General features: G+C 38.5%; 2 protein-coding genes and 1 non-coding gene across 3 annotated transcripts; all 3 read right to left on the reverse strand.

Annotated features, from left to right (window-relative positions):
* Positions 1-13,636: 13,636 nt before the first annotated feature.
* LOC108203273 (uncharacterized) lies at positions 13,637-14,005 on the reverse strand. The gene has a single exon (XM_017372059.2). The coding sequence runs from the start codon at positions 14,003-14,005 to the stop codon at positions 13,637-13,639; it is 369 nt and encodes a 122-aa protein (XP_017227548.2).
* Positions 14,006-22,016: 8,011 nt separating this feature from the next.
* LOC135152545 (small nucleolar RNA R71) lies at positions 22,017-22,121 on the reverse strand. The gene has a single exon (XR_010291720.1). It is a non-coding gene; the product is annotated as a small nucleolar RNA R71 (small nucleolar RNA).
* Positions 22,122-34,561: 12,440 nt separating this feature from the next.
* LOC108203272 (uncharacterized) lies at positions 34,562-36,174 on the reverse strand. The gene is made up of 2 exons (XM_017372057.2): positions 34,895-36,174; positions 34,562-34,790 (listed from the first exon to the last, which is right to left on the reverse strand). The coding sequence occupies exons 1-2, from the start codon at positions 36,172-36,174 to the stop codon at positions 34,562-34,564; spliced, it is 1,509 nt and encodes a 502-aa protein (XP_017227546.1).
* Positions 36,175-72,089: the final 35,915 nt, after the last annotated feature.

The following is a 72,089-nucleotide window of genomic DNA, read 5'->3' on the forward strand; positions in this document are numbered from 1 at the left end:
GTTTGGTGGTTCTTCGGGATTCTCATTGTTGGTGTTGCGGGCTCTTCGAGGAGGCATGATTCTGAATGTAGACAAGAAAAGCTTATACACAATTCAATATATTCATACAAGTTATAACAAGGGTCAATATTAGGTACCAAGGTATTATTCAAGGGTTATTCACAATGTAAAGGTCTATTATTGTTATTATGGCATGATGGTATATGTGTGTGTATCCTTAGAGTCTAAGGTATCATATCACAAGGGTATAATTATTCGGTCAAGGTCATATTTATGGTATATTGGAAAAGTGTAAACATGATCAAGTTCTAAGGGGTTAACATGGAAAAATTCAATCTAAGCATGGCATATAAAATGGCAATATGATGCCAAAGAGATAAAGATAGTCAAAGTGTGAATATTAAACATTAATTCAAATGATAAGTAAGGAATTAGTACGAACGGAAATAAAGTGCGAATAAGTCTTCCTGAAACAATCTGGGGTACAAAGTACGAAATTGAAAGTCAAAGTACGGATAGCATAATAACGGAAATAAATAGACTAAGGGATAGTCTAGGTGGATGATGATAATGCTGGAGAAGCTGGCGGAGTGGCAACGGGTTCACGGAGCTGCTAATCACACGGCGGAGCTCGTCGGTAATGGCGGTCAAAGTGATGCGGCTCTCACGCTCGCGATAGGGTGGAATAGCTGCCAAGCGGTCCTCGGCCATACGGATGATCTTCTCGACCCTAGCAATCAAACATGTACGGTTGCTTTCATCATCAAAGTCCTCGCGGTACAGCTGGTCAATCCAGTGCTGGAGAATCATGTTCTCACCCTCGAGTCGGTCGGTAAGCCTCACCATCTGCTCATAAACCGGGAATGGTACAGTAGTCGGAAATCCGGGAGTCGATGAAGACGATGCCTGCCAACAGTTATATATATATATCTATACGCGGTTATAGTAAAAAGGGTGAGAAAACCTAAAAGATTGTAACGCCCCAAGTCCCAAATGATCTAAGTTCATCTTAACCTCTAAATCCTATCTTATGTTCATTTATCCTATGTTGTTTAGTGACTCAAACCTGGCTCTAATACCAACTGTGACGGACCCACAATAATAACCGACTAAGCATGCATAATATGATGAATAATTAAACTATAGAATTATAAAATATTAGAACTACGAGTCTAAATCCACAACCCCGGAATCACCAGGAATGAGTATGAACAACATCTAAAGTCATTACAACCCAAAATAAATTCTAAGTCATTTAACAAAGGTGTTCTCAAGGTTTAAGTGATCTTTCTAAAATAAGAGAATGTTATTAAGCTCAGGGTTCCAAAAGAGATAATTCAGTTCAATGTGGGGTATCAAGTTATCATTATGCATCAAGGGACTATTAGAAGTTATACATATGGGTCAAAAGGTTAATTCATGTATAGAATGATACTATCTAACTTCAAGGTTTGATAATAGGGTAGTGATGGCGTTTATGGAGATCTATATTAGCACTAGTCATGCATTCACAAGGTATTCAACCAATAAGAAAGTATAAAGATAAGTTGAGAGTTCCACTTGCCTGGACTAAGCTTACTGATCACTTGCACAGATTCTTCTAGAGGTTCTTTGCATGGCCTCCAACTTGCACCTATAATTAATAGTATCCTCGTCACCACAATACTAACTACCCTTTCGTGTGTGTGTACATATATATATATATATATATATATATATATATATATATATATATACACACACACATATATAAATATATACACTTAAGCTTAACTAATAACAAGTCACATATTCATCAAGTAATGCACATAACAAGTAAGGCATGGCATTTTATTACTTAGTTATTATCACTTAATAGTCTCTAATTATACCTAAGTCACTTAAGCAATTAGTCAAGTAACACATAAGGTCTAAGACTAATACTCTCTAATTATACTTTACTGACCTCAACTCTACCAAATAAGAGTAAGGCACACTTGTGCTCCACCTCACAAGACTCACTAATGAAATGCATCCTAATTGACTCACTAGAATGCTTACCTTGGCAACACTTGTGTGCCTTGGCAAAGATGGTGCATCTATACTAAGTGCATTGTCCTAAACTAACTTGCACTATCTTATATTACTTAAAACTAACTCATGGACTCAATATGAGGTCAAGGCCTCACTGATGACATACTCATATGCAATGTGTTCGAACTTGGTTCTAAAATGTGACTCTCTAGGTGACACTTGTGTATTTTAGTGGAAATGAGGCATCTCCACTTAAGGCATTCACTCTAATTTAATTTCTACAGGTTGATATGATCCTAAACTAGGATAATTCTCAAATGCCTCGCAAATTTCACTTAATAATTAATTAACAATTAATTAATTAATTATTAATTCGAATTAATAAATAATCACGAATTAAAATTTAAATAAATTTTTAGTGGCCAAAAATTCAAAATCCAACCAATCAAAACACCCATTTAATCCAAAAGCTCCAAAAATTCCAATTAATACCTCAAAATCAGTTCAAGGGTTTCGTTTACTTCTCTTCAAAATCCACACAAAAAATCAAACGATCATAAGCTTATGAACACACGGAGTCTACACACAATCAGTTCGAATAATCTCTAGTTTACCAGCAAAATCAGTTCAAAAATCTGGTGAAATTGGGTTCGGGATTGGGGAAAAATTGGGCAGAGTAATGGCCTAATTTTACTTGATAAAATCGAACGAAAGTAACCAGCAAATTTTGAGAAAACTTGATAAACCGATCAGCAATGGCAGGTGTGTATGTAGGTGCGATGTGTGTGTGTATAAAAGTGAAGAAGATGAAGATGGAACTGACAAGACAACATAAGAGATTGTCTTGCTGGTTCAAAATCGGTAAGACAATCCGCAAGATTGTCTTGCCGAGCTTTTAAAAGGCAGGTGTAACCTTTTTGCTCGGCAAGACAATCAACAGAATTGTCTTGCCGAGGAAAATCGTGGAGTATGAGAGAAGCCGTGCATAACTCGGTAAGACAATCGAGTAGATTGTCTTGCCGAGTGAATTAATTAGCCGAAATAAAACAAAATACTCGGGAAGACAATCTTAAGGATTTTCTTGCCGAATTTTAAAACTAAAGACAAAAGAAAATAATATATTATATTATGGTTTTTGATTTATTTGAAAATAAAACATTTTGCACATAAAATCAAAAATATAATAAAAAAGAATATAATACATTAAACATATATTTTGTAAAACTCAACTTTAATTAAATATAAATACTTATGAATTTAACTTTAATTCATTAAAATGAATTAACTTAAATTCAAATATTTATGCTTAATTAATTTTGAAAAATACAAAATAAATACAAATAATTATCTAAATACTTAGAGAATAATACATGAGAGTGCACAGGCATTTAAAAAAGTACAGATCAATATATAAAAATGCATAATTACACAGAAATTATCAAATAATTTACTGACAATTATATAAAATTTAATAAAATAGATATAATTACACAGAAAATTCACAGAATTATATAAAAACATATATAAAATATATACAATGAGAATCATGTCATATTTAACATCCCTAGCTCACAAACCAACTTAGAGAAAGTGGATTCATCAAGTGGTCTAGTGAAGATGTCAGCGATTTGATCAGTCGTGGGTACAAAATATAACACCACAGTACCGTTCATGACATGTTATCGAATAAAATGATACCTGATATCTATGTGCTTGGTTCTGGAATTTTGAACCGAATTGTTAATAATGGCTATGGCACTCGTGTTATCACAAAATATTGGAATTTTGTTAACATCAATACAATAATCATTTAATTGGTTTCTGATCCACGGAATTTGAGCACAGCAGCTGCGAGAAGCTATATACTCAGCTTCAGAAGTAGAAGTAGACACTGAGTGTTGCTTCTTGCTGTACCAGGAAACCAATCGACTACCTAGAAATTGACAGCTTCCAAACGTACTCTTCCTATCAATCTTGCATCCTACATAATCAGAACCTGTATAGCCAGTTAAGTCAAAACCAGTATTCTTAGGGTACCAAATACCTAAACCAGGTGTACCCTTAAGATATCTAAAGATTCTTTTGACGGCTACAAGATATCATCATTGTTGTCATCACCTGTTGCAGCCTTAGGTGGCATATCATCATCTGAATCAGAATACGGATAGTTATCAAACTTCAGAGATTCAGATGGATTAGAATATTGTAGACTTGGGAGTTTAGTGTCATCAAATGTTACATTGACACTAACTTTCACTAACAGAGTATCAATTACAAAAACTCTTTAAGCTGAATTGGTATAACCAAAAAAGATGGCTTCATATGTGGTTCAAACGTACTCAAATTCTCTTCCCATCTTTGAGAACATAGCATTTAGCTCCAAAGACATGAAGATATTTGACATATGGTTTCTTGTTGGTAAACAGCTGAAATGGAGTTTTATATGATCTTTATTGATCAAGGTTCTATTTTGGGTGTAACAAGCAGTGCTCACAACTTCAACCTAAAAATACAAAGGAAGCTTTGCTTCAGCAATCATTGTTCTAGCAGCTTCAATCAATGTATGATTCTTTCTTTCTACGACTCCATTCTGTTGAGGAGTCCTTTGTGCTGAGTACTATCTGTTAATTCCCTTTTCAGAGTAAAAGTTGATTAAGGTCTGATTCTTGAACTCCGTACCATTATCTGACCTTATTGCTTTTAAAGGAACACCCTTTTCCAATTCAAATTTCCTTATATGATCAATAACAGTCAGTGGAGTTTCATCCTTGGAAGTGAGGAAGTAAACCCAAGTAAATTTAGAGAAGTCATCCACAATGACTAAAGCATATCTTCCTCCATCAATTGATGTGACATTCACAGGGCCAAACTATGCAACAACTGTAATGGATCAGGGATGCTATTGATGGTCTTGCTTTTGTGAGATGCTCTCTTCGCTTTTTCTTTATGACAAGCTTCACAGAGATCATCAGTCGAGAATTCCAGGGAAGGCAAACCTCTCACCAGATCTCTCTTGACCAGAGAGTTCATAGTTTTAAAATTGAGATGTGAGAGTTTCTTATGCCATAACCAACTATCTTCAGTAGATGCCGTTGCATGGAAATAGTGAACTGCATTTCCTGGTCCTGAAGACAAATCAGCTACGTATATGATGCCTTTCCTTAAGCCACATAGTGAAGGACGCTCATTCTTGATAGGTTTAATTATACATATCTCCTTTTCAAAATGAACATAGTATCCGTCAACTATAGCTATATCTTCTATGATGATCCTTCCAACTTTGTACTTGCCATATCCTATAGTGTGACCTTTTCTATTGTCAGAAAAAGTAATTGAAAGGCCAGTTGCCTATCTTACTTCTGTCAGCAGGGAACTCGTTCCAGTCATGTGCATTGACACTCCACTGTCAAGAACCCAAACAACTCGTATCATTCCACTGGCACCCTGCAAAAGACAACTTGATTAAAAATTCTTTGGGACCCACACTTGATTGGGTCCAGCAAACTTAAAGAACTGATTTCTATCAGGTAAAAAAACAGAGCCTCTTGCACTAATATATGATTCCAACTTAACTGAACTTACTTCCTTAACAACAGCCTTGTAAACCTTGGTCTTAGGCTTTGGAACATAAGTCTCCTTCCTAAAATGAGGAGGACTAGCAGTCTTTGTTCTAGCATGCTTATTGTTTGTGCGTTGTCTTGGTGAAGTGTTCTCATTTTTAGCATGCAAATTTCTAAAATAAGCAGACATCGTATTGAAAGCACAAAACATGCAGTTATCAACACCACAACATTTATGGCATGCATCAAATACAGGAGCAACAGAAAATATCATTCACAGTAGTAGGAACATCAACAGATTATACTCTAACTTTGTTAATAGATATAAAGTTCTCAGTAGAATGACATCTATTATCTATGTTCTTACTATTCACAAAACTATTAGGCTTGTTGAAATTCATTCTTTCAGAGTTGACACCTAAACCAGCTTTAGGCAACCTAACATTGCCTTTCACTATTATTGGTTTCAATGATGTTGGGATTTCATCCCTATTCTCATTACTCTCTTTCATTTTAAGGTCTTCCTACAACAGTAGACTTCTAGCTGAATTCTCCAACACTCATCCTGAGATTCCTGCCTGGTGACTAGTTTGAGGGTCCTCGCTACCAGTAACTTCTTTCTTCACTGGAAAAGAACACAAAGATTCGCAAGAGTGAGCTTACAAGCTTAGCAAGTAATATAACAATAAACTGAAGCTCAGCATTTATCAATAAGAATGAATCAGGACATCAAGTTTCCTTTTAAACCATGATTAGAATTGGATATTCACATTTTCATTTAAAAACCAAGGTTAGGCTGCTGATCAGTCACGCACTAACCCCGAGCAAGGTCCATACCAAGCTCTATCACTGGATCCAAGGCACACATTGTCCTAATGACCACGAATCTGGTCCACATTTATAAAACCATCCAATTCTTTAACAATATAACAAGATCAACAATATCACAATGATTCAGAATCGGTAGCATTAGAACATAATCATTATCATCTGAATAGAATCATTATAATCAAATCAAAGTCATTATGACCAGTGGTGCAACACTTGTTAAAATCAGAATGCAATTCAGAAGTAGGTTCAAGTACAACCAAAGTATGCTTGAAGAATGGCTTGATATTGACAAAAGGATCAAGTATATGATAAGAATGGCATGGTGTATATAAGAGAGTCAAATATAGGTGAAAATGTCTTGAGGTTTCACATATGTTTACTTTGTAAGGATTTCAAGTGTTAGAGTATGTATGTGTGAACATTCTTTAAGAGTTCTATTTAGGTGTTTGATATGACATTGTATAACTTAGTGAAGTATTGTAGCATATAGGCTTGTACTGTTTGGTGATTCAAAGATGGAAGAATATCAAAGTAAATGGTTTGTGTTTCAATTCTCAAAGAAATGGGTACAAATCCAATTGAAATCAAAATCAAGGTTTAGCTTGTAATTCAAGTGTTGAAAGGATCGAATAAGGTTTATCAACAATCTGGATCAATAGCACAATATATCAACAGATGTACTTCCAAGTCTATCCAGAACAATAGCATTCTATATAGAAGGGTAATTCAGAGAGTATACAGAAGTATAAGTTGAGAATAGAACACTTGCCTTATCTCGACGATTTACTTCTCTATAGCTTTCACTTAACAGAATCACTCCGACAGTATTTGCTTTCCCTTTCTAAGCTTGTCCTTATCTGATAATCACAATATTTAGCTACCAATACTCAATCTCATATCATTCTATTCATTTCACAACCAAACGAGTTCCTATCTACCCTTCGTTTCACTTAAATCTGATTTACGGATCAAAAGATATGATTCAAACAGTCATACAACGTTCACATAAGCATTTAACACACCAATCAAGTAACACGTAGCACATAAAACGTAAGATATTCGATAAAATTAACTTTCCAAAAAAGGTTCGGGGTCCAAACTATTTTTCTGGCATTTATTAAGAATTTTTAAATATTTTCCAGAATTAAAACAGATAAAAGAATCATTTTACAAATAAAAAATAATATCAGAATGCTCGAAATCAGGTTTGAAATCAATTAAAGATCCTTGAACATATTTTAGAAAAATATTTCAAAGCTCAAAACTATTTTTTGGGATTTTTAAATCAATTAAAACAATTAAATCTAATTAATAAATCAATTAATAAATAATTAAAACAATTAATCAATTAATATTTAAATTAATTGACTAATTATAATAATTAATTACTAATTAAAATTAATTAATAAATTAGATTAGATTTGTTTTTATATAAATAAGTAATTAGAAACTAAATTTGAAAATAAATAAACAAATCCTGAAATTAAAATAATTAAAATAAAACTCTTTTGAAAGTTTTAAAACCTCAGGGTTTGAAATGTAAACTTTTGAAACTTGGGGGATGGACTGTTTTGTAAAAGTGAAAAGTACAGTGACCAAACTTCAACATCTCCGAAAGTTGGGTGGCCGGCTCTGGCCGTCGGAGATGGCGATAGCCACTTCGGTTCTGCACCAAAAGGTGCAGATCCGTAGTTCTACTCCCCAGGAACATGAATACACGGCTAAAGCAAGTAACCCATGCGTAAAGAAGCCGCATAATCGATTCAAAGTTTCCGCCGCCGGCAGAACCTTTTCTTCTCCGACGAACGCGAAAACAGATGCCCACACAACAATCAAACATATAAATCGACTCTACTCGACCTCCTGAACAAGGTTGTGGCTTCAAAATGAAATCATACTCAGTAAATAAGAAACGCCCAAATTGAATTGAAAACATTCATCGCGTTCAACAACCCTAAAATTGAAATTCGAATATTAACCCTAATTTTAAGCATGTTATTGGACTCCAAATCACACATATAATATACCAAAATGACCAGGAGAAGATTATCTACGACATAGAAGCATCAAAACACATAAACAACTTCAAAATCAAAAAGCCTTAATTTAAATCCTAATAATCCGAATTTTAAAACTCAAATTACTTCCCACCTGTCAATCTATTGCTGTTTCTGATTGCAGATATGGATTCTACTCCTCGATACCTGCGATTGGACCACTCATACACTTGATTCTGAGCTCGATAACGCCTTCAAACCTTCGATTGAACTTCAAGAACACGAAGAACGAACTACCAGTTTATCTCGATTCTCGTGTATTGAAAGGATAATTATGAAAATTAAAATACTAATTAGCCTATTTATAATTACGAATAACTGGCCCCCCTTTGGATCATATCGGATATAAAAATATACTTCTTCATCATTAAGTATTAATAAAACTGATCCATTGGGGACCGACTTTGAAGATAATTATCAAACACACACATTTCGATAAAGTTTTGGGGCTCCGAGCTTTGATTGGCACGAAGTACGAGAAATATAATATTTTAGTCAAAATATCCCGGGTATTGAAAATATTCGTCATACACGTTTATCGAGACATCCAAATAATAATAAAATAATCATAAATTTGTATCGAAAAAATTTCACGTAAATCCGTACACCAGATCGAAGAAGTTAAAACACGAAAGTTGTTCCAAATGTCCCAAATAGCAAAACGGCGGAATTTTCCCAGAAGCCCCCCGGGGTTAAAATACTAAGTACACGATTTCTAAAATAACTAATAATTAAATTAGAATATAATTAAATCTTTAAATTAAATATCAAATCATATAACAACACATAAATTTCCAGGAAAATACCAAAATATTTCATATTTTGTTCTGAGTATATATAAATTAGGAATCTACAAATCATAGCACATATCAGCAGTCATTCAATATGTAAATCAACATATAATTTATCAATAATTCATATAATATTCATAGAACATTCATATATTGACATAAACAGATACACGTCGAATTCCTGGATATTACATCCTTCCCCCGTTAAAAGGATTCTGTCCTCAGAATCTACTAAGAAAACAAGTGAGGATATTTCTCACGCATATCACTTTTTAACTCCCAAGTTGATTCTTCAAGTTTTGGGTTTCTCCACAATACTCTCACTATATTCACCACTTTGCTTCTCAATACTTTCTCTTTTCTATCTAGAATCTCTATTGGATTCTCAACATAAGACAAATCTGCATGGAGTTCTAATGGCTCGTATTCTATCACGTGCCTAGAAACTGGATGATACTTCTTAAGCATCGACACATGAAAGACATTATGAATATGTTCCATATGCGGGGGTATCGCTAACTCGTATGCCACTTTACCAACACGCCTCAGAATTTCAAATGGTCCGACATATCTGGGACTCAGCTTTCCTTTCTTGCTAAATCGGGATAGTCATTTCCATGGCGAGATCTTTAGCAGTACTGATTCTCCTTCTTCAAATTCCATATCCTTTCTAGCTTGGTCCGCGTACTTTCTCTGGCGATTCTGTGTTGCGATCAATCTTCTTTGAATAATTTCAACGATTTCCTTTGTCTGCTGGACTAGCTCTGGTCCAAGTACCTTGCGTTCTCCTACTTCATCCCAACATACGGGTGATCGAAATTTACGTCCGTAAAGAGCTTGGTAGGGAGGCATACCGATGCTCGCATAATAGTAGTTGTTGTATGAGAATTCTACTAAAGGTAGATGCTCATCCCAATTACCTTTGAAATCGATTGCACAAACACGTAGCATATCTTCGATCATCTGAATGGTTCGTTCACTTTGGCCATCTGTCTGTGGATGATAAGCGGTACTCATGTTCAATTTGGTGCCCAAGCATTCCTAAAAGCTCTTCCAGAATCTCGAGTTAAATCGCGGATCTCGATCAGATATGATTGATACGGGAACTCCGTGATGAACAACTATCTCTTTCAAATACATATGAACTAACTTATCTAATGAGAATCTCTCATTGATAGGAAGAAAATGGGCTGATTTTGTCAGCCTGTCTATGATGACCCATATAGCATCGTGATTCGCCTTTGTTCTAGGTAATCCAACTATGAAATCCATTGCAATATGCTCCCATTTTCATTCTGGAATCTCTCGGGGTTGTAACAATCCGCTTGATCGCTGATGTTCTGCCTTGACTCTTTGACACGTATATCATTTACTTACCCACTCTTCAATCTCTCTTTTCATATCTGGCCACCAATAATTCTCTTTCAAATATCTATACATTTTAGTGCTACCTGGGTGAATCGAATAAATGGAACTATGTGCTTCGTTCAGAACTTCATTCTTCAACTCTGGTACTGGTAGAATCCATATTCTAGAAGAAAACCTTAGAATACCTTGGTCGTCTTTCTGTGTGCATAATTCTTCCCCAACTAAGTTATTAACATCTTGATCCATCACTGCCTCTTGACATCTTTTTATCTTTTCTAGTACTTCAGGTTGGAAAGTCATTGTATAAAGTTTAGCTTCTAAGGTTTCACTTACTCTAACCTCTATCTCCATTCTTTCAAATTCTTCGTATAGTTCCTTGGGTAAGGTTAACACATTCAGTCTTTCTTTCCTACTTAAGGCATCTACTACTACATTTGCCTTCCCAGGGTGATAGTTGATGGTACAATCATAATCCTTTATCAACTCTAACCACCTTCTCTGTCTCATGTTGAGCTCCTTCTGTGTAAAGATATATTTCAAACTTTTGTGATCCATGTAGATTTCACACTTTTCTCCATATGGGTAATGTCTCCAGATCTTCAATGCAAACACTATTGCTGCCAATTCTAAATCATGTGTAGGATACTTCTGCTTGTGTGGTTTGAGTTGTTTGGATGCATATGCAATAACCTTGCCATGTTGCATCAACACACAACCTAAGCCCTTATGAGAAGCATCACTATAAATTATAAAATTCCCTTGCTCATCTGGAAGTGATAATACTGGAGCTAATACTAACCTTTTTTTTAACTCCTGGAAACTTTCTTCACACTTACAGTCCATATGAACTTCTCTTCTTTCCGAGTAAGCTTCGTCAATGGCACTGTAATCCTCGAGAAATCTTGAACAAATCTTCTATAATAGCCTGCCAGACCTAAGAAACTTATGACTTCTGTTGGTTTCTTGGCCTTTCCCAATTCATTATTGCCTCAATCTTGGAAAGATCTACTCCAATTCCTTCGTCACTGACTATATGGCCTAGAAATTGCACTTCTTGTAACCAGAACTCGCATTTTGAAAACTTAGCATATAGCTTCTCCTTTCTCAAGGTCTCTAGGGAAATTCTTAGATGGGTTGCATGATCTTCAGTTGTTTTGGAATAAATCAAAATGTCGTCTATGAACACAATCACAAACTTATCCAAATACGGTTTAAAGACTCTATTCATTAAGTCCATAAAAGCTGTGGGGGCATTGGTTAGTCCAAAAGCCATCACTAAAAACTCATAATGGCCACATCGGGTTCTAAAAGTTGTTTTGGGTATATCTTCCGGCTTAATGTTTAGTTGATGGTACCCTGATCGCAAATCAATCTTAGAAAAGTATCTTGCTCCCTTCAGTCGATCAAACAAGTCATCTATACGGGGTAATGGATACCTATTCTTGATAGTAAGTTTATTAAGTTCCCGATAATCAATACTTAACCTCATACTACCGTCCTTCTTCTTCACAAATAGTACTGGTGCTCCTCTTGGGGACACACTGGGCCTAATCACTCCTTTTTCTAGCAAATCTTGTAATTGGGCCGCCAGTTCCTTCATCTCCACTGGTGCCATCCTATACGGGGTTTTAGATACCGGTTCCGTTCCGAGTGCTAAATCTATTGCAAATTCAATTTTCCTATCTGGACGTAATCCGGGTAGCTCATCTGGGAATACATCTGGAAACTCATCTACTACAGGAATATCTTCAAGCTTTATGGGTTCTTGACTTCGATCAATCAGATGCGTTATATAAGCCTCACAACCTTGTCGTAGTAATCTCTTTGTTTGAATCATAGTCAAAAATTTCTTTACCTGTTTCTGCCCTCGGAATACTATCGTCCTCTCGTTTGGTGCCTTTGAAATCACCTTCTTATTACGACAATTTATTTGAACATTATGCTTCGATAACCAATCCATCCCTAGGATAACATCAAACTCTCCCAACTTGAAAGGTATCAAGTCGGCACAAAACTTATTCTCTAGAATCTCAACCTCACAATTTCTACAGACTTAACTAACAGGGATACGTTCCTGATTAGCAAATTCTATATTCATAACCTAATTGAGCAATCCTATAGGACAATTTAACTTATGTACAAAATCTTCAGAAAAAAACGATCTAGTAGCTCCGGAATCAATTAATACCTTGGAACATAAAGAATTCACATTAAGCGTACCTTCCACTACGTTGGCATCCTGAACTTCATCTCTCATAGTAATGTTGTAGGTTCTGGCTCTGGGAACTTCTGTAACTGCTAAAGTGGATCTCATGATCCTAAGTGTGTTATTACCCGGGGCTGGCATCTTACAATCTATTACCATGTGCCCAGGTTTCCCGCATCTAAAACATGTCACCCCAACTGTTGGATTCCTGTTGGGTTGATTCCTTACTGGTTGATCTCGGATCATTGGATTTCTCGCTGGTGGATTCTGACATTCCCTGAAATAATGCCCCTTCTTATTACACTTGTAACATACTACATTCAACCTATTGCAAACTCCTCCATGTTTCTTCCCACATGTCTGGCACTCCGGCAGTGGAGGCCTTGGCTGATTTGGCTGATTACCAATAGCTGGACGGTTACCTTGTCCACTACCACCTACATCTGGCTTCTTATAAGTGGGATTTCTCCCCTAATGAAATTTCCCTTTCTTCGGGTTGTTAAAATTTTGAAACTTCCCCTGCTGAAAATGTCCTTCATGATGCTCTGGCTTACGCTTCTTTCCCTTTTTCTCCTTTTGAGACATTTCACTTTCCGTTTCTGCTATCATTGCCTTTTGTACTACATCTGCGTAGGTATCTAATTCCAATATAGCTAGCTTTCCTCTGATCCATGCTTTCAAGCCCTGTTGGAATCTCTTAGCCCTTTTCCTATTAGTGTCTATATAGGTTGGGACAAACCTTGCCAACTCAGCAAACGTTCTCTCACACTCAGCTACTGACATCATGTCTCCTTGCTTCAATTCTAAAAACTATAACTCCATTCGATCCTGGAGAAACTGAGGAAAATACTTCTCGAGGAACAACTCCTTAAATCTATCCCATGTAACATTCCATGTCTCTTCCATTGCTCTAACTAATTCCCACCAATAAGTAGCTTCATCCTTCAGATAATAACTAGCAAACTCAGTCTTTTGCTCTTCTCTTACCTTTACTAATACAAACGCTTTCTCAATTTCTTTCAACCATACCCTAGCTTCAATAGGGTCTGCCGAACCTTTAAACTCTGGAGGATTGACAGACTGCAAGTTTTGGAAAGTAACCTGGGGAGTAGCCTGTCTTTTCTGTTGCAGAGTTAGGTTGGCAGTCTGTTGTGCCAAGATCTGAAGAATCTGGGCCATTGTAGATTCTAGATTGTTGTTATTGTTGTTGTCATTAGGGTTGGTTGCGCGGGATTGTCTTCTAGGAGGCATGGCTCTGTAAAGAGACATGCAGTTTATTTAACCTTCAAGACTTTTAACAATTGATTTTAAGAAAATAAGATATTTCTTTTTTTTTTTGAAAACATTTTTAATCATTTACTTAAATAAATCGCATGCTTCCTTACAGAACAAAGCAATGATGAAGGAAACAGGGTACAATGATATCACAGGGTTTATATGAAGTGCAGTATGTAAAGTAAGTAAAATAGGTGCACTAAAGTAAAGAACAATATGGAAAAGGAAAGGTTCTTATATATATATATATATATATATATATATGAAAAATTGGAGGCCCATAAGCGCAAGCGCTTTATCAAAAGTAAAACACAACAACAACCCTACACACTGGTCAGCACATCTAGTCTATACAAGGTCAAAATCGGCTGACACTACACTACCACCACACACTACACACTACACACTAATGTACATGGTACCTTCACTCTACAACTACTATCATCTAGCTCCAGGGAAAAGTAGGACCTCCAAGTGTGTCCAACTCTCCCATCATCCACATAGCCCAGTCTGCAAGGTCGTCCTGACCCTCAATCACTGTATTAAGCTTCGCCATTACGATCATCCTAAAATCCACGATCTTCTGCCTCAGCTTTCGCTCAGCTCTACTAGGGTCCATCATCAGTATGATACGCTCCAGCTCTCTGACCTTCCCAAGTAGGTACCGACAGTCCATCCTCATCGCCTCAAACTTATGATATGGAACAGGGTGTGGTGCAGCACGGAAAGAAGTGTAGATAGAAGAATCTCGGGTGGAACTAGGTGTGCTCAGTGGGGGTCCACGTATGAGAGGCCTAGAATGAGAGGTCGAGGGTATATCTCTGGGAGGAACCAATACTGCTGCAACCAACACATCCTCTAAAGGGGGTGAAACATGAGGGTGGGGCTCAGGTCTATGAGGAGGTGGGGGTCCGTTCGCTGTAGTCTCTGAATGCTGGGGACATGGAGGAATAATGGGATCTGACATTGTGAATATCTGTAAATCAATAGAACAAAACATATATAAGAATCCCTGATAGCACAAGAGCCCACTTTTCACTAATACTTACCTCTGAACGTCATATCTACCTATCACTCATTTCTAATCTTAATCCCTTTACCCAAACCTGACAATCTATGCTTGTTTCATTAACTCATAACTTGTAGCTCTGATACCAACATGTGACACCCTCCAGGTCCGGGTCATAGACTTGGAGTCACGCCACAATATAAACCTGTAAACAATAATAATATATGCAATGACCCTAAACATCCACGGATCGCTCCTGGTTATAGTATGAAACAAGCCACAACTCAACTTATATTACAATACCACGAATCCCAATCATTATCTTACAACTTAAAAATACAACGTTGAGTGCTTACACACAATTGTAACTCAAAAGGTCACACTTTTCACAACAACAGTAGACTTCCAGCTGAATTCTCCAACACTCATCCGAAGATTCTGGCCTGGTGACAAGGGTCCTCGCTACCAGTAATCTCTTTCTTCACTGGAAAAGAACACAAAGATTCGCAAGAGTGAGCTTACAAGCTCAGCAAGTAATATAACAATAAACTGAAGATCAACATTTATCAATAAGAATGAATCAAGACATCAAGTTTCCTTTTAAACCATGATTAGAATTGGATATTCAGATTTTCATTTAAAAACCAAGGTTAGACTGCTGATCAGTCACTCACTAACCCCGAGCAAGGTCCATACCAAGCTCTATCACTAGATCCAAGGCACACATTGTCCTAATGACCATGAATCTGGTCTGACCACGAATCTGGTCCACATTTAGAAAACCATCCAATTCTTTAACAATATAACAAAATCAACAATATCACAATGATTCAGAATCAGTACCATTAGAACAGAATCATTATCATCAGAACAGAATCATTATAATCAAATCAAAGTCATTATGACCAGTGGTGCAACACTTGTCAAAATAAGAAAGCAATTCGGAAGTAGGTTCAAGTACAACCAAAGTATGCTTGAAGAATGGCTTGATATTGACAGAAGGATCAAGTATATGATAAGAATGGCATGGTGTTTATAAGAGAGTCAAATGTAGGTGAAAATGTCTTGAGGTTTCACATATGTTTACTTTGTAAGGTTTTCAAGTGTTAGGGTATGTATGTGTGAACATTCTTTAAGAGTTCTATTTAGGTGTTTCATATGACATTGTATAACCTGGTGAAGTATTGTAGCATATAGGCTTGTACTGTTTGATGATTCAAGGATGGAAGAATATCAAAGTAAATGGTTTGTGTTTCAAGTCTCAAAGAAATGGGTACAAATCCAATTGAAATCAAAATCAAGGTTTAGCTTGTAATTCAAGTGTTGAAAGAATTGAATAAGGCTTATCAACAATCAGGATCAATAGCACAATATATCAACAGATGTACTTCCATGTCTATCCAGAACAATAGCATTCTATACAGAAGGGTAATTCAGAGAGTATACAGAAGAATAAGTTGAGATTAGAACACTTGTCTTATCTCGGCGATTTACTTCTCTATAGCTTTAACTTAACAGAATCACTCCGACACTATTTGCTTTCCCTTTCTAAGCATGTCCTTCTCTGATAATCACAATATTCATCTATCAATGCTCAATCTCATATCATTCTATTCATTTCACAACCAAACGAGTTCCTATCTACCCTTCGTTTCACTTAAATTCGATTTACGGATCAAAAGATATGATTCAAACAGTCATACAACGTTCACATAAGCATTTAACACACCAATCAAGTAACACATAGCACATAACACGTAAGATACTCGATAAAATAACTTTCCAGAAAAGGTTCGGGGTCAAAACTATTTTTCTGGCATTTATTAAGAATTTTCAAATATTTTTCGGAATTAAAATAGATAAAAGAATCATTTTACAAATAAACAATAATATCTGAATGCTCGAAATCGGGTTCGAAATCATTTGAAATCAATTAAAAAACCTTGAACATATTTTAGAAAAATATTTCAAAGATCAAAACTATTTTTCGGGATTTTTAAATCAATTAAAACAATTAAATCTAATTAATAAATCAATTAAAATCAATTGATAAATAATTAAAACAATTAATCAATTAATAATTAAATTAATTGACTAATTATAATAATTAATTACTAATTAAAATTAATTAATAAATTAAATTAGATTTGTTTTTGAATAAAGAAGTAATTAAAAACTATTTATGAAAATAAATAAACAATTTCCGAAATTAAAATAATTAATACAAAACTGTTTTGAAAGTATTAAAACCTCAGGGTTTTGCACCAAAAGGTGCAGATCTGTAGTTCTACACCCCAGGAACATAAATACATGGATAAAAATAGTAACCCATGCGTAAAGAAGCCGCAGAATCGATTCAAAATTTCCGCCGCCGGCAGAACCTTCTCATTTTCGGCGAACGTGAAAACATATGCCCACACAACAATCAAACATATAATTTGACTCTACTCGACCTCCTGGACAATCTTGTGGCTTCAAAATCAACTTCATACTCAATAAATAAGAAACGCTCAAATTGAATTAAAAACGTTCATCGCGTTCAAGAACCCTAAAACTGAAATTCAAAGATTAACCCTAATTTTAAGCATGTTATTGGACTCCAAATCACACATATAATATACCAAAATGACCAGGAGCAGATTATCTACGACATAGAAGCATCAAAACACATAAACAGCTTCAAAATCAAAAAGTCCTAATTTAAACCCTAATAATTCGAATTTTAAAACTCAAATTACTTCCCACTTGTTAATCTATTGCTGTTTCTGATTGCAGATATGGGTTCTACTCCTCGATACCTTCGATTTGACTACTCAAACACTTGATTCCGAGCTCGATAACGCCTTGAAACCTTCGATTGAACTTCAAGAACACGAAGAACGAATTACCAGTTTCTCTTGATTCTCGTGTATTGAAAGGATAATTATGAAAATTGAAATACTAATTAGCCTATTTATAATTACGAATAACTGGCCCCCTTTGGATCATATCAAATATAAAAATATACTTCTTAATCATTAAGTATTAATAAAACTGATCCATTCGGGACCGACTTTGAAGATAATTATCAAACACACACATTTCGATAAAGTTTTGGGGCTCGGAGCTTTGATTGCCACGAAGTACGAGAAATATAATATTTTAGTCAAAATATCCCGGGTATTGAAAATATCCGGCGTACACGTTTATCGAGACGTCCAAATAATAATAAAATAATCATAAATTTGTATCGGAAAACTTTTACGTAAATCCGTACACAAGATCGAAGAAGTTAAAACACGAAAGTTGTTCAGAATGTCCCAAATAGCAAAACGGCGGAATTTTCCCGGAATCCCCCTGGGTTAAAATACTAAATACATTATTTTTAAAATAATTAATAATTAAATTATAATATAATTAAATCCTTAAATAAAATATCAAATCATATAACAACAGATAAATTTCCAAGAAAATACCTAAATATTCCATATTTTGTTTTGAGTATATAAAAATTTGGAATCCACAAATCATAGCACATATCAGCAGTCATTCAATATGTCAATCAACATATAATTTATCAATAATTCATATAATATTCATAAAACATTCATATATTGACATAAACAGATACATGTCGAATTCCCGGATATTATAGTGTATAGGATCTGATACGGTATATTGATATTAACCGCTCTGATACCAATTGTTAGGTCCGGATCGATTGTAGAAGGGGGGAGTGACTACAATAGTTACAAAATAAGCGCGGCGGAATAATCTGATTTGTATTTAACTTAATTTTTAATTAATTAATATAACATTGTGAAAGTCGCTACATAATTAATAAGGTTAGGTTTTAATGTCCCCTAAAGTTCATAGAATAAATTTGACAGGATGTATTCTAACTTAGTGGTTAAAACAACCGAGTGATCAAAGCACTGAAAACTGTGGATATAACAACAACAAGTTTCGCACAACTTGAAAGTTTTACAATGCAATGAATGAATTACAAATGAAGTGGAAGGCCATATTTATAGGCAAACCAATGGAACTAGGCAAGACAATTGTAGGCAAGACGATTAAAATGGTAGGCAAGACAATCTAGCCAATTGTCTTTGCCAAAACAAGCTTGGCAAGACAATCTAAGGCATTGTCTAACTCGGCAAGAAAATCTGAGGGATTGTGTGATGCCCTCCAAACCAGGGGTCTCGATTGGGTTCTTCCGACCTGTGCGGGAAGATTAAACCTGAACAACTGGGGATGGTTAAGTGGAACCCACTTTCTGGCAGTAAGACGCATTCTCAGCATAATTAGGTCCCGCTGAAAGATTAGCATAGCAACAACAAAGCAAGAATGAGAAATTAGAAGGCTCAACAATATATATAAAATGCTTAACTGTAAAGCATTAATTTTATATAATCAACACTTTTGATAATAACATTAGTTATTAAAATTTACTGATAATTAATCAGTTTTGAGATTGGAATCCACAACCGACGGGTGCACTATCACAACTGATCAGACCATGTGATAGCATTGGATCATACCTCTTAGAAGTATATCCGTTACGATAGGTACCAAACATAAGGCAACACATTGGCCTTTGGCAGAGGTATTATAATGTTTCATATAATACGTATATAGCCCTCACTGGACCGCCGTCACGGTCTCTTACGCATTCATCCAATCAAAATCTTTTTCTTTCAAGGGGTCGAATCAATCGACTTCCTTATTCAATTACTCTCCATGTCACATGGTCCAGAGTATCTCCCAAATAATGGCAACACAACTAGAATAAGTAGTTATTTGCTAATCATGAATTAAAATGTATACCGTATGGAGTATATCTTGATAGAATATGTTGAATTATCTATCTAAAATGAATCGAGAATTCTAGTAGAATGATTACTAGAATGTAGTGAATTCAATCATTGGAATGTATTGAATTCAATCATTATTTGAGTATCTGTATGGTTGATAAGTGGATTTTATATCCACTTGGAAGCCTTTGTTTTGACTTAAATGGATGATTTGGCCTCAAGCTTTTGATGTTTTTGATATATATTAGTGTTGTTTTGTGAAGGTTTCTTGGAAGGAGGACAAAGAGGAGATTCATAGATTTCATTGGAAAAAAACGACGAAGCAATCGGATGCGCGAGTCAAAAGTTATGGACAAAGAAGCATTGGCTGCGCGGGCTGCTTAGTTGGCGCACCCGCGCCACCGTTGGCGCACCCGCCCCACTGGCGCACCCGCGCCACTATGGCGCACCCGCCCCACCGTCTGTGCGTGATTTCAGGCCTGTTTTGCCCATTTTTGATCCGTTTGAAGGCCCGTTCGTTGGGAAAGTGAAAGGAAGGCTTGGGGGACCTAAGACATAACCTGGAAACATTCCAAGGAGCATGTGACGGCTAGGGAGAAGATCAAGATCGAGACTCATAGTTTTTCTTATGTCTTCTTCCAATTAGGCGATACTTTGGATGCTCGATTCGGATTTGTTTCGAAACTCTTGGTTTACTCTTTTGATATTGTCTAAACTATTCGGTACCATGTTTACTCTTATTCCCATGATGATGAGTGGTTCGATTATGAACTAATCTTTATCGTGGGATTCTAGCGGATTTATATATGGATTTCAGTAGTTGATTTGCCTTAATTATTTGTGTGATGAATGTTTGATTTCTTCGTATTGGTTGTGCTTATTCTTCTTAGATGCATAGCTAACATCTAAGTTGTGTGTTAATCTTTATTGAAGCGACAGTGGATATATTAATTTAGAACTTGCCATGCGAACATAGGATTATGTATTCGATATACATGATTAGTGGTGTGATTTTAACCTTCTTGCATCGCTCTATGTAATCTTGATAGATAACTTGTTCTTCAACCGTTATGTTTTCAAATTCTATAGACATATAGGGTCTAAGCATAATTGGTGTCTGTTTACCTTCTACCTTAATTGTGGATGTGTAGCAGTATGGTGCACGTATAACGACAGTTAGCGTGTATCAGTTTCGTGTTATCTGATTTGTTATCAACCATCACATATCGATAAGGCATAACTCTGAAGGAAGTATATAATGAAGTTAGAATCCCATGTTTATTCTCCATATTAATTCGATTTTAATTCTCTAATTTATAATTCGACTTAATTAGTTGATTTAGATAAAACCAACCAAATTGTTATATGTCCAAGCATTGAATAATAATCCTACATTGGTGCATAAGTGAATATTTCCGAATACAACAGTCTCTGTGGGAATGAACTAAATTTGATTCTATACTACTTGTGACCACGTACGCTTGCGTGATTTTGTGTGAACAAGCTTTTGGCACCGATGGCGGGGACTCGGTGTTATATTTTAGTTTATGTGCTTGTCATCAGTGGTCGTTAAAGTTCAGTGACTTGGATTCTTTTCTCACTTTTATATCGTTTGTGTGTGTTTCAGGTACTTGAGTGACGTGTATGCGAACACGTTTTCAGGCCCGTAAAGAAGCATTGGCAAAAGCAGAACGATATTGAGTACTACAATGGGTGATCGACCACCAATCGCGAATGATACTAAGGCTCTTTAGGCTTTCTCTGAGCCTAAAATCACTGATATTCAGTCGAGCATTGTCAGGCCAGCGATCGAGGCCAACACTTTTGAGATCAAACCGAGCACTATTCAGATGGTACAGAACTCAGTGTAGTTTAGGGGTTCTCCGACAGAGGATCCTAATATGCATATTCGGGATTTCATTGAGATCTGCGACACTTTCAAGTTCAATGGTGTTACTGACGAAGCCATCAAATTGAGGCTGTTCCCATTCTCCCTGAGGGATAAAGCTAAGGGATGGTTACATTCTCTTCCGGCAGGATCTATTACGACATGGGACGACCTGGCTCAGAAATTTCTTACTAAGTTCTTCCCTATGGCCAAAACAGCTTCAATCAGGAATGCTATTACTCAATTCTCTCAGCTGTCTGGTGAAACTTTATGTGAAGCGTGCGAACGCTACAAGGAGATGCTTCGAAAGTGCCCACATCATGGGATTCCTGATTGGATGGTTATCAATTGCTTCTATAATGGCTTGGGTCCTAAATCGAGGCCAATGCTCGATGCAGCATCAGGTGGAGCTCTATGGGCTAAGAGCTATGATGAGGCTTATGAGTTGATCGAGATGATGGCTGGGAATGAATATCAAAATCCTACTCAGCGTCTTCATCAGGGCAAAACATCAGGAATTCTAGATGTTGATGCTACTACAACTTTGACTGCTCAGCTTAAGGCTCTTACTATGAAGGCGGATTCTTTGGCAAATCTAGGAAATCAGCAGCCACCTTCAGTTTGCGAGCTTTGTGCTGGTGCACATTCTTCTTATCAATATGCTATATCTAGTGAATCCGTTCAGTTTGTGAGCAACTTCTAGAGGTCTCAACAACCAGCTCTTGCCACTTATCATCCCAATAATTCGAATCATCCGAATTTCAGCTGGAGCAACAATTAGAACTTCAGGCCACAACCGCAACAACAGTTTCAGCAGCAAGGAGCTAGACCTTTCAATCCTTCTGGTTTTCATCAACAAATTGCACCGAAGCAGCAATTCTATCCATCCGGATTCCAGCAACAAAATCATGGGGTGCCTGGACAGTCTTCCAATGAAAGATCTGAATGGGAAGAGATGAAACTAATGAATAAAAGCCAAGCGGTGTCAATCAAAACTTTGGAGAACCATATTGGGCAGATTGCTAACGCGTTGATTAACAGACCACAAGGAACTTTTCCTAGTGATACTGAGGCCAATCCGGGCAGGAAGGAAGTGAAGGAACAGGTACAGGCTGTTACCTTGAGGTCCGGAAAGGTTATGAAGGATAAAGATTCTGCAACAGAGCATGAAAAGGATGAGAGTGATTAACAAGTTGAAACACCCGTACTCTCATCTAAGTCTGATAGTGGAAAAACTGTTATTGACGCTGACATGAAAGAAATCAACGAGGAAGCAAGCAAGGAATCAGCAGAGAAGTCTAGTCCAAAAGCTGATATTGGGGTCAAGCAAGTATATCCACCTCCCCCTTTTCCGAAGAGACTTCAGAAGCATAAGCTCGACAAGCAATTCACCAAATTTCTAGAGGTTTTCAAGAAATTACAAATCAACATACCTTTTGCGGAGGCTCTAGAACAAATGCCGAGTTATGCTAAATTTATGAAAGGTATTCTATCTCGTAAGCTGAAGCTTGAGGACTTGGAGACCGTTGCTCTAACAGAAGAGTGCAGTGCGGTACGACAGCAGAAATTACCTCCGAAACTCAAGGATCCGGGGAGTTTCACAATACCGTGTGCCATTGGACCATTGTCATTCGACAAGTGTTTATGTGACTTGGGAGCTAGCATTAATCTGATGCCATTATCTGTCTTCAAGAAACTTGGTTTGCCCGAGCCGAAACCTACAAAGATGTACTTACAACTGGCTGATCGGTCAATCACATACCCGAGTGGTATAGTGGAAGATGTCTTGGTTAAGGTGGATAAGCTCATCTTCCCTGCGGATTTTGTCGTCCTAGACTTTGAGGAGGATAAGAAGATTCCCATTATCTTGGGAAGGCCATTCTTAGCTACAGGCCAAACTTTGATCGATGTGCAAAAAGGAGAGCTTACAATGAGAGTTCAAGAGCAGAGTGTCACTTTTAAAGTGTTCAACGCAATGAAATTTCCAACTGATGAAGAAGAATGCTTTAAGGTGGAGCCAATAGAAGCTGTAGCTCATTCAAAAATTGACCAAAGGCTGAAAAATGACATCTTGGAAAGGTTTCTAACAGGTGAAGCTGAATTCGGAGCTGAAGAGGAAGCAGAGAAACTTCAGTTCTTGAATGCATCCCCATGGAAAAGGAGGTTCGATATGCCATTCGAGTCTCGTGGATTAGTAGAGTTTAAAAATTTTCAGGAGCATCTTAAATCATCTATTGAAGAAGCTCCCAATCTCGAACTCCAACTACCACCGGATCTCTCAAGTGATGTGCAATTTAGAAGGTTGTCATGGCGCATAGATGACATGCATGACATTCACCGCCGTTTTGCAAAGGATTTGACTCAGGCTCTTGGGAGTGCTTTTCGAGCCATTGGTGTTGAGGTTGATTGGCCAGTGTTTGGAGATGGCATGGTATATTCACCACCTGATCCTCCACCCGAGGAGGGTGATCCTCCCGACTTCTAGGTACATTCTATCCTTATTATCACCTTCAATGAGGACATTGAAGATTTTAAGTTAGGGGGTGGTAATCTAAGGATTAGTAGTAGTGTGTGTTCATATAGGTTGCATGATGCATTTAGTTTAGCATGTTATCTCATATAGTTGCATATTAGTATGTGTTTTTCTTATATATATGCCTGTGTTTAGTATGTGTTAGTAGTTTCATATAGTTGCATTTGCATGAATCTGGAAGTTGTGTTCCAAGTTGATGTCCTATGATGATTTTATGTGCATAATTTCTTGGCTAGTAGTCTTGATCATATATGATGCCTTGTACTTGGAAACTGCTTGTGTGGAAATTGTAATTACACTTATGCTCAAGAGATAAGATTTAGACTAACTCATTTCTTGAGTCCTCGCGTTGAGTCGGGCGTAGAATTTGGATTATTCCCTTTTTGAACATTAGAATGTGAAAATCTTAAGTTTGGGGGGTTAAGGGATGAATATGCCTTTCTAAAAAAAAATGAACAAGAAAAAAAAGAGAATAAAAATTATCAGGTACTCCTTTGAAATCAATGGGTAAAATGCAATGTCAAGTGAAAGGGACGATCCATGTACTTGTGCTGGTATTAAGTGCAAATGTATTAGAATAAGCCAATTCTTGGTGACTTTTCACAACCCTTGATTACTGGAGAATTACTTGATTAAAAAAAAGAAAGAGGAATAAGCGAAGTCGAATGGCGGTCGTGACTCACTTACACTGAGAAGCGTCCCAACCTTAGACTTAGCAAGAAAAAAAGAAAAAAAATTAGAAAAAATAGGAGAGGCATAGGAATTCTTTGGTGACCCTAAATTGTATTTGACTCTTTAGTAAAGAAGCGTTTAAGCTTGATTCTGATTAACGGCTCATAGTGAGGACTCTGTTAAAGTTTGTTGGTCTTTGTTTTGTTTCACTAGAGAGCATGCTAGCACACACGATGCACTTCACACTTGTAGTGGAAGAGAACATGGATAATATAGGAAAGAGATGATTGCCGAGAATGTTGCATATTCTGAGGATTCTATTTTAACAAGGATTACACTTCATTATTCGGTTAGATGTAGGCATTTAGTTGCATTCATGCATTTCATTAGTAGCATTTTTGCGTGTGTCTATGCTTGAGGACAAGCATCGGTTTAAGTTTGGGGGTGTGATAAATGGATTTTATATCCACTTGGAAGCCTTTGTTTTGACTTAAATGGACGATTTGGCCTCAAGCTTTTGATGTTTTTAATATATTTTAGTGTTGTTTTGTGAAGGTTTCTTGGAAGGAGGACAAAGAGGAGATTCATAGCTTTTATTGAAAAAAAACGGCGAAGCAATCGGATGCGCGAGTCAAAAGTTATGGACAAACAAGCATTGGCTGCGTAGGATGCTGAGTTGGGGCACCCGCGCCACCGTTGGCGCACCCGCGCCACCGTTGGCGCACCCGCCCCACTGGCGCACCCGCGCCAAACCATCAGGGAAAATTCTGTCCTTGCCGCACACCCGCCCCACTGTGGCGCACCCGCGCCACTGTGGCGCACCCGCGCCACTGTGGCGCACCCGCCCCACCGTCTGTGCGCGATTCCAGGCCCGTTTTGCCCATTTTTGATCCGTTTGAAGGCCCGTTCGTTGAGAAAGTTAAAGGAAGGCTTGGGGGACCTAACACATAACCTGGAAACATTCCAAGGAGCATGTGACGGCTAGGGAGAAGATCAAGATCGAGACTCATAGTTTTTCTTTTGTCTTCTTCCAATTAGGCGATACTTTGGATGCTCGATTCGGATTTGTTTCGAAACTCTTGTTTTAATCTTTTGATATTGTCTAAACTATTCAGTACCATGTTTACTCTTATTCCCATGATGATGAGTGGTTCGATTATGAACTAATCTTTATCGTGGGATTCTAGCGGATTTATATATGGATTTCAGTAGTTGATTTGCCTTAATTATTTGTGTGATGAATGTTTGATTTCTTCGTATTGGTTGTGCTTATTCTTCTTAGATGCGTAGCTAACATCTAAGTTGTGTGTTAATCTTTATTGAAGCGACAGTGGATATATTGATTTAGAACTTGCCATGCGAACATAGGATTATGTATTCGATATACATGATTAGTGGTGTGATTTTAACCTTCTTGCATCGCCCTATGTAATTTTGATAGATAACTTGTTCTTCAACCGTTATGTTTTCAAATTCTATAGACATATAGGGTCTAAGCATAATCGGTGTCCGTTTACCTTCTATCTTAATTGTGGATGTGTAGCAGTATGGTGCACGTATAATGACAGTTAGCGTGTATCAGTTTCGTGTTATCTGATTTGTTATCAACCATCACATATCGATAAGGCATAACTGTGAAGGAAGTATATAATGAAGTTAGAATCTCATGTTTTATTCTCCATAGTAATTCGATTTTAATTCTCTTAGTTATAATTTGACTTACTTAGTTAATTTAGATAAAACCAACCAAATTGTTATTTGTCCAAGCATTGAATAATAATCATAGATTGGTGCATAAGTGCATATTTCTGAATACACCAGTCTCTGTAGGAACGAACTGAATTTGATTCTATACTACTTATGACCACGTACGCTTGCGAGATTTTGTGTGAACAATGGTGTATCTTATAATGGAATACAGAACAATAATTAGATTCCAAGCATATGATATACTCTGATTTGAAATAAAGAATATGATAATAATTGCATTGGCAATAATTAAAAGTTGTGGGATAGAATCACTTGCCTTTTTGCTGTACTTTAACTGGTATTCGCTTTAGAACTTGGAGTCACTATCAACTCTTGTATCTATAAATCAAAATATTTATTCAACAACTCGGGTCAACTCAAGTGACGTAATCACACATCTCGTATTTAATAAAAACTACCCAATCGTTTATACTAATCATGTTATTGATGTCTAAACAAGTAGCAGATAAGCCACGTATCATATAACCAAGTATTTCATATAAGATATGATTCATGTTATCACGTATCAATTCTCGGATATAATTAAATTAGTTATCTATTTTGGATCCAATTAAAATCGAATATCAAAATGCTAAAGATTCGGACATCATGTCTCTAGATATAGGCTAGTCCAATGGTCATCAACAACTTAACAACTCAACATCAGTATTCGTCCAAGAATTAGTCTATATGTCGATAAGCATGCAACTTGGGTTTTAAGAGAGATGCATCCGAAGATAGTATATTACAATTGTGATCACTTCCAGATTTCAAATATTATTAATCGTGACAATTTTATAATCAATAGAAACACCCAATTTAATATAATCTTCATATTTAAAGAGCATGTTTCGGAGTTTAAACAATCTCACAATAATTGCTAAACTATGTTGATAAATTATAGTCCGGAATTGGTCCAACTATAACCATGTATCAATATTACTAATAATACAATCAGCACACCATATAATATCAAAATAATTATTAATTCTATTAATATTATTAATATTATTATTATCGTTAAATAAATAACAATAATAATAATGTTAATAATAAAAATGAAATTAATGTTTTATTTCTCTTTTTCCCCGAAATCAAACTCTGTAACACCGCCGGCTCACTAGCTTCACCTGTCGGATTCCGGCCACCTGCCGCCCGGACAGTCGCCCTCCGGCCAACCCCTCTCCCTCCCTCCCTCCCTCCCTCCCTCCCTCTCTCTCTCTCTCCTGCGCTGCTCCCTCCCTCTCTCTCTCTCTCCTGCGCTGCTCCTCCCAGCGGCGGCGCCGCTCTACTACAGTGCTGCTCTGCCCCTCCGGTATCACACCCGACCTTCAACACTTGGCTCCGGCGAAACCAATCACCACCACGACTCAATCAGTTTCTCCGATCGAACTTAATCGAACCCAAACAACCAGCCACGGCTTCGGCTCGTCACGGCATCGGACTCCACCGACTCGCGGTGGCGTCGCCGACGATTGGCCGTCGTCCTCGCTACTCCGGCCCATTCTCTGCCTTCAGGCGGCCCCACCTCTTCCGGCTTCAAAACCCTGCCTCACCAACAAGCCACCACACAATACATACGCAAACAACTAAATTCGCAAGCAACAATTAGGAATATATATGAATTGACAACTCCCATGACTATTACCTGTAACTGATCTCTGATATATGCTCGAGATTACCAAGACTTTCAAACCCTAGCCTCTGTAATACACCGCATCTTCTCTCTTTTAGTACTCTGTATATGGGTGTTTATCTCTTCAGTAATAGTTATCCTATTTGACTGGCTAAACTACACTACGTGTTTGTTTCTCTTGTGTTTTCTTTTTGAGCTGATCTGATACGTGGCTGTTCTTTATACATTCTAATTAGTAAACACACGTAGCGGCCAACAAGATACACCTACTTATTACCACATTTTATTAATAAAAACAAAAAGGCTACATTTTAACAATAATATAAATACGGGGTCCGAAAATGTTTTCGAAACATCTAAAAAGAAACACCCAAAAATCCTAAAGTTTCTAAATCGAATAAATCCGTGAAAAGTTTTATTTCTGAATACTTTTAAATATTTAAATTTAAATTGTCCGAATAATTTTAAAAGTGCAATTAATTAAAATAATTATCTACGAGATTTATAAATATTTTTAAATGAGTTAAAACATAAAAATACCAAAATTGAAATATTCTGGTAATTTTAATTGGACAATATTTTGTCATATAATTAAACACGGATTTTTAATATTTTTAAATCAAAGGGCAACTCTGATTTATAAAAAATTTCTAATAAGCCCGATTTTTAAACTACTCACTCGGGTCGAGAATAAACAAGTATAATTATAAAATTAATCACGTACCACAATAAAATCAATTAATGGCATCAATCAATTATTACTATAATTAATCATGTTATTCACCAAAATTAATATAATCACAAAATTTGCAATTATGCGAGAATTCATTTTATTGGCAATTAATAAAATAATCATGCTCTATGAAAATGACAATAATTGTACATGGAAAGATAAAACATTTAACAATTATTTATTATGATTAAGATATCACAAAACTTTTCCAGATATAACATCCTTCCCCCCTTAACAGGATTCTATCCCCAGAATCAACTTACGAAAATAACTGAGGATACTTGGCAAGCATTTCGCTTTCAAATTCCCAGGTCGACTCTTCCACTCTAGGATTTCTCCACAAAACTCGTACTAAGGATACAGATTTATTCCTATGTACTTTCTCACGCCTATCTAATATCTGCACTGTTCTCTCTACAAAAGATAGATCTGGTTGGATTTCTATTGGCTCATACTCTATCACATGATTAGAATCAGGCAGATAACGCTTCAACATAGACACGTGGAACACATTGTGGATATGTTGCATGTGAGGAGGTAATGCCAATTCATAAGCGACCTTTCCCACGCGCCTCAAAACCTCAAAAGGACCCACATAACGAGGGCTTAACTTTCCTTTCTTCCACATAACGTGGAACACATTGTGGATATGTTACAAAAGATAAGTTCTACTTTTTCCTTTGTTTGTTGAATCAACTTTGGACCCAAAATCTTTCTTTCACCAACTTCATCCCAACAAATAGGAGATCGACACTTTCTGCCATATAAAGCTTCATAAGGAGACATTCCAATGCTAGCGTGATAACTATTGTTGTATGAGAATTCAACCAAGGGTAGATGTTCATCCCAACTCCCTTTGAAATCTAAGGCACACACTCTGAGCATATCCTGGATTGTCTGAATTGTCCTTTCACTCTGACCATCTGTCTGAGGATGATAAACTGTACTCATGTTTAACTTTGTTCCAAGGCATTCCTGGAAGCTTTTCCAAAACCTTGAGTTAAATCGAAGATCTCTATCAGAAACTATTGATACTGGAACTCCATGTCGAACAACAATTTCTTTTAAATACAAGTGCACTAATTTGTCCAATGAGAATCTCTCGTTAATAGGAAGGAGATGTGCTGACTTAGTTAATCTGTAGATAATCACCCAAATAGCATCGTGATTCGCTCTAGTTCTTGGTAAGCCAACCACAAAATCCATAGCAAGATATTCCCATTTCCATTTTGGGATATCCAAAGGTTGTAATAATCCACTAGGCCTCTGGTGTTCTGCCTTGACTCGTTGGCAAGTATAACATTTACTCACCCATTCTGCAATTTCTTTCTTCATATTTGGCCACCAAAAATTTTCTCTTAAGTCCCTGTACATCTTGGTGCTTCCGGGATGAATCGAATATCTAGTGTTATGAGCCTCTCTTAAAATCTCTTCTTTCAATTCTCCCACGTTTGGTATCCATATCTGAGAAGAAAATCTTAAAATTCCCTTGTCATCCTTTTGACTCCCTCTTTCTTCTCCTGTCAATTTATCCTTTTCATGGCTCATAATTTCTTCTTGATACTTTCTGATCTTCTCTAGTAACTCTAGTTGGAATGTCATTGTATAAATCATATCTTTAGCTGACTCATGGGTACGAATCTCAGTTTCCAATTTCTCCAATTCCTTTGCTAACTCTTCAGAAGAAGGTAACAGATTCAATTTTTCCTTTGATCTACTCAAAGCGTCAGCTACCACATTGGCCTTTCCCGGATGATAGTTGATTGAACAGTCGTAGTCTTTGATTAACTCTAACCAACGTCGTTGCCTCATGTTGAGTTCTTTCTGGGTGAAGATATAATTCAAGCTCTTGTGGTCTGTGTAGATCTCACACTTCTCTTCGTATAAATAGTGCCTCCAAATCTTAAGTGCGAACACTATTGCAGCTAGTTCTAAATCATGTGTTGGATACTTCTGTTCATGAGGTCTCAATTGCTTGGAAGCATAAGCAATGACCTTTCCATGTTGCATTAAAACACATCCCAATCCTTCGTGAGAAGCATCACTGTAAATTACAAAGTCCCCTTTCTCATCAGGTAAAACTAACACTGGTGCAGTTACTAACCTTTTCTTAAACTCTTGGAAATTTCCTCGCATTGATTATTCCATATGCACTTCTCATTCTTTCGAGTCAACTTAGTCAATGGTGTCGCGATCTTAGAAACATCCTTAACAAATCTCCGGTAGTATCCAGCTAATACCATAAAACTTCTAACTTCAGTAGGTGTCTTTGGTCTTTCCCAATTCATAATTGCCTCAATCTTTGCTGGGTCAACCTTGATACCTTCATTACTAATTACGTGCCCAAGAAATTGTACTTCTTGTAACCAAAACTCGCACTTAGAAAACTTGGCATACAACTTCTCTTTTCTCAAGACTTCTTAAGCTAATCTTAAATGTTCCGCGTGCTCTTCTTCCGCCTTTGAATATATCAAAATGTCGTCTATGAACACAATCACAAACTTGTCTAAATATTTCTTAAAAACTCTATCCATGAGAGCCATAAAAGCTTCTGGTGCATTTGTTAACCCAAACGCCATTACTAAGAATTCAAAATGGTCGTACCTTGTTCTAAAAACAATCTTTGGAATATCTTCAGGCTTTATCTTCAACTAATGATAGCCAGATCTTAAATCAATCTTAGAAAACCATACCGCTCCCTTAAGCTGGTCAAATAAATCGTCAATTCTTGGTAAGGGATACCGGTTCTTAATAGTCAACTTGTTGAGCTCGCGATAATCGATACACAACCTCATGCTACCATCCTTCTTAACAAATAATACTGGTGCGCCCCACAGGGATATACTTGGTCTTATTACTCTTTTCTCCAAAAGATCTTGAAGTTGAGTTGCTAGTTCTTTCATTTCCACGGGGGCCATCCTATAAGGTGCCTTTGATACTGGTTCAGTTCCTGGTGCTAAATCAATGGAAAATTGGACCTCTCTGTCCGGAGGTAATCCTGGTAGTTCATCTGGAAAGACATCCGGAAACTCATTAACCACTAGAATGGTTTCTATAGGTGGAACTTCTCGGTTAGTATCTATAACATTAGCCAAGTAAGCCTCACAATTCTGGCGTAACAACCTCTTGGCTTGTTTGATGGTAAGAAATTTCTTAACCTGCCGATTTCCTTGAGAAGTCACCTTTTTCTTATCCGTGGTCTGCAACTTTACTCTTCGATGCTCGCAATCGATCTGAGCGTTATTCTCAGACAACCAATCCATTCCTAGGATGACGTCAAATTCGCCTAACTTAAAAGGTATTAAGTTAGTAAAAAAATGGATGTCCTGCTATAATAATGTCGCATCGTGGAAAAATCTGATCGACTACAACTCGATCCTTATTAGCTAACTCAATTACTAAAGCTTGTTCTAAGGGTCGAACTCCACAATTTAATTTATAAATAATATCCTTAGAAACAAAAGATCTTGTAGCTCCATAATCAATTAATACTTTAGCATTTATGGAGTTCACGGGAAGCGTACCTGCAACCACGTCCGAACTCTGCACTGCATCCTGCATAGTCATGTTAAAGGTTCGGGCTTTTGACTGGTTCCGATTAGATGGTCCAGCTATTCTTGGCACGTTCTGAGCTGGAGGACCAGAAATCCTTGGGATGTTCCCCATTGCCCCTGGTGTCGGGCAATCTCTAAACATATGACCCTGCTTCCCACATTTGAAGCACATAGCTACTGTCCTTGGGTTCTGTGTCTGAGTGGGGCATTCTGATGCATAATGCCCTTTATAGTTACACTTGAAACACGTCACCTTATCCTTGCAAACCCCAAAATGTTTGATGCCATAAATCCTGCAATTTGGCATCGGTGGATGATTTGACCTCTGTAAATTCTGGTTATGAAACTGATTATTCTGACCTACATTCCCAACTGATGGTCTTCTAAACCCCAAACCCCGATTTGGTTGAAACTCCGGCCTCCTATTAAAATGGCCCTGAGAACTTCCTTTCCACTGACTCCCTTCTGGAGTCTCCACTTTCTTCTTTTTCCAATCTCTATTTTTCTGGGACATCTCACTTTCATTTTCAATGATCATGGCCTTCTGAACTATAGAAACATATGAAGTCATCTCAAACATGGCCACCCTACTACAGATCCAATCCTTCAGCCCTTGCTGAAATCTTTTAGCCCTCTTTTCGTCCGTATCAACTTGATCCGGAACGAACCTTGCCAATTCAGTGAAGCAGACCTCATAATCTGCCACACTCATGTTATCTTGCTTAAGCTCTAAAAACTTAATCTCCATTTGATTCTGCATGTGTCTAGGGAAGTATTTATCCAAAAACAATACTTTAAATCTTTCCCAAGTAATTATGTTACCTCCCTCCAAGGCTTTCTTCGATTCCCACCAGTAATTTGCCTCATTTTTTCACTACGCCATAATAGGCTATTGCAATGCCTCAATGCTGTTACAATAGGCCCAAAAAGTATTACAATAGACCTATTGTAACACTTGGGGGTGTTACACCGGCGAGCATTACATCAGGCCCCCTATTGTAACACTTCGACAGTCTATTGTAACAAAACGAAAAGTATTACAACAGGACCTTATTGTAACAATATAATGGGCAGTTGTAACGGTTTGTCAATGTTACATTAGGCAGGACTCATTTTGGAAAAGTGGGCCCCACTGGTGGGCCCCACCTCTGGGCCCCACTGCTGGGCCCCACCTCTGGGCCCACATTTGGGGCCGTTTTTGGCAGGCTAATGTAACACTCTGTTTATCTATTGTAATAGCTAAGTTTTAATTATGCAACCGTAGATATCATTAATTATGCACCGAGTGTGCTCAGGTCCACCGTATTCAACTTCTCTACATAGATGAACGGGCAGGTGCGCCATGATATCAAAGAAGACAGGGGGAAATATTATCTCAAATTCACAAAGGATGTCAACAATTTCTTGCTGCAACCTCTTGATTTCATCCACATGAATGACCTTACTCGATATTCCCCTAAGGAATGCGCTTAATTTTATCAAAGGCTTCGCAACCTCAGCTTTTAGTGATTTCTTCACAGCGAATTATAACAAGTAGTGGAGTATAAAATGCGCATCATGAATCTTATAACCCAGTACTGTTCTCTCATCAGTGTGCACATATCGGGAAATATTGGAAGCGCAACCATAAGGCATTTTCGCATTCTTTAATACCTTGCAGAAGAGATCTTTTTTCTTCTTTGTCATATCAAAGATTGATGCACACACTTCATATTTTTTCTTATCAGCAGTTTCCACCGGATGAAGAGACTTCTGTATTCCCATTTCTTGTAAATCGAATCGAGCACTTAAAGGATCTTTTGTCTTGCCACCAATATTAAGTAAAGTGCCTAATATTTTGTCGCAAATGTTTTTTCGATATGCATAACATCGAGGTTATGGCGAAGCGGATTATGCTTCTAGTACGACAAATTCAAAAAGAATTGATTTCTTCTTGAAAGGGATGGCAGATTCACGCTTTCTTTTTTTCTTGTTAATTTCCCCAAATTGGTTTTTAAACCCAACCAACAACTGTTCAACCTCTATCCCTGTTAATGGTTTCGCACTCTGCCTTGTTTCAATCTCCCCATTAAATCTTTTCTTATCAAATCTATATTTGTGTGAAGGGTGAAGAAACCGCCTGTGATTCATATAACACATTTACAGCTATGCTTCAAATATTGTGAACAAGTTTCATAATGGCACCCCGGACATGTCAATTTACCATTTGTGCTCCAACCGGACAGCATAACATATCCTGGAAAGTCACTGATGGTCCAGAGCACCCCTGCCCGTAAATCAAAATTCGGATCACTCATGGTATCATAAGTTGTGATGCCAGTACTCCACAACTCTTTCAACTCAGCGACCAATGGTTGCATATATACACCGATACTATTTGAAGGAGAATTTGAACCCGATATTAACGTCGAGAGAATTAAATTCTCTTGTTTCATGCAAATCCAAGGTAGGAGGTTGTAATTTACAAGGACAATCGGCCATGTACTATGACTTTGATTCATTGTACGAAATGGACTAAATCCATCAGCTGCTATACCTAGCCCTATATTTCGAATTTCTGAAGCAAAATCAGGATAGTTCACGTCCATTGTCTTCCAAGGTTTAGCGTCTCCTAGATGCCTTAGTTTCCCGTCATCTAACCGTCCCGTTGCATGCCATGTCATGAGTTTGGACATTTCTTTGCACATGAACAGCCGTTGTAACCTCGGTTTAAGCGGAAAGTATCTCATGACGTTAGCTGGCACTTTGCTAATCAACTTCTCCGGATCTTTATTTTCAGCACAACCTTTCTTCTCTTCTAAAACCCACCTCGAAACCCCACAATTATCACAAACTTGTTTATCTTTATTTTCGGCCCAATACAACATGCAACTATTTGGGCATGCATGTATTCTTTGATAATCAAGCCCTAAGTCTTTGATTATATTCTTTGCAGCATTAAAAGTTAAAGGGACATTGGCTTCTGGAAATGTGTCCTTAATTAACACTAATAAATCCTGGAAGCCAGACTCGTTAATCCCATGAACACACTTTAAATGATAAAATCTGATTATGAAACTTAACCGAGAATATTTCTTGCAGCCCGGATATAGTGGTTGTTTTCCCTCCTCTACAAGGCGATAAAATTTTTTGGCCTCAGCATTTGGTCCATTCTCTACATTCTGAAACCTCCTACCCGTATAATCGAACATCTGGTGTAAGTTGTCCCCGAAACCAGCCCCCGCTTCACAGTCCTTAGATTCAGTACTATTTCCTACTTTGACTTCTGAAAACTTACAAATCAATTGGACTTGTGACAGGGAAGGTCCTCTGCAGATGAGATGACCATAAATTACATCTTGATGATGCCACTTACGATCATCACAATCTTTGCAGGGGCATTTCATTTCATTACCTACAGCAAAAAGAGGAAATGCCTTTTCCACAAATGCTTTTATCCCCTCTTTATATTCGCTACTGTATCTTGGAAGTCCTATCCAGTTATAATCATTAACATGTTCCATCGTGAACCTAGGTCCTCAGAGATTCGAAGAATGCACCTATAACGCTGAAATTAATATCATACTTATATATTATTTAAAAACACTTACACTAATTGACATTCGTACTTAATTAGTTACTTGCTATTTTACGCCTTGAATTTTATTTTTTTAAGAAAATAGTATAAGAAGTTTTAATTTATACTAATGGAACTAGAGGGATAATAAGTAGCTAGAAACATGTTATACATCACCAGAATAGTCTAAAGTCTACAGGTCTATCAAACGGAGAAAAACGCCAATTAACAATGTATCACACTTCACGAGCTCAATTAGCAAAACAACCAAAGTTACTAGCATACAAAATGACAGATTATCATGCCACGAAGCTGAAAGTAATACATACTTGAAAAATAGATTCACAAAAAAGAATCAACAACACATAATATATACACTGAATTACAATTATATTAAACAAAACAAGCCACACCTCCATGTCAACAACAAAGTCTAATTTATAAGGCGAAATTTACAAGCCAGAGAAGATATCACCATCACATGTAGATGTTGCATGTACATATATAAAAATATATCAGAAAAAAATCAACAACACATAAAATCAATCATGCTTATATACATCACCAGAATTTCAAACTTATGCATAAAGTCAAACAAATACACATAAAATCCGAAAAACTACCTTCAATTCAATTTTCAACAGCTTTAAACTTTACTCGACTTTAATCATTTCAAACCTCAATAGCTTAGATCCTCAAAGCTTTAAATCGCCTGAAAGATAGTTACTAATCAAACACAAGACAATCTGGAATCCAAGTTTATAAAACATGGAAGTACATAGCTAAAAACAAAAGGAAACTCTTGATCAGCAAAGCAAGACCCAACAAACTTTCAATCGTTTTGCAAGAAAAGAAAGACTTAACTTCATGGAACTTTACATACTTACTTTTCTACTACCCTGTATCTGTACCCCACCAGACCCATAAAATCTCCTCAACATTTAACAAAATTTAAAATCAGATTCTAAACTCTTTAACACTTTAAAACAAAATATAAAAAATCAAATACATAAACAGCAAGAGTCATTCAAAAAACTAAATAACACACAAAACCAAATAACACACAAAAATAAATCAGATTCATATACATGCATATATGAAAATACATCCAAAAAACTAAATAACACAAAAAAAAATCTCAAATAAAATCAAACATATACCCATCAAAATTACAGAGAAAATACCTTAAAACCGCTTTAAAACTTAACAGCTTTAAATCGCCTGAAATAAAAAGTAAAGAGCTTAGACACAACCGTTTATAAAAACTAAAAGAGTCAAAAGCCCCAATTAATGTGTGTATTTACCTTATAAACAAAAGCCCCAATTTATGAAACCCTAATCAGCCTGCAAATTGAGAAAATTTGAAAGTTAGTAACCCTAACTGCAGAAACCGTGTGTGCTTGTGTTTTCAATTACCATTCGGAGACAATGTTTGAAGCTAGTGAGGGAGAGACAATGTTTGAACCCTAATTCGGAGCTATTGAGAAAAAGACTACAGAGGGAGAACATAGACTAGAGAGGGAGGTGGTGGTGAAGAGAGGTGAGGTCGCGGTGTTAGGAGAGGTGAGGTCGCGGTGTTTGGGTGTTTGGAGAGGAAGTGGAGAGTGTTTTTGGTTAAGGGGAGAAACAATACTGAGTGTTTTAGTTTAGGGGGGATATTGTGAGCGCTCAGACATTTCACCTCGATAACAGCACATTCTTTTCTTTTTAATTTTATAAATAAACTTTTTTTATATTTTTATATAAATTGAATGTCTTATTTTATTAATATATAATATGAATAATTTCTGAAAGGAAAGATAATAAATTCTTAAAATTTTGTAATATTACATAAGACATTTATAGTCATAAATAATATAAAATATAATTCTAATTCTAATTTATAAAAATATATTCACTTTATTCATTTTAAAAATGAAAAATTAGCTATTGTAACAGCAGTGCTAGTGTTACATGTTGTGCAACACCGTCACTCCAATGCAACACTAGCTTTATAGCTATTGTAACATCAAATCAGTAGTGTTACAATATCATAGAAATTTCTTACCTACCGCAACGAAATGCTTGTAACACTTTCCACTAACCATTGCATCAGGCCACTTATGGCGTAGTGTTTAAAAAGTAGCTAGCAAACTGAGTCTTTTGCTCCTCTCCCACTTTTGCTAGATCAAATGCTTTTTCTATCTCCTTAAGCCATCCATTGGCTTCTACCGGGTTTGCAGTACCCTTGAATTCTGGTGGATGAACTGCCTGGAATGTCCTAAAAGTCACAGCTGGAGGAGCAGGTGGTCGCCGCTGCTGTGCTGCAAGATTTGCCATCTGTTGCTGCATGAGAGCCAACATCTGTACAAGTGCGGGATCAGCCCCGCCTGCTTCTGCCGTCTCTGGAACACTCTTACGTTTAGCACCTATGAATCTGATAGAAAAGAAGCAACTTATTTAATAATTCGCAAGCATGGTTTTTTAAAATATATTGCAAAATTTAAATAGCAAAAGTTTTCCCGTGTACATAGTTTGAAATTAAAAAGAATTTGCATAAACATTTTGCTAACATCTTAACACCTGCTGCATAATTACTATATAATCCTGCTTAAAGTGTATTAAGTGGCGACAATAATAAAATAAGAAATGGCCACTAATACCAAATCCAAATGATACAATAACTTGGATACTTACCAAATGAAATTAATTACTATACTACGTAATGTAAAGTAAAGCAAAGCGATAAAGGGAGAAGTGATTTCTGTACAAACAATATACATATATAGGAATAAAAAGTTATACAAACATCAATTCTCATCCTCAGCCATCTAAAAGTAAACCAGTACAAGTACGTCACTCATAAGGAAAAGTAATCAAAGAAGGAAAGTATCTACACAAGGGATGTCCCTCCCAACTCTGATGACTATGCAGCTGCCGCTGCCACCGCGCCACGCATGTAATACCTGCATCTATATCACAGACCGAAGTCCTATACACTGCCAAAAAAGAGACTAGGTACTCGCCGTACTATAAGAGTATCTTCGTTTCGTCCTGGAAATCTTCCCTGTTAGCTCACATCCTAAGTCTGAGTATCTAGTTGCGCGGCCCACGAACTGCGCGCAACTCTGACAGAATCCAGCAAATGAGCCTCGTCACCCGACGTGCCTCGACATCCCACTCGCTATTGGACGGAAACTCTGCTAATCGCTGCCTGGAGATATGCTCAATCGCTCTGATCCTGGAGCGTGCCTCAGCATCCTCTACAGGTACTCTGCTCTCCTGAAGCAGTGTGTCCATAAGCCTCCTAATCTCTGTGTTCTGGCCTCGTAGAAAATCATATTCCCGGCCCAAGGCGGCATAGACATGATATGAAACTGCATTAGTCACACTACCAGCTGGAGCTCTAGATGTAGCATATACATATGTTGTGGTCCTTATCTAGCGATGTATGATGCGCTGGCAACCTCCTGCATCAGTCTCAATGCCCACAGCCTGCTTAGCTTCCTCGATAATCCTCATAACACGAGCCTCCCCGGGCTCCATTTGACTAATAGGGACTCTCCCGGCCTTAACATCTTCAACAGTCCTTCCTAGACTCCTTACTACTGCCGGGTTAGCAACTACCTCTTGAACTGATCTGACCACGGGGTCTTCTTCCGGGTCCTCTTCAGGATCTGACAGTACTGGGTTCACATCAACACTTGCTGATGAACTATGTGAGCGTAACGGGGGTACACGAGGACTCCTCTGAAAACTACTTACGTCCGAATCATTCTCAGTGAGAGATTCTTGGAATAACACACAATAACCACGATCAGATTTGCTATAGAATGGTAATGATACCAACAAACAAGGTACAAATTAAAACTAAAGATTATACCGAATAACCTGGATAACTCTATATGAGTTACACGACGCACTTATCTCATGTAATCTTCTTATGACTCAATTTAACACAAATCCTAAGCTTGTTTCAGTGAACATAAACTGTAGCTCTGATACCAACCTGTGACGCCCTCCAAACCAGGGGTCTCGATTTGGGGGTCACAACCTGACTCACAATAATATAATATGCACAGCGGAATAAAATGCTACTATTATAAGACAATAATATGACCCCTGCATGTGACTGGATCGTACACAACTTATGATATGAAACAAGCACTAAATAAAACCGTTATGTGATTACACACTACACACTAGATTAGAATAACTACTACATGAAGCTACACATATCCCCCAAAAGTCTAGATAAATTTTATGACTAATTCATATTTTATTACACACTACAAAAGTTCTATGTAATCCTTGTGTTCTTCCTACCTGTGCGGAAAGATTAAACCTGAACAACTGGGGATGGTTAAGTGGAACCCTCTTTCTCGTAGTAAGACGCATTCTCGGCATAATTAGGTCCCGCTGAAAGATTAGCACAGCAACAAGAAGGCTCAGCAATATATATAAAATGCTTAATTGTAAAGCATTAATAAGTACTAAATTTGTGGAAGAAGTTATATAATCAACACTTTCGATAATAACAATAATTATTAAAATTTACTGATAATTAATCAGTTTTGAGATTGAAATCCACAACTGACGGGTGCACTATCACAACTGATCAGACCATGTGATAGCACTAGATCATACCTCTTAGAAGTATATCCGTTATGATAGGTACCAAAAATAAGGCAACACATTGGCCTTTGGCAGAGGTATTATAATGTTTCATATAATACGTATATAGCCCTCACTGGACCGCCGTGACGGTCTCTTACGCATTCATCCAATCAAAATCCTTTTCTTTCAAATGGTCGAATCAATCGAATTCCTTATTCAATTACTCCCCATGTCACATGGTCCGGAGTATCTCCCAAATAATGGCAACACAACTAGAATAAGTAGTTATTTGCTAATCATGAATTAAAATGTATACTGTATGGAGTATATCTGGATAGAATAGTTTGAATTATCTATCTAAAATGAATCGAGAATTCTAGTAGGATGATTACTAAAATGTAGTGAATTCAATCATCGGAATGTATTGAATTCAATCATTATTTGAGTATCTGTATGGTGTATCTTATAATGGAATACAGAACAATAATTAGATTCCAAGCATATAATATTCTCTGATTTGAAATACAGAATATGATAATAATTGCATTGGCAATAATTAAAAGTTGTGGGATAGAATCACTTGCCTTTTTGCTGTACTTTAACTGTTATTCGCTTTAGAACTTGGAGTCACTATCAACTCTTGAATCTATAAATCAAAATATTGATTTAACCACTCGGGTCAACTCAATTGACGTAATCACACGTCTCGTATTTAATAAAAACTACCCAATCGTTTATACTAATCATGTTATTGATGTGTGTAAACAAGTAGCAGATAAGACACATATCATATAACCAAGTATTTCATATAATATATGATTCATGTTATCACGTAATAATTGTCAGATATATATAATTAAATTAGTTATCTATTTTGGATCCAATTAAAATCGAATAACGAAATGCTAAAGATTCGGACATCATGTCTCTAGATATAGGCTAGTCAAATGGTCATCAACAACTTAACAACTCAACATCAGTATTCGTCCAAGCATTAGTCTATATGTCGATAAGCATGCAACCTGGGTAATAACAGAGATGCACTATCTGAAGATAGTATATTACAATTGTGATCACTTCTCGATTTCAAATATTATTAATCGTGACAATTTTATAATCAATGGAAACACCCAATTTAATATAATCTTCACATTTAAAGAGCATGTTTCGGAGTTTAAACAATCTCACAATAATTGCTAAACTATGCAGATAAATCATTGTCCGGAATTGGTCCTACTATAACGATGTATTAATATTACTAATAATACAATAAACACACCATATTATATCAAAATAATTATTAATTCTATTAATATTATTATTATTATTATCGTTAAATAAATAACAATTATAATAATAATGTTAATAATAAAAATGAAATTAATATTTTATTTGTCCTTTTCCCCCAAAATCAAACTCTGTAACACCGCCGACTCACTAGCTTCACCTGCCGGATTCCGGCCCACCCTCCCCCCCCCCCCTCTCTCTCCTGCGCTGCTCCTCCCAGCGGCGGCGCCGCCGCTCTACTGCAGCGCTGCTTGGCCCCTCTGGTATCACCCCCGACCTTCAACACTTGGCTCTGGCGAAACCAATCACCACCACGACACAATCATTTTCTCCGATCGAACTCAATCGAACCCAACAACCAGCCACGGCTTCGGCTCGTCGCGGCATCGGACTCCACCGACTCGCGGTGGCGTCGCCGACGATCGGCCGTCGTCCTCGCTACTCCGGCCCCTTCTCTGCCTTCAGGCCGCCCCACCTCTTCCGGCTTCAAACCCCCGCCTCACCAACAAGCCACCACACAATACATACACAAACAACAAAATACGCAAGCAACAATCAGGAATAGATATGAATTGACAACTCCCATGACTATTACCTGTAACTGAGCTCTGATATATGCTCGAGATTACCAAGACTTTCAAACTCTAGCCTCTGTAATACACCACCTCTTCTCTCTTTTATTACTCTGTATATGGGTGTTTATCTCTTCAGTAATAGTTATCCTATTTGACTGGCTACACTACACTACGTGTTTGTTTCTCTTGTATTTTCTTTTTGAGCTGATCTGATACGTGGTTGTTCCTTATACATTCTAACTAGTAAACACATATAGCGGCCAACACGATACACCTGCTTATTACTAAACATCTAAAAAGAAACACCCAAAAATCCTAAATTTTCTAAATCGAATAAATCCGTGAAAAGTTTTATTTCTGAATACTTTTAAATATTTAAATTAAATTGTCCGAATAATTTTAAAAGTGCAATTAATCAAAATAATTATCTGCGAGATTTATAAATATTTTAAAATGAGTTAAAACATAAAAATACCAAAATTGAAATATTTATGGTAATTTTAATTGGACAATATTTTGTCATATAATTAAACACGGATTTTTAATATTTTTAAATCAAAGGGCAACTCTGATTTATAAAAAATTTCTAATAAGCCCGATTTTTAAACTACTCACTCGGGTCGAGAATAAACAAGTATAATTATAAAATTAATCACGTACCAGAATTAAATCAATTAATGGCATCAATCAATTATTATTATAATTAATCATGTTATTCACCACAATTAATATAATCACAAAATTTGCAATTATGCGAGAATTCATTTTATTGGCAATTAATAAAATAATCATGCTCCATGAAAATGCCAATAATTGTACATGGCAAGATAAAGCATTTAACAGTTATTTATTATGATTAAGATCTCACAAAATTTTTCCGGATATAACAGATTGTCTTTCTTGGTAAGACAATCCTCAAGATTGCCTTGCAAGTCATTCGGCAAGACCAATATTTATTAACGGATATAAGGAATATTGTTGGAGGTGAGAATAGCTATTTTTATCTTAAGTCACTAGGATCCAATATTTTATATTATATTTAAGGAATGGGCTAAGATGCTGCTGGAGATGCTTTAAGACGATTGCTTAGTTTGTCTTGCCAAACAAAGGAAGCAAGACAATCTAGTGCGGCAAGACAATCTAAGAGATTGTCTTCCCGTGTGTAAGAAGAGGGTCAAGAGCTCGGTGAGACAATCCCTTGGATTGTCTTGCCGAGTGTAAAATGAATAAAACAAAATATATTCTATTAATTAATTAATTAATTAATTAATATTCACTTAATTATATTAATTACATAAATTCATAAATTAAATTAATTTGAGATATAATCAATTTAATAAATAAATTACACAACCAATATAATTATATTGAGGAGTGAAATAATTAATTAAATAATTATTTAAGCCCTTTCCTTCAGCAGGAGAGTCATAAGTCTTCAATAAACAATTAAGGTCTTCGACTTGATTGAACTTCGTACGGATTCCGATTAATAGTACTTGCTATTTACTTTGCTTTCTTATTAGAGTTGAGTTGATACCTCTTTAAATACAAATAGGCTGAACATATGCCTTTCACTAACTGCTCTACCGTTGAGTAGAATCATTTATGTCTTAGGTCAGTTACTGATTTGTCACTTCCATGTTTTATATTTTATTCTTGCTTATTCAACAACTACACCAATATTCTAAGATGGAAAATTGTGGCCATATGTGAAGTCAAACCCTGTCCATGAAGTTAACAATCAACGTGTGAAGGTTGTTGTTCGTGACAACATTCAAGATGTTGTTTTTAACTACGGAAAGAATGTTATGTGTTTATGGATATTTCATCATTGCATCCCCTCTCTTCTTCCCATTGTTACAATCTCTTATGAAATATAAATCAAGCTCGTGCCTAAGACCCTCTGTCTGGCTTCTCCCCGTGTTTTTAGCAATTGTTTCAAAAACGTATCTACCTGTATTTGATGTTTAGTGTCCCGTACTTGCTTTTCATTGTTTTCATACAGGAGGCCATAGTTAATATTTCCATGTCAAGTATTTATTTCCCAGTGATCAGTACATATATCCAAGATGTAAGAGAAATAGCAATGGAACCAATGGAATAAATCTTGTCCTAGATTACACACACCTCTACTAATAAAATATACCAGACCCGAGTGCTGCTAGCTATTACTCGACCTTATCCCTGATTACATTGCAAATGGTGATATATTCGAGTGTAGTGAAGATCTAAACGATTCGTGCCCTAGAGGCAATGGCCTTTCGGGTAATCTTGGGATATCTATATCACCTTCTAACATCTTTAGAGCATCGGAAATTTTTTGCCTTAGAGCTTCCAAGTCGACTACAGGTTCAAGTTGGTGAAGAAATATGTTTTTGCTTTAGTGCATACCGTTTAGTGGACTAGGCTGTTTTCAAATAATTTTGAGTTACAAAATGTGTGTTAACAAATACCATTAGCCACCACCTCTTCCTTACAAACAGTTGCATTATTTTTTTTCTATTTTAGTTTTATTATCATTGAAACTACCTTTTCATTGTTTTTATGTTTTTACAAAATGTGATTTTATTGAATTCATCCAAAAGTACAGGGATACCATTCCCAAGCCAGCTCGGTTAAATCAGAAGACTCAGCTCCTAAATTAGAGTCCTCGCGAATGTAAGTGACTTTCAAATATTGCAAAATTCATTTACCGATGAAAATTACGGCATTATTATTACCTTTTTGATTAGCTACCAGAAATTGCATAACAGCACACCCTCTCACTAAAAAATACCCTAATACACGGATAAAATGGTGGGAAATGGTTAAGATGCTCAGTTTTGGGTAGAAATATCATCGACATGATTTTAATGTGACAAACATTTACCTATTAAACCAAGTTATTGTTTAACATCATAGTCATAGTCACTGTTTGGAGGGAGCCGACTTGCTGAGAAAAATAACAATTTTGGTCAATTTTCACACCTTCTATTAGAAATTTCTTGTGTGAAAATAATTTTGCAAATTCTACTAATTTCATATATCTAAAGCAGGTGCTATAAGCATTCATCGAACTCATGCATTTGAAACCCATGCATTGGCACTTTCTTGTGCATTTTAGCACTATCAGATTTCTTATGACAAATGTTGTTCGAATAACTCACATCGGATAACCAGTTCTCAAAACCACAAGCATCATATAACGTGTTCACAAAGTTATGTGCACCATATAACGCGCTCTCAAAGTCGTATTTACTAAGAACGACAGTCCTTGAACTATTTTTTTCCTTTCAAGTTATATTACTGCATAATTGTTATATTGTGTTGCAGTTTGTTTACTTATTATATCATATTATAGCATTTTACCTTAACATTTTCAACAGACAAAACTTGGGCCAATCATTAGGTGCACACAAAGTTGTTTTCTTAATATCTTGTACCAGTTGCATCATCCTAGCTTCCACCACTTTATAGTTTCTACAATGACTTTTGTCTATGCATGTTCATAGCTGTTTATAAGACAGTAGAAACATAAAATAGTGTGTGAAACATGTTGTGAACTTAGGCAAACACACTTTATTTAATAGGTTGAACATAACATCCAACATTACTTAGAAGCACATATTATAGTTTCTGATTCATATCAGACAACTTACTATTCGAAGTCTCCCTATGCTCTAATGCGTAGGAACTGAAACCTGCACTTTCTTCATGAATCGATTGAAAATGCATGCAACCTCACAGAAAAAACACATCTCCGTTTCCAAACTATTGTTTAAAAAGGGTTGGTCATCAAGCATGACATGAAAAGGACAACCAATTTCATTAGAAACTTCAGCTACAACACATGACGGGGAAATAGATGAGAAAACCAGTTCTATACTCGAAACAACATCAGCAATCTGGAACCTATAATATGGAAACTTGTGCAGGTCAACGAGGGCCTCGGGACCAGATACACTAGTATGACGGCCATACATAATACTAAGTATAAAATGTGCAACCTTGCCAAGAAAGTGCCCGTTGTAAGCCTTGTCAGTAAGAGCAAAAAAGTTAGCCTCGAAGTCCCCAACCAGGCGGATAAGATTACGGCAGCATGCGTAGACAATGGTATCAGCTACTCCAAGATCAATTCCGATAAACGATGAAACCATGCAATATCGGCAGGGGTTCCCACATTGCCATACTTGTACAAAGATCGAACCAGAGGGCTGTCCAACAACCGAGTGATCATATTGGACCTTTCACTTTGCGACCATGCTTTCAGGAATGTGTAAAAAGCTCAAAAGCATAGAAGAGCTTCAGGAACACACCAAGGATGTCAAAAGGCATTGTTTGAAGACCTTTACAACCCGAATCCATACCTTCTGTTTGTAAGAAACTGAGAGCAAACAATCATACAACACATCACCCATTTATACATAGTAATAGGCAAATAATGACGGAGTATTAACACAAGGCCGGTTACACTGCTGCTTCACGTTCCCAAATCTGGCAAGGTTGAGGAGGAAGAGCAAAGGTTTGTTTTTATTTTAATAATTATATAAAACCAAACTTATACAGCATTCGATACACCCAAATTAACTCACTCCGGAAGTGTACAAGTATATATAAATATATTGGTCTTTTATGAAAATATATGTATAATAAATATGGATTATTGTATATTAAATATATATATATATATATATATACATACATACATACATACATACATACATACATACATACATATATATATATATATATCATGAAATATTAATAAATATAATTAAAATTAACATAACAATGAGAATTAAATGAGTAAAATAATTTAAATTTTTCTTGATATGTGTATTAAGCAAGCACTTATGAATGTATTAGAACTTACTGTATAAATCTGTAGCATTTAGTTTTGTCTTTATTAAATTCTGTGTGATTATAAATTAGGTTGTTTCTATCTTTTGTGCTATAAAAAGTTTTTCATATTGAATTATTTTACATGTTACATCAATATACAAATTAACCTAACAATAAATAGAAAAACTATTATATAAGATGATGTATAACTCTTTTGTAAAATATAAATATAACTATTTATCAAGTTGTCATAAAATGTTTTAATGTATATTAGTATTATAATAACCAAAAATATACATTATTTCAAATATAAAATTAGGCATTGAATGATAATTTATTTTAAATAAAATTTATATGTTACATAATATAAAATATTTTTTGTTCTTGGAAAAAGGCGTTCCATTAAAATCTTGCTTAGGGCCATAAATTTAGTTGAGATTGTCCTCCATATTAAACCACAACATATTCCATAGAATTAATGATATACATACTAGAGTATAGTATTTCTTCGATAAAAAAATGATACAGGAGATTAAACTATTACCATAAACTAGGCGCAAATAATTATTCAACTCAGGTATAAATAGAAGATAAGAGACACGTGTGTGCTTCAAAGCCTACAGCATTCATTTTTATATTTTTAACTAATAATTTTGAGCTAATTGACTAGGGTTTTGTAAATAACATGAAATGCAGGTTAGTTAGGCAATAATGACCACCACACGACATTTTTCTGATGGAAGGTTCCTATAATCATCTCTAAGTAAAAAATAATTAAGACTAAAAAATTAATATGCGTTCCTCTAATTACTTTACAAGGTTTTTTTAATATGGACTTGCAAGTTGGTTAAGTGTTGATATTGTCTATTGTTAAAGTGGACTTATAAAATTTGTATAATTATTGTGTTCAAGTTTATTACCGTTTATGTAATTCATTTCACTGCAGGAAGTTACATACATAAATTTCACTAGACAAGTTCATTGAAAAGGACAACGAGCGTAAACAATCATCGACTACTTTAATAATCTCATAATGCGGCGCCTTTGTTGGATGGTATTTGGGCATTTTACATACACTCTCTGTATCAGACAAAGAAAGAACAGAATATGAAGTATATTATGGGAAGAACTCCCTTTCTCAAAAGCAAGTGAGAAGATAAGAGAGGGGGAAATTATGGCAATGGATATAGAGGGACTAATGCTTTCAGTGGAAAACCGTTTTACTTTTGTAAACAGCGTTGCAGCCGAGGCTAAAGAGTATGTTGAGAAAAATCAAGATGGCTATGGTGGTCAAAAGAAAGCCATCTTTCATTTCCTAAATAATCGCATGAATGATGGTGACATCTCATCCAGAGGCGTATGTAGTAGAAGACCCCTTCAAGCCAACACATGATTATCTTAGTGAAGAACTTTAGAATTGTCTTATCTTCTAAGATAGTGTTCCTACACAAATACTCTCATGGCATACTATTTCCTACTTTAAATAGGGCATAATGGTTTATTTGAACTCCAAAATATTTTTTACTTCTCACATCATAGAATTTACATCATTTATATAGAGTGCGGTTCAATCACTCCCAAGTTGCAGCTTTCAAGGCATTAGATTTTTTAGTATATGAGAAGTTAGACTAGGAGCTTGAGCGTTGCCCACTACTCCTCAATTACTATGCATATTTGATCCTTGTTAGTGAAGAAAATGTTAAATTTAGAGTTTTAGGAGAGTTTATAGAAAGGTGCATGACTGAAGTCCTAGAGCATCTCCAAGAGAATAACTATATATAATTTTTTAGGATAACATTCTCCATTGCAATGTATATATTCCATCCCTCTTAATTCATACAACACTTCTGACGAGCATGTTTCTATCGACTATATTTGTGTATGATGAAAATAATATTTTCTTCATACCAGGCTAGGCTCGTGCCTTGCACGACCACCAGTGCTAGTTATTTATACTATTTATACTATAATATAATAAGCCAACATGAGTATAATTTGTACTCCAAAATTTTAGTTATGGTTTTTGGTTTCGTACTCTCTCTCTAAAACTGCAAGTCTACAACATGTGAAGGTCTATTACTCTTGCGTTGTTAAATAGTTTTAAAACCTAACTCTTCATATAAAAAAAAATTGTTATTCATAAGACTTGAACCCAAGACCTCTTAAATATAAATACATCATTCAAACCATGGTTTGTTATTTAAATGCATTTAACCACATACATTATGATTGTTGTATTTATATTCTCTTCAATATCTTATTTATTTGAGATAAGTTATTATTTCAGCTAAGTCTCACATATTGTTTACATGATAGATTAATATCTATAAATTAATTATTTATGTAAATGAATTTAAAATTGAAAAAGAAATTGAATAATCGGGCTCGGACCATGATTCAGATTTCTAAAGATAGATTTACTTCATATTTGAATAAAATGAACGAATTCAAATCTAACTAATTAAAAGTGTAAACAAGTACCAATACATATAGAAGCTTTAAGTCATGAATGTGAGGAATAAGCACAAAAATTAAAGTTTCAGTGATCATCTTTGGAAGGAAAAATTGATGGACTTTCAACATGGACTATGTCATATTAATTTTTATTATTATAAAGGTGATTTATAAAGAGATTACAATATTTTGGAGAACACGAAATAAGGTAACTGAAAGAATATTCTTATTTGGATTATTTTTATTTTAAATTTATGACGGACCCACAATAATAACCGACTAAGCATTCATAATACGATGAATAATTAAACTACAGAATTATAAAATATTAGAACTATGAGTCTAAATCCACATCCCCGGAATCACCAGGAATGAGTATGAACAACATCTAAAGTTATTACAACCCAAAATAAATTCTAAGTCATTACTACATGTTTTATGTCCCCAAAAGTCTTAAAAGATAAAGTTAGGGAACTACGAGTTCCCAACCTGCTCCATCATACGGCGGTAGGCAATACCCGATCCTGAGGTGGTTTTACGGGCGGTTTGCTTGAATCGAGCCATCCTCGGGTTTCACTGATGGGTTATAATAAACAATACAATTAATGAGCAAAAAGCTCAGCAAGTCAAAGCAATATGTATAACAGTTCACAATATGCAATATAAACAAGTGCAACAATATCGAGGGACAACACAAGGTATAATGTCAATAACAGTGCAAAATGAGATAGCAAATTATTGGAATTGGAAACACACAGCGCTACAAGCATTGAGGGGTGATCAGCCCACATCAAGCTCCGAACCACATAAAGTGATTCAACCAGGGAGGATCCTCGGCACACATTGGCCATATACAGACATCAGGCTCCCCGCTACTGATGCTGCAAATAATTGACTGGCGCCTCAGTCATAATATAAAATATTATCCAATTCCTTTTTAAGGTCAATTCAATTCAATTAAATTTCAATAAAAAGGGTCTTGATCAAGGACAAGTCATTTAGCAAAGGATTTTTCAAGGTTTAAGTGATCTTTCTAAAATAAGAGAATGTTATTAAGATCAGGGTTCCAAAAGAGATAATTCAGTTAATGCGGGGTATCAAGTTATCAATATGTATCAAGGGACTATTCGAAGTTATAGATGTGGGTGAAAAGGTCAATTCAAGTATAGAATGATACTATCTAACTTCAAGGTTTGATAATAGGGCAGTGATAGGGTTTATGGAGTTCTATATAAGCAGTAGTCATGCATTCACAAGGTATTCAACCAATAAGCAAGTATAAAGATAAGTTGAGAGTTCCACTTGCCTAGACTAAACTTACTGATCACTTGCACAGATTCTTCTAGAGGTTCCTTGCCTGGCCTCCTACTTGCACCTATAATTAATAGTATCCTCGTCACCACAATGCTAACTACCCTTTCCTGTATATATATATATATATAATAGTATCCTGTATATATATATATATATATACACACACACACACATATATAAAATATACACTTAAGCTTAATTAATAACAAGTCACATATTCATCAAGTAATGCACATAACAAGTAAGGCATGGCATTTTATTACTTAGTTATTATCACTTAATAGTCTCTAATTATACCTAAGTCACTTGAGCAATTAGTCAAGTAACACATAAGGTCTAAGACCAACACTTCCTAATTATACTTTACTGACCTCAACTCTACCAAATAAGATTAAGGCACACTTGTTCCCCACCTCACAAGACTCACTAATGAAATGCATCCTAATTGACTCACTAGAATGCTTACCTTGGCAACACTTGTGTGCCTTGGCAAAGATGGTGCATCTATACTAAGTGCATTGACCTAAACTAACTTGCACTATCTTATATGACTTAAAACTAACTCATGGACTCAATACGAGGTCAAGGCCTCACTGATGACATACTCATATGCAATGCATTCTAACTTGGTTCTAAAATGTGACTCTCTAGGTGACACTTGTGTATTTTAGTGGAAATGAGGCATCTCCACTTAAGGCATTCCCTCTAATTTAATTTCTACAAGTTGATATGATCCTAAACTAACTTTGTGGAGTGGTGTGACTCAAAGGCCTTGCTTACAAGGACCTTTAAAAACTAATGCACTCAAGTGACTACTCTGCTTAGGCACTTTGGCACCCCTTGAAGGAAAGCAAATGTTTCCACCTTGTGCCTTGGTGAAATTTTGAATCCTCTGGATACCTAAGACCTATATCTAAGTTGTGCAATTTCTCGTGGACCCAAGGTCAAAATTTTCAAAATCCACAACCAAATTTTCAAAGGCCCAATCCCAATCCTTTTCCTAATTATCAAAACCCGAGTCAAGCTCCGTTAAATCCTCCCGGGTTTAATGATTCAGATAAGAGACTTAACTCCTTAGAGAAAAGCATTGAGGCCTTAGTTAAATCGCAAACTAATTTGACTCAATCTCAACAAACTTTCATGACAACCCTAACCCAAGATAGGCAACTTTTGCATTCTAATGTGCAATCCGTGTCTAAGTTAGTGTCCCAATTGAGTCAATTAGCTAGCACGTACGTTGTGTGAGCGCGAGAAAAACAAATTCCCAAGTCAACCCGAGGTCAATCCTAAGTTTCCTCTCAATCAAAGACCTCCGGAGAATGTCAATGCGATTATATCTCTAAGGTCGGGAAATCAAGTAGATAACAAGGTTGGTGAGCAAGTTAATGAAAATGAGGAGTCGATTCCTAAATCAAATCCTTCTTTGTCCAGCACTAATCATGATAAGCCCGAATGTTCTAAAGTCCGTGAGTCTATAAGTGAACCTAGTCCCGGGCCCAATTCTAAAAAGCCCAACGAAGAAGTTTACAAGCCAAGGGTTTCTTACCCACAAAGACTCATTCGCCCCAAACAATCAGCCCAAATGGAACAAATCCCAGAAGTGTTCAAACAAGTCAAGATAAACATTCCTCTTTTAGATGCCATTCAATAAGTTCCTTCTTATGCTAAGTGTCTAAAAGATTTGTGTACCCATAAGAGAACCACTCATGTTCCAAAGAAAGCCTTTTTGACTTCACAAGTTAGCTCGATTCTCTCGAATCAAATTCCCTTGAAATATAAGGACCCCGGTTGTCCTACAATTTCTTGTGTCATAGGCAATACTTTCGTGGATAAGGCTTTACTTGATTTAGGAGCGAGTGTGAATATTCTTCCTTTCTCGGTCTACCAAGCCCTAGGTTTAGGAGATCTCAAGACCACCAATATGACCCTTCAACTTGCCGATCGTTCTATAAAAATGCCCAAGGGGATTATTGAGGATGTGTTGATGAAAATCGATGATTTTATCTTTCCCGTTGACTTTGTTGTTCTCAAGACTCAACCCGTCTCGAATCCTAAGAACCAAATTCCCATCATTTTAGGACGACCTTTTCTTGCTACATCCAATGCCTTAATTAATTGTAGGAATGGTTTGATGAAGCTCACTTTTGGAAACATGACCATAGACTTAAACATTTTCAATGTAGGAAAAGAACCCAATGAGCTTTATGAACAACCAATAGGGGTTAATGTGGTTAACAAGTTTGTCACATGGTCTAGTTTCGAGGATAATGAGATTGAGTCTCTTCTTATTGAGGATTTCAAAGCCAACCACGAGAATAATAGGGCATATCATGAGTTTTTGAAAGATTTGACCTCGGAGGAGTTGTTAGGAGAATTAAATGACATTTGTTCAAAAGGGGAGATTCCGCCCGAGATTGTTAGTGTGAGCCGTAGGCCCGATTTTGAGAGTCACGTAGGTGAATCACCTACATTTGACTCATTGTTCCATCATTCGCATAGTGCCTTAGGAAAAGATGACAACGTTTCCTACATCATTCCTAGTGATTCATACCATGACCAACATTTCATAGTCTATAATTTGCTTGATAATAAAGAAGCATTAAGTTGGTTTAGGGAGAACATTAGTGATACTTGTCCAATAGGAGTGAACGATGGTCACATGCTAGAGAAAGTCTTTGTGCCTATAAATTTTCGCACACATTTTGATTCTTTCTCGAAGCTTCCTCCCATCTCTCCCTCCGGAATTGGCTGATTTGCTTCCGTCTTCGTACCTTCCCTCATGAAGTTCAGGTATGAGGAAGCAAATATGTGCCTGTGTGGGCTATGTAGTTCGTAGTTTTCAATAATTGTGCATCTCCCTCATCTCCTATTCAGGTATTTCCTCTTTACTCAGTCATTTCAATTCTCTCTTTTGCATACATTGAGGACAATGCATGATTTAGGTATGGGGAGGGCTTTAGTGTAATTCTTAAAAAATGAAAAATTAGAAAATTCCAAAAATAGAGATGTTTTAGCTAAGTTGTCTTTCCCTCACTTGAACTTTAGGAGTAGTTGGTGTTAGCATGTTTTCGAGAAGTATATATATGTAGTGTCTTTTAGATAATTTGAAAGTAGTTGAGTAAGGTTGTCTTTTTGAAGCTTGTATCGACCGATTTGTACTCGTAATTCCAAGATGGCACACACATTTGCACAATACCTTTGATGGAGATATTGTCTAGTGATATTATTCGATACCTGAGAGAGAACCCACATGTTGAAACAATGTCGAATCCAACCTTTGCGAATAAAAAAATAGAATAAAAAAATGAAAAGAAGAAAGAAAAGAAAAAAAAATGAAAGAAAATAGGAATAAACTACTTCAATACCAATTGTTCTTTATAGATAAAATCTTTAGATAATGGCCAAAAGTAGATTGGCTAGTCTCGTTTTGTGGCCTTTGTTACTCGAGCAATTAAGTCCGTATTGGGAATTCAAAACCTAGTGCCCTAAGACCGTTTGGTTTGGGAGTCGCTGACCTAAAGCTCGTTACATGGGTAACATTGTTTGCCTAAGAAAACGAACAAAATGAAGTCAATGCAAATTAAAAGAGAAAAAAAAACAAAAGAAGAAAAAGGAAGGAAGAATAAGAGTTTGTGAAGTTTGGCTAGATATTTGTTTCAATAGAGATTGGGTCAGTTCAAAATTGGTTGAAAAAGAGAAAATGTTCTTAGACAATTAGGATCCATCAAAGGCCTTAAATTCATTACACAACTTGGATTTCTAGTAATTTTTTTGTGTCGATTCAAGTTGATTAGAGGCAATTGTATCTTGATTATTAGTAGAAGAGTCTTTGAGTCGTATTTTCCTTAAAAAAACGTTTTTTGTCAACACCAACGAAAGTAGAGTCGAGTCGAGTAGGACGCTTGCGAGAATGTCTCACAGATGTTATGGGTATATCCTCTGTAGAACCTTAGGAGACAACACTCCTCTCGTAGAGATCATATACGAGTTTAACGGGTTGGTGAACCTAAAATCACCCATCACGCCTACGAAAAGGAGCCTAGGACTTGCATTTAGTTTTTTTTTAGTTTATTTTCTTTTCTTTTGATTTTTACTCGAGGACGAGCAAAAGATAGGTATGGGGACGTTTGATAGGTCCATTATTTTGCACATTTTAACTACCTATTTATTGCTTGTTTTCGTATTTTTATTAGTTAATTGTTTTGTTTTCAGGAATTTTTAGAGAAATCGAGAATTCAAGAGAAAAAGGAACAAAAAGGTGCAAGAAGGGAAAAAGAGGAAGAAAAAGAAAAGAAAACGAAGAAGAAAAAAAGAAAACAAAATCAAGACACAAAGACCCTTCTACCCCTAAAACCCTGATCTAGGCCTATATAAACATCATTTTCTCTCATTAGCCACCAACTTAGTCTTTACCCTAGTTGTTACCTACTTGTTAGTAGCCTCCTTTATCATCTTCTACATCTAGAATAGCTTGCTCTTTCAAATTGTAATCTTTAAAATATTGTAAACACTTTCCATTTATATAAGTTCAAGTTTGGTTTCTTTATCTCTTGTATTCTTACCTTGTAGAAATTTATGGCTATGACTAACCTTCTTTTCAACAAGTGGATAAAGTGGCATTTATGCCAACCACTTGTGGGTTGAGCCTTTACTTCATGTTTTAAGCTTACATTTTTAGTATTTAGATTGAGCCCCTTTTAATTCTCAATATTATTAGTGGGTTCAATGGTTTAGTATTTTAGATTTTGATTTTAGTTTGTAGTTTGATTGGGTTTTGTTAGAAACATGGTAAAGAAGTTAGTTTTGAAGTTTTGTGTGATTTGGAGTTAGTTTAGCTTGATTTGGTATTGTTCTTATTTTTGGTTTTGGTATTTTTGGGGGTTTTTTGGTATAAATTTTAGTTGATGATTTTGAAATGAGGTTAGTGGGTTTATGTTGGAAATATTATGTTTAGGCTAGATTTGAAGTTTGGTATAATTTGGAGTTGTTTTGGTTTGGTTTGAATCTTATTTTGATCAAGAAATGGGTAGTTTAGGGCCTATTTAGTGTTAATATTAATTGTTAAGTTAGATTAAATAAAATCATCTCAAAATCTTTTGGTCTAATTCGATTAAGTTAAAAATTAAGTTTTCGCGAAAATAAATTTAGTCCTTGGAACGAATCTTATATTACTAAAACGGGATCGTGCACTTGCGATTAAAATCTTATTTTTAGCACATCAATACGGGAGTGTTGTGGTGATGGTTGAGGTGAAGGTTGAGGGGATTGATGTGGTGGTTGTTGAATTTGGAGAGGTTGAGGTTGATTCTGTGGTGGTTGTTGAAGTTGCAGTTGCAGTTGTTGTTCTTCTAGTTGTTGCTGTTGCTGTTGATGCGGTTGAGCCACTTGAAATTGAAAAGGATTCAACTGAGCGTTGAACCTTTCAGACATATAAGGAGTGACCACAAGAGGAATGTGGTTGTACTTAGTGGCTTTGGCAAGCTTGTTGATCAGCTTGAGACTCGTCTGTTTGACATTGACCCTCTAACAGTTGAAGTAGAAATTCTTATCAGCTTCGGTCATCTTGTCATTCAAAAATAGCATAAGGAATCGTGGATAGAAGCATTCAAATTTAGGGTTGTTATCCACATTCCGATTCCCGAGTGGACCTAGCTTTCTCAGAATCTCTTTCATAATGATTTTCCCAAAATCAATTTGACGATTGAAAGATATGCAGAGTCCAAAGACTTGTAGAATATTGGAGATGTTGTGGAAGTTTCTGCGGTCAGTGGGAGAGAAGACTTTAGCCAAAGTGTCGAAAACGATCTCCCATTCCGGTTTCAGATTGCTTTTTGTCATCTTGGACAAGTGAATCTCCCCTTGGTACAGAATAGTTTCGAAGAACTGTATCAACTCAGGTTCTTCGGGAACATCAACAAAATTAGCTTGAGGGAATCCCAAAATACGATTCACATCATCAGATGTAATCGTGATGCTCCTGCGTCCATTGACGTCTCCTAACCTTATATCACCCGTCATCCTGTGGCTTTCCAGTAGAGTGGTATTCAGTGCAGTAGAATAGAAATCGTAAAGTGGTTGCACTTGTAGCTCTGCTGAAGCAGTGATAGAGGTACTTGCCCGACATTGCTCGTTCAAAAATCTGACCCAGTGTCTAAATCTGTTCGGAACAGCATCAGGGTCCTGGAATGCGTTGTAGTTTGTCTCGGCAATTTTGAATTGGCCAACCATTTTGTTAATTAAAAAATGAATTAAGCGAGAATTTTTCAAATAAAATGATAATTCTCAAATGTCTCGCAAATTTCACTTAATAATTAATTTAATGTTTAATTAATTAATAACTCGAAATATTAAATGATTCCGAATTAAAATTTAATTAATTTAAACGGTTTTTAAATTCATAAACAATTGGGGTTAGGGTTCTTAAAACAGTCCCAAATCAGTTGCAATGGTCTCGAAATATCCACAAAGCTCGAAAAACCCCCAAATTTCAAGAACACCAAAAGAGGGTTTTGAAATCACACATACAAATCGATATACTAAGGGTCGATTAAGCTTTAAATCAGTTCGAATAACCACAAGCAACCAATATCAGTTCGATTAAACACCAAATCGCAGAAAAAATCGATCGAAAATCGCGTGGAAAAATTCAAAATTTGGGCAGAGTTTCGGTCGATTTCGGGCTAAATAACCAAACCAGCAAGTTTATTAAGCATAAAACTTGAAAAACCAGTCGAAAACAGCAAGTTTATGTGAAAACTTGAAAAACGAAGCTCGTGCGTGTATGTATATGCGTGTATAAGTGTGTGGGGAAGATGAAGTGAGAAAAGGAGAAGACAAACAAATATATTGTCTTAAGGGGTGTTTTGTCTTGCCGTTCCAAAACTCGGTGTTGTGCCATAAAATCTCCCTGGGCTTATTTTATAGCCCATCATATTATTTGGGCTTCACTTGGGCTTATTGGAATCATTTGGTTAAGAATAATGGGCTTCGCCATGGCTGGATGGATCATTGAAGATGTACAAGAAGGTGTATGGACTTGCATTGGAGGCACATTGAAGGCTGCCATCATAATGGGGTTGCACCTGAAGGCGCTTTAGGGGTTACCACTGTTAGGGGTTACCACTAAGTGCACCCGGGCTTGCAGTTATGGGGCTGCAGCTAGGGGATGCCGCTGGCAGGGCTTCCGCCGCCTGGGCAGAATGGCAGGCAGACTCCAAATAGGATTCTTCTTCCTTGCTTCTAGGAGGACGAATTGGAGGTGAATTGGGAGTATATCAGCTATTATTTATCTACAAATTAAGAGATAAATACGTGCATTATGGAGATAATTATAAATTGGGAAGATAATTCAAGAATATTCGGATATATATTGAAGATGAAGGCTTCAAGTGACCTACTTGGAGTGGGATACCGCTGGATAACTACTGAAAGAAGGCTGTTTTATCCTAAACTAGAGGGGATAAGAGCTTATCTCTTCAGAGTCCTAAATCGAGAACTACATGGGCTTGATCCCTATAAATATAGGGTATGTAGGCACCTTGCAAAGGGACGAGGATCATTTTCACGAGTTCTACACTCTAAAGAGAGGCACGTGTAACCTTTGTGACAGATATTTCCGGGCAATCGCAGGACGGAATTCCATAATTCCGGCCTCGTTGTTTGGTTCTTTGCAAGCTCAGCCCTTAAACACACTTGTTTCTCATTTGTTTTCTTAGTTTATGTTAACGGTAGCCCCTAAGAGTTAACCGTAATTTTCGTAGTCGTAACAGATATCCCTATAATTGTGCTATACGGTTCTGGGGGTGTTGTATCAATTCCTCTCACAACACTTTTTGGCGCTAGAAGGAGGGGATTACTGATCTTAGAGAGGAGAGATGTCAGAAATTCCCGAAAACACTGAAAACCCCAAGACGCCGGAAGGCGCTACGCAGGATGAAAGTGATGTTCCAAGCGGAGAACTAACCCGCGAGGAGATGAAGGCAAAAATGATGAGAATGAGTAGGAGGATTGCCTCCTTGAAAAGAAAGTCAGCAAGGTCGAAAAAGGCTAGCAAGGTGACTCCCACCAGGCTAGATTTCGGTGCAGAAGGCGGCAGGAAAGAAGGTAGCAACCCTGAGAAAGAAGCTAACCCCGAAATGGATGATAAAGAGCACTCGCAGGCTGCCAGTGTGTTCGACCGCCTTGGGAGGAAACTGACCGAGCAAGACTTGCGGCACAGGCTTGGCAACAAGGCCCCTAACGGGGATGGACCTGAAGGCTCGCAACATAGGGCTCCTCCCAGTCAGCGACATGAGAAGCCCGTGTCTGAAGCTCGGTCAAAGGATAAAAACCAAAGGCCGTCAAAGGTTATCTCCGTCCATGACGATGAGGAAAGCTCAGGGTCGCACAATGATAATGAAGTAAGCAAAAAGAAAGATCAGCCCCTGGAGGATGACTATGAGGTTGCACTTGATGATGGGGATGATAAATGCAAGATGGAAGAACTGCTGGAAGCCCTAAAGAAGGTGAAAGCCGATAAGAAGTCGAAAGCCGAGCTTACCGTAAAGTCACCCTTTACTAAGAAGGTTAGGGAGTCACCCCTACCTCGCATCTACAGGGGGGTTGGCGACCTGCGATTTAACGGAACCACGGATCCCGTGGAGTATCTTAGCCGGTTTGACACTGAGATGGAGGTCTACCAGATTCCGGACCTCACAAAATGTCGCTTGTTGGCTGCAACCCTCAGGGATGACGCTCATCACTGGTTCAAAAGGCTTCCCGCTGATTCCATCAGCTCTTGGAGGAAAATGTGCGAACTGTTTGTGGGACAATTCAGGGCTTCCGTCACTTACGCCCCACCTGCCAACACTCTGGCCAATATTAAGCAAAAGGAACATGAGACATTGAGGGAGTATTTTAAGCGCTTCAACGCAGAGGTACCCCGGGTTAGGCCAACTTCGAAGGAAACCCTGAAGAACTTCTTGATAGCGGGGGTAAGGCCTGGAACAGACTTTTGGAAGGAGTTGCAAGGGCGGGAACCTGAGACCCTAGCTGACTTCTTTGCTAGGGCTGAACCCCATAAGGTGATCGAGGAATCCCTGGCGAAGTTGAAGAAGGAGTCAAAGTCTGAAAGCCGTAGCAGCTGGAAAAACAAGAGGGATAGGTCTTACAGCCCAGATAGGAGGAACACCTACAAGAGGAATCCCTACGCAAGGCCTGCTGGTGAAAAGCCCTCGAGTCGGGATGGCAAAACCTCGCCCATTACAGTGAACACAACCAGCACGCAGGGCTTCGACAAGTCAAGGTTGACAACGAGGAAGACAAGAGAAGCAAGGTACCACGAATACACACCACTGACGGCTTCTATAGATCACATTTTTGAGGTCGGAGACAAGGCGAGACTCTTCCGGAAGCCCTTTCGAAGTGGACCCCCTGGAAAGAAAGATCAGGGAAAATATTGTGCTTTCCACGATTTGAACGGACATGACACGGCGGAATGTGTTCATCTTAAAGACCACATAGAGGATCTTATCAGAACAGGATACCTGACGGAGTTTGTAGCCCAAGAGGCTAAGAAATATAAGGGAAAGAAAGCTGAGAGGACAAATAACCAGGAAGCCAACCGTAACACCCGTGCTGGTAGTGTACGAATGATCATCGGAGGGCCCTTCGTGGGAGGCCAGGGACGCAGTGCTATGAAGAGATATGTACGGGAAGCCCGAGGGCCGCCCTTAACCAATGTATGCCATCTGTCTGAAAGGCCTCCCAAAATGTTCAAAGGGGAGACCATGGACATTACCTTCACTGAGGGGGATGCGCGCGCGGTACACCATCCTCATAGCGACGCCCTGGTGGTAACAGCCGTGATCGGAAATGTCAATGTACACAGGCTTCTTGTCGACAACGGAAGCTCTGTCAATATCTTGGCCTACAGTGCGTACCAAAGAATGAAAATGGCGGATAAAGATATGATGGCTTGCTATAATGAGCTGTATGGTTTCACTGGGAATGCTGTCCAGATTGTTGGAAGGGTAAGACTCCCGATCACCCTTGGAGTGGAACCCCGAGCTGTCACTCAGGTTGCAGAGTTCATGGTAGTGAATGAAGACATCTCCTATAACGGGATCCTGGGCAGACCTATTTTAAGGGACATGCGGATTGTAACCTCAATATACCACCTATCCATGAAGTTCCCAACCCCCAATGGGGTAGGATGTGTACGAGGATGTCAGGCTGACTCCCGGGAATGTTATAGCAAGGCTTTGAGGTCCGCAGTAAAAGCCTGTAAAGAAGCCCAACAAATGGATGAAGACATCCCGGAGAGCTGTTACAAGCAGGTGGATATTGAAGAGGAACCCAAAACCAAGGCTCAGGGAAGGGTTTTAATAAAGTTTGTGAAAGCAACCTGCAACATGGTGATTATCGTGCAACACCCGGGGGAAGATCCTTATCTAGAAACCTCGCACGCCGTGCATGAAAGGCTTGCACCCACGGATGCACTCCCAATGAAGAATATTGATACAGCTGAAACCCTGGTAGAAGGGATTGTGGAAGATGTTACTGACAGTGACTGTAAGGGGGATGGTCAAAAACAGCCCCAAAATAAAAAGCAAGAAAATCAGTGCGAGGCACCTTGTGACTTCAATAGTGCTATGGTAACCTATCAACTCGGAAACCGAACACGGCTTCCCGTTCATGAAATCCTGGGTACGCAACCCCAAGAGGGTGGCAACAAAGAGGTTACCGTTGAGATCGACCTCGACCCGAGGATGCCGGAAACCCAGGTGAAGACTGGAGCAGCCGGGGATACCCTGTCCATCTTGGTGGATGAGTCCGACCCCACTAAAGAACTAAAAATTGGGGAGCAATTGGGGCCGGATCTAAGGGAAACCCTGACCGCATTCTTAAAGAATAATCTGGACGTCTTCGCTTGGAACCATTCGGATATGATCGGGATTCACCCGGAAGTCATGTGCCACCACCTCAATATTGACCCAGACAGGAAGGGAGTCAAACAGAAGAGAAGACCAATTAGCGGGGAAAGGGCTACCGCTCTTCAAGAAGAGGTAGACCGACTATTGAAGGCAGGCCTAGTGAAAGAAGCTTTTTACCCCACATGGCTAGCAAACCCAGTATTGGTGAAAAAACCTAACGGAAAGTGGAGAACATGCATAGACTTTACTGATCTGAACAAGGCTTGCCCTAAGGACAGCTTCCCGCTCCCTCGAATTGACCAGTTGGTGGATTCCACTGCGGGGCATGCACTGTTAAGCTTCATGGACGCCTACTCGGGCTACAATCAGATCCCCATGTTCGAGCCAGATCAGGAACACACCTCCTTCATCACTGACAGGGGGCTTTATTGCTATATAGGCATGCCGTTTGGGTTACTAAATGCCGGGGCTACATATCAGAGGCTGGTCAATAAGATGTTTAAAGATCAGATTGGAAGGACTATGGAAGTGTATGTAGATGACATGTTAGTAAAATCAAAGGAAGCTTACGATCATGTTACACACTTATCAGAGATGTTCGACACACTGAGGGATTACAGGATGAAGTTGAATCCCCAAAAATGCGTATTCGGGGTTGAATCCGGCAAGTTCTTGGGCTTCATTGTCAATCACAGGGGAATCGAAGCTAACCCTGCGAAGATCAAGGCCTTAATTGAAATGAGGTCGCCTAGGAACATAAAGGAGGTGCAATGCCTAACAGGCCGGGTCGCCGCCCTAAACCGGTTCATTTCGAAATCCTCAGACAAATGTAGAGAATTTTTTGCAGCCATAAAAAAGGGGCAAAAATTTGAATGGACGACAGAATGTGAGGCTGCTTTCCTGAAGCTGAAGGAGCAACTTGGAAGCCCGCCACTGTTGGCCAAGCCAACGGAGGGTGAAGCCTTGATCCTTTACCTAGGGGTTTCCGAGTTCTCAATTAGCGCCGTCCTGATCAAGGAGGAAGAGCAAGCCCAACAGCCAGTATACTATGTGAGCAAGAGATTACTTGATGCTGAAACCCGCTACTCAAACATGGAGAAGTTAGCCTACGCACTAATTTTGGCTTCCCGCAAATTAAGGCCTTACTTTCAGGCTCACAAGATTGAAGTACGAACATCTTTCCCTCTCAGACAGGTCTTGCACAAGCCAGAAGCCTCGGGAAGAATCATGAAGTGGGCAGTCGAGTTGGGCCAGTTTGACATAGAGTACAAGCCTAGAACCGCAATAAAGGGGCAAGCACTAGCTGACTTCATCTTGGAATTTCCACCCACTTTTGAAGTCGAAGGGATGGAATGCATACCTGAACCCCAATCTCCAGTAGCCATACCTGAGAATTGTTCCCCTTGGTGGAACCTGTACGTCGATGGGGCTGTAAATGGAAATGGGGCCGGGGCTGGCATCGTCTTAGTCAGTCCGGAAGGCCATAAGCTGCAAAGCTCCATTCATTTCGACTTCAATGCCACTAACAACGACGCGGAGTATGAAGCCCTAATAGCTGGCCTGAAGCTGGCCTTGGAGATGAGAGTGGAAAATATGAATGTTTACAGTGATTTTATGCTGGTAGTCTGGCACATCCGAGGAGGCTTCCAAGCTAGGGGTCCCCGCACCGATCTCTATATGCGGTATGCCCAAGAACTAATTGGGAAATTCAGGGAAATCAAGCTAGAGCAAATACCAAGGTCTGAGAATGCGGATGCTGATGCCTTAGCCAAATTAGGCTCTCAAAGGGATGCGCACATGCTCGGGGTGATCCCACTCGAAATCCAGTATCAGCCTAGCATCCCCAAAATTGAAGTCATGGATGTTGAAGCTGATGAGACTAACCTCTGGACAACCCCAATCCATGAATACATAGCCAACGGAACCCTGCCTACAGACAAGGACGAGGCCAGGAAATTGAGGTACAAGGCAGCCCAGTATGTAATTTATGATGGAATCCTTTACAAAAGGGGATTCAATCGGCCCCTCCTCAGGTGTGTTGCTGGGGTAAGATGTGAATACATTATGCGCGAGGTGCATGAAGGGATCTGTGGGAATCACTCGGGGGGTGCCTCCCTCGCTCACAAAATCCTCCGTCAAGGCTACTACTGGCCTACCCTCCACAAGGATGCTCATGCCTTCGCCAGGGCCTGTGACAGTTGCCAAAGGTTCTCTAATACAAACAAGAGCCCCGCGGTACCCCTGAAGACCCTGACAAGCCCCTGGCCGTTTCCTGTTTGGGGTATAGATCTGATTGGTGAATTACCAAAAGGGAAAGGAGGGGTGAAATATGCAGTCGTGGCTGTAGATTACTTTACTAAATGGGCTGAAGCTGAACCCCTAGCTTCCATCACTGAAAGGAAGTTGGTAGACTTCATTTGTCGCGCGATCGTCTGTCGATACGGGGTTCCCTACAAGCTCATATCAGACAATGGGAAACAGTTTGACAGCAATGAAATGATGAATTTCTGTGAAAACCTTGGCATAAAGAAAGGCTTCTCCGCGGTGTGCCACCCTCAGAGCAACGGTCAAACGGAGGCCGTAAACAAAATTATTAAGCACACCTTGAAAGCCAAACTAGAAGAAAAAAAGGGATGCTGGCCAGAGGAACTTCCCATGGTGTTGTGGTCTTACAACACCACTCCAAGGTCTACCACCGGCGAAACCCCGTTCACCCTAACATACGGGTGTGAAGCCATGGTTCCCGTAGAAGTTGGAGCAGGATCTTTTCGAAGGGATAACTACGACCCTGAGAATAATGAAGTCAACCACAGGCTCTACTTAGATCTGATTGAAGAAGTACGAGATACGGCTCAGTTGAAACTTGCTGCATATCAACAGAGGACCCGTAAATACTTCGATAAGAAAGTAAGGGCTCGACCCCTCAAAACGGGAGACCTAGTTCTCAGAAAAATGATGCCTAACATGAGGGTTCCCGCTCATGGAGCCTTCGGTGCAAAGTGGGAAGGCCCATATATCATCAAAACAGTGCTTTGGGAAGGTACCTATCACCTCACAGACATGGATGGAAGACTCATACCACGGGCATGGAACGCCCAACACTTAAAAAGGTATTACCAGTAGCTTCACCCGGGTAGTATTTTTGTAGGCTTCGGCTTAAGGGTCAGGAAATAAAGGCGATTTATTAGTTGTAATCGCTATGCTTTTAGGAAAAATATCAGGCTACTATTTGCTTTATTTGCTAGGACGCTCGGGGGGTAGCGTCGTCACACCCCCCAATATTATGCTATGTCAATTTTTATCATGTGATTCAATAAAATTTCGCAGCTTTCCGTTATAAAAATGTTGTGTATGCTTGCTTACCATGATTGTTCATTGAATACTTCATGTATGCTTTAAAAAATTATTTAGGGCTTCAATTGCATCTAGTTCTCCACCATAATTAAAATTATGCTAAAGAACTCGGGGGGTAGTAGGCGTGTCATTAACACTACTCATTTGGCTTAAAATTCAAATAAATTTGGGAATCGAAAACACTAAAACTCGTGAACACAATTTGATAACTTGGCTGCACCGGTGGGAAGGGAAGCTTTTCAAGCTTTCAAGGTTTCAAGCCTATCAAGGCTTTCAAGGCTAAAGCTTTTCAAGCTTTCAAGGTTTCAAGCCTATCAAGGCTTTCAAGGCTAAAGCTTTTCAAGCTTTCAAGGTTTCAAGCCTATCAAGGCTTTCAAGGCTAAAGCTTTTCAAGCTTTCAAGGTTTCAAGCCTATCAAGGCTTTCAAGGCTAAAGCTTTTCAAGCTTTCAAGGTTTCAAGCCTATCAAGGCTTTCAAGGCTAAAGCTTTTCAAGCTTTCAAGGTTTCAAGCCTATCAAGGCTTTCAAGGCTAAAGCTTTTCAAGCTTTCAAGGTTTCAAGCCTATCAAGGCTTTCAAGGCTAAAGCTTTTCAAGCTTTCAAGGTTTCAAGCCTATCAAGGCTTTCAAGGCTAAAGCTTTTCAAGCTTTCAAGGTTTCAAGCCTATCAAGGCTTTCAAGGCTAAAGCTTTTCAAGCTTTCAAGGTTTCAAGCCTATCAAGGCTTTCAAGGCTAAAGCTTTCCAAGCTTTCAAGGTTTCAAGCCTATCAAGGCTTTCAAGGCTAAAGCTTTCCAAGCTTTCAAGGTTTCAAGCCTATCAAGGCTTTCAAGGCTAAAGCTTTCCAAGCTTTCAAGGTTTCAAGCCTATCAAGGCTTTCAAGGCTAAAGCTTTCCAAGCTTTCATGGTTTCAAGCCTATCAAGGCTTTCAAGGCTAAAGCTTTCCAAGCTTTCAAGGTTTCAAGCCTATCAAGGTTTGCAAGGCAAAAGCTCTTCAAGCTTTCATGGTTTTGGGCTTACGATAGCCCTTCAAGGTTTAAAGCCCGTCAAGGCTTTCAAGGCCGAAGGCTTATCGAGGCTTTCGAGTTTGAAGCCTATCCAGGCTCATAAGGCTTACTTGGTGAAATTATTACAAGGCTAACTCGGTGGGATTACTAAAAAGCTCACTTCGTGGAATTACTTCAGAACTTACTTGGAGGAATTATCGCAAGGCCTACGTTGTAAAAATATCTCAGAACTCGTGCTTGGAGACTACTCTAAAGGCTTGCATCTAGGGGCCATTTTAAGGCTTACACCCAATGGTGTCCCTAGATTCTCACACATGTGAGATCAGATTCAATTGTGCTTAAATGGATTATTGCAAGGAAAGACTAAGTGCTTTTATATACGCTACTGGGGAGTTAACACAAGCATATACGTCAGCATACATCCACAAAGAAGGAAACAACCTTGAAGAACAAGGCCCCAAGGGTTGCAACCCCCCAGAAGGTAGACAATGTGTCCACTTTCATTACAAGGGTTATCCCCTATATTCATCCTTTCTACCTGCATGGAAGAGTTAGGCGACCAACACAATAATATCCAAGGAAATACAAAAAATTTATACAAAGCAAATGAAGGAGCAAGAGCAGCTGTTATAAAAATAATAAAATTCAAGGGAAAATTCCTCCCCATACCAACAGGGGGAGGTCCCTTGAAGCAGCAAATATCCTGCGGAGCATTCGGAGGTGCCCGCACCCTCATCCAAAAAATATTCAATTCGTGACGACAAGCGCCACGCACAAATTCAGGGTTGACAGAAAAAATAAAAGTTTGATTAACTAGGAGGAGGGAAGATCAGGAAGAAGGAGGGGAGGAGGAGCCCTTCTCGTCGGCAGGGAGGATGTCTTTCGGAGCCTGGGTTGCCACTAGGGTTGTGGCTGGAACCCCTTCTGGGGGCGTCACCTCAGTTCCCGCAGAGATCGGCTCTACGGACTTCGGCTCGTCCTCAGCCACACCCCTCTTTTCAATACCATCCCCGGAGAAACCTGGGGAGATCGCCGGAACCTTCTCCTGGCCAGAAGCATCTTCAGCCTTCGCCTCCTCCAGGGCTACCGCAGCATCAGGCCCCAACTTGGCCCAATCATTGTCGGGGAAGAAGCGGTAGGCCGATTTCACGCAGTCCTTGACCCCTGCGGCAACTCCGGCCTCGAAAACGGCGGCCTCCCGCTCCTTCCTCGTCGCCTTTGCAGCGACGGCAGCCTCCTGCAGCTCCTTCACCTGGCCCTCCAGCCTCTTTACCATCTTCCCAAGGCCATCTGTCTCCTCCTCCAAGGAACGCCTCACGGCGTCCTCCTTCCTCCTCTCCTCACGGACTTTGGCTTCAGCCTCCTTCAGCTCCTGGTTGGCCTTCCGCACTAGATCTCTGTCTTTGACGGCGGAAGCCAGGTCCGCCTTAGCCTGCTTCAAATCCGCCCTCATCTTCTCATTGACCCGGGCTGTGTCAGCAACATGCTCCCCCATCTTCAGATCGAGGAACAGGCTCTTAGCGTTGGCCACCACCTTGTCACGGGTGGCCTCGGCTATTGAAAGCCTGTCCCACTCCCGGACGGTAGCCTCGGGGACCTGGTCGGAGAGCATTCGCTGAAAGAGCTGAGTCTTTTGAGAAGAGGAGGAAGCGGGAGAGCTGCGGGCCAGGGTTAACCTGGGCTTCTTGCCTGTACGGCCTTCAGCTGAAGACCCCGCCTCAGCAGTCTTGGAGGGGTCCCGCTTGCGACCCCCGGAGGAGGTCTTCTTTTGCTCCAGAGAGGGAGAAGGGAGCTGGGAAAGTGGCTTGACAGGAAGGGGAGCCTGAGGATCGGAGGCTTCCCCGAACAGATCCTCGTATTTAGTGGAGCGCTTGATGAATTTGGGAATGTTGGCAGCCATATCTGCGGAAAGAAACAAAGAGAAACAATTAGATAATATTCAAACATATACGGAAATATGGGGAGATGCAAGCATAGCAGACGGCATAAATATCACAAATCATGCAGGAAGGAAATTTATAAAGCGAATATCAGGAAAGTAAGTTCAAAGGTGCAAGCTAAGAGGAAACCTGGGCTTCCCGTCGCCTCCACATCTGCACCCCCCTCGTCAACGGGGGATGCATCTACCACCGTAGTGGAAAAGCCGAGCCTCTCCAGATTTTCTGGAGTAAGCAGGCTGGAGCCATCACCTAGCCCGGTGGATAGCCCCAACACATGCTTGGCCCTCTCAAGGGACTCTCCCGCCAGAGGAGTCTGCACTGGCATGTCTACAACAAATACAAGCATAAGGAAACTAAACGGGAACCCTAAAGGGCTAAACTAAACGATGGATTAAGGAAGAGCCGGCTTACTGGGGGAGAGATTGAAGTCCTTCCTGTAGACTGGGCAGTCATAGCAGTAAAGGAAGAGCTTCTGCCAGTCCGACATCGACTAGCGGTTGCCCTTGATGCCCTTCTTATGATGGGTGTTCCAGGCAGTGAGGTAGAAGAAACCGGGGGTCCTGCCGGTAAGTTTTAGTTGGAAGAACCAGCCCAACTCCAAGGCAGACATCCTCACCCCATGGTGGATGTCATAGAGGATGTAGAGGCAGACCGCCATGCGGTAGGAGTTGGGGGTGAGATACATGGGGGAGACCTCATAGAAGTCCAAGACCTCCAGGATGAAAGGATGGAGGGGGAGAGACAGACCCAGCCTGAAGAACTGGGCGGAAAGCACGGCTTTGGGGTAGCCAGTGCCTGGCTTGAGGGTGTCAAAGCGGTGACACCTCTCTCCTGGCTTCGGGATCCCCAAGGTGCAGCCGGGGTTGCAGGACTCCAATAGGGATTGCAGCCGAACAGGAGTCATGATGGAGTCCATATGCTCGCAGGCCAGGACTACAGCTGGAGGCTCGATCACCTCCACGGAAGCCTCAGCCTCCCGTTCAGCCTCCGCGGGGCTCCCCTCGAGGGCTTCAGCAGCAGGGTCTAGCGGAAGGCCCGAGGTCCCATCCGCCTTACTGGACTCAGAGGTTGTCCAGTTGAGCTCCTTCACCACCAAATTGCGCCTGGAGCGGGTTCTGGAGCTAACCCCTAAACTGGGCCGGGCAGGCTGAAGGTCCTGGCTAAAGGAGGATCCCGTGTCAACTGCAACAACGGGAGCCTTGCTGGTGGCAGATTGAGAAGAGTGTGAGGACATGGATCCTTGAGACATCTACAATAGGAAAGGATGGGTTAACGAAAGGACACAGCAAGATGAGGAGAGGTCGAGAGAAAGAAAAACAGAAAGGGAGAAGGAGAAGGGGTTTGCGGAAGACTGGGCTGCAAGGATGGAGCCCTACGGGTGTGAAGGAGGAATGAAGAGGCTTCAATTGGAGCCCTGAAGTATAAGAGGACTACGTCCCTCACAGGAAGTAACACAGGCCACGGAGGACGGTTCGTCTTCTTCGGGAAGCCCAACAAGGGACCCGGAGCGGGAGGCCTAATCCTAACCCTAATCTCAACCACAACAATCAATGCCCAATCACAGTCCTAAGATACCAGCTAAGCAAGTATGGCAAGCAAATCACACAAACAATACATTCACAGCAGATAAAGGGCACAAAAAGAGGGGTTCGATTGTGAAAGAGGGGTTCCCCCCTGGAGGCGATTGGGAACCTAGGGTTTACAATCTAGGGTTACGATCATGGTCTCAAAGCAATGCGACAACACCAAGGGCGATAACCCAGTTGGGAAACAATCAGGGCCTGATTGGAGTCAATTAAAACCAGTGGTGTGTGTATGTTCAAAGGATGAGTGTACATGTTTAACTATAACTGGCATGCAGGGCAAATTAGCAGTTCAATCGGGCATAATAACATCAAGCAAGGCAAATGTGGGTGTGTGCACGCATACCGAGGTGAACAATCAAGAGAAAAAGAGGCAGACAGGCATGGATCATACAAGCATTTAGCCACAAATATGGACGAATGAAACGAAAAAGAAAGCCGGAGGTCAAGAAACATACCTTTGGTTGGAAGTTGGAGAAAAGCCGAAGGGTCGCCGGAAGAAGTAAACTAGCGTCTGGAGTACTTCGAGTGTGAGAGAAGTGTAAGAGGGAAGATGTGAGAGTTAAAAGTAAAAAGTAAAACAAGGCTTCGGAGGTATGAATTTATAGTAGTGGTAAGTGGGAGACACACGCGCCAGGTGGCACGATTGGATTGGAAAGGCGTGAAGATAGCCTTGATGATGCACGGCTTCCCGAGGAGAAGCTAGGCAGGTGAAGAGGGAGAGTTTAGCTGGAACTCTACAACTAGCCACATTATTAGGAGTTCAGTTGGGTTTTAAATTAATTTGAATTCAAATTAAACCCCTAGATAATTGGGATCAGCCTTATCACAAACTGACATGGCACACGCGGGAAGCTAGAAAGGTGGAATAAAATTGTAGAAGCTCGGACATATTTGTGGAAAATAATTTTTATTATTTTGGGATAAATATTCAAGGCCTGTGATGGTTGTACCGAATTAATATAATTGGTTTTATAATTATGTGTGGGAATTACATTTGAATTATTTCTTGTTTCTTGCACCGGGCTACGCCCACGTAAGCTTAGAAATAATTTACGATTAATTTCTGACATAATTTAAGGGCTTGCAGCTGGATGATTGAGGGTTACCGTTCTTAGGTTCCTCTCGTATTTAATACTTCAAGGAACCGGGGGGTAGTTGTTGTGCCATAAAATCTCCCTGGGCTTATTTTATAGCCCATCATATTATTTGGGCTTCACTTGGGCTTATTGGAATCATTTGGTTAAGAATAATGGGCTTCGCCATGGCTGGATGGATCATTGAAGATGTACAAGAAGGTGTATGGACTTGCATTGGAGGCACATTGAAGGCTGCCATGTTGCACCTGAAGGCGCTTTAGGGGTTACCACTGTTAGGGGTTACCACTAAGTGCACCCGGGCTTGCAGTTATGGGGCTGCAGCTAGGGGATGCCGCTGGCAGGGCTTCCGCCGCCTGGGCAGAATGGCAGGCAGACTCCAAATAGGATTCTTCTTCCTTGCTTCTAGGAGGACGAATTGGAGGTGAATTGGGAGTATATCAGCTATTATTTATCTACAAATTAAGAGATAAATACGTGCATTATGGAGATAATTATAAATTGGGAAGATAATTCAAGAATATTCGGATATATATTGAAGATGAAGGCTTCAAGTGACCTACTTGGAGTGGGATACCGCTGGATAACTACTGAAAGAAGGCTGTTTTATCCTAAACTAGAGGGGATAAGAGCTTATCTCTTCAGAGTCCTAAATCGAGAACTACATGGGCTTGATCCCTATAAATATAGGGTATGTAGGCACCTTGCAAAGGGACGAGGATCATTTTCACGAGTTCTACACTCTAAAGAGAGGCACGTGTAACCTTTGTGATAGATATTTCCGGGCAATCGCAGGACGGAATTCCATAATTCCGGCCTCGTTGTTTGGTTCTTTGCAAGCTCAGCCCTTAAACACACTTGTTTCTCATTTGTTTTCTTAGTTTATGTTAACGGTAGCCCCTAAGAGTTAACCGTAATTTTCGTAG

Source organism: Daucus carota, chromosome 4, assembly GCF_001625215.2.
Source record: "Daucus carota subsp. sativus chromosome 4, DH1 v3.0, whole genome shotgun sequence".
Classification (NCBI taxonomy): Eukaryota; Viridiplantae; Streptophyta; class Magnoliopsida; order Apiales; family Apiaceae; genus Daucus; species Daucus carota.

What these genes read in the sequence shown, in the direction of transcription:
- LOC108203273 (XM_017372059.2), bottom strand. Translation starts at nt 14,005, where the DNA reads ATGGCCCAGATTCTTCAGATCTTGGCACAACAGACTGCCAACCTAACT.
- LOC108203272 (XM_017372057.2), bottom strand. Translation starts at nt 36,174, where the DNA reads ATGGAACATGTTAATGATTATAACTGGATAGGACTTCCAAGATACAGT. An exon ending in TTTCCAGGATATGTTATGCT is followed by an intron (nt 34,791 to 34,894) that starts GTCCGGTTGGAG and finishes TATGAATCACAG; the next exon opens with GCGGTTTCTTCACCCTTCAC.